This window comes from Castanea sativa, chromosome 11 (assembly GCF_040712315.1).
Source record: "Castanea sativa cultivar Marrone di Chiusa Pesio chromosome 11, ASM4071231v1".
NCBI classification, from domain to species: Eukaryota; Viridiplantae; Streptophyta; class Magnoliopsida; order Fagales; family Fagaceae; genus Castanea; species Castanea sativa.
Window position 1 is genome coordinate 48,616,807 of NC_134023.1, and position 72,089 is coordinate 48,688,895.

General features: G+C 35.5%; 3 protein-coding genes across 5 annotated transcripts; 1 reads left to right on the plus strand and 2 right to left on the minus strand.

Annotated features, from left to right (window-relative positions):
* Window positions 1-7,128: 7,128 nt before the first annotated feature.
* On the plus strand, window positions 7,129-23,885 carry LOC142615677 (E3 ubiquitin-protein ligase BRE1-like 1). 3 transcript variants are annotated; one of them, XR_012840826.1, is made up of 20 exons: window positions 7,129-7,632; window positions 8,893-9,054; window positions 9,180-9,264; window positions 10,703-10,930; window positions 11,037-11,198; window positions 13,877-14,070; window positions 14,196-14,279; window positions 14,392-14,511; window positions 14,612-14,798; window positions 14,899-15,059; window positions 15,258-15,329; window positions 16,185-16,261; window positions 16,789-16,983; window positions 17,982-18,054; window positions 18,138-18,224; window positions 21,223-21,360; window positions 21,442-21,644; window positions 21,721-21,886; window positions 23,426-23,660; window positions 23,789-23,885. XR_012840826.1 is itself a non-coding variant. In XM_075788436.1 (19 exons), the coding sequence occupies exons 1-19, from the start codon at window positions 7,531-7,533 to the stop codon at window positions 23,098-23,100; spliced, it is 2,628 nt and encodes an 875-aa protein (XP_075644551.1). In that variant the 5' UTR covers window positions 7,129-7,530; the 3' UTR covers window positions 23,101-23,885. The 3 variants fall into 3 exon arrangements, 2 of the variants coding, with proteins under 2 accessions (XP_075644551.1, XP_075644550.1); XM_075788436.1 differs by having other exon boundaries at window positions 22,969-23,885; XM_075788435.1 differs by having other exon boundaries at window positions 23,426-23,885.
* A 7,815-nt stretch (window positions 23,886-31,700) lies between these two features.
* LOC142616629 (uncharacterized) lies at window positions 31,701-32,950 on the minus strand. The gene is made up of 3 exons (XM_075789443.1): window positions 32,821-32,950; window positions 32,394-32,742; window positions 31,701-31,738 (listed from the first exon to the last, which is right to left on the minus strand). The coding sequence occupies exons 1-3, from the start codon at window positions 32,884-32,886 to the stop codon at window positions 31,701-31,703; spliced, it is 453 nt and encodes a 150-aa protein (XP_075645558.1). The 5' UTR covers window positions 32,887-32,950.
* A 4,209-nt stretch (window positions 32,951-37,159) lies between these two features.
* On the minus strand, window positions 37,160-44,371 carry LOC142617858 (autophagy-related protein 3). Its single transcript, XM_075790837.1, has 10 exons — window positions 44,056-44,371; window positions 43,736-43,806; window positions 42,508-42,624; window positions 42,266-42,429; window positions 41,359-41,444; window positions 41,040-41,091; window positions 39,689-39,754; window positions 38,758-38,885; window positions 37,974-38,077; window positions 37,160-37,382 (listed from the first exon to the last, which is right to left on the minus strand). The coding sequence occupies exons 1-9, from the start codon at window positions 44,214-44,216 to the stop codon at window positions 37,981-37,983; spliced, it is 942 nt and encodes a 313-aa protein (XP_075646952.1). The 5' UTR covers window positions 44,217-44,371; the 3' UTR covers window positions 37,160-37,382; window positions 37,974-37,980.
* Window positions 44,372-72,089: the final 27,718 nt, after the last annotated feature.

Consider the following 72,089-nt stretch of genomic DNA (forward strand, 5'->3'; position numbering starts at 1 on the left):
TCCAATGAAGTTGTTGACAAAAACCTTACTCGGTTCTTCAAATGATCCCACCGAGTTTGGGGGAATCTTGGCCGAACCACACTCGCGGCCGATCCCTTGAGTGTGGTGGGAAAAGCTCGCACATGATCTCGTCCGGGACCCCTGGATGCATGGTCATCTTGAAAGTTGCAATGTGATCGCGGGGTCGCGATTTCCATCGTACGAGTCTAGAGAAGGCATTTTGAACTTCGGGGTAGAGGGTGACCGCCGATGGAGGCCTGTGAAAGGGGAGTACGTTCGGTGGACCATATCATCTACCGGGTTTGTTCGCCTCATGTTTTCCCTCATTTCATCCATGGCTTTTCTCATCCGGTCCATTTCTTTTTCCAAGTGCGGCACCACTTCTTGAAGCGGTACCCCTTGTTTGATCTTCAGACTCTACATTCTCCCTCCTCCTTACGACTTGGGGCCCTTCCCTCCACGTGTGTACTTGTGTACCTCCGAAGTTGATCTCCTTATTCAATTCCTGGATTACGACGTGTCGGTGTTGCCATAGCGAGCCGCCATGGATTGTATGTGTTGCATAGAAGGCGGCTGCACTACGGTCTGATCTACTCTCCCGAGTGGGGGTGGTAGCCCTTGATCTTGTTCGAACCATTCAACCTTTTTATGCAGGATAGAATAACAAGTTTCAATTTCCCCACGAGACGGCGCCAAGCTGATGATGCGAAGAAAATCGGTAAATTTGGATGCTTCGGACTGGAAAGGACTACCGGATCTTTCTACGGCTCCGAAAAAGAAAGAAAAGCGTATCAAAGGCGGCCGCCGCCAAAAGTCCTCCGATGGCAAAGTTAGTTTTTTTCCTCTAAGTTATTTGAGTTCCAACTTTTTTGGAGTAAAAAGCTGAACATACCTTGGGTTTGTCGAGCTTGAAACAGCCTTTATATAGTGTTATCATAGGCGGTTACCAAAATTTGAACTTCTCCTGGCTTCAAGGAGAGATAGAAATCAAACGTAACTTGCATAACCGTCTGGAAGTTATGCTCTTGTTTCACAACGGATACCTGGCGGTTACGCGTGGGATAAGGGATTATCATATCTCATTTGGAGATTTTCCTAAGTGTGACACCCTCGTCCTTGAGTTCCTCAGTCGGGCGTGTTTTGTTTCACACGCGAGGGATGCCTCGTCTAACGGGTGAATTTGCTCAAGACGAGGATGTCGACACTCTGGACGAGTGCATCACTCTGATGGTGCGTACCTCGTCTTGATCTCTTCTTCCCTGGACGAGGCACTTGTAGGTAAGTTTCTGAGGGTGTTTATGGTAGTAGGTGGGCTATGGACGACCTGTATGGACGACTTGGAGATGGGCTATATTATTCCCCTATCAATATTAAACTCAAAATAAATAAAAAAGAGCCTCATATATAGATCGTATGTGATAAGGTTAGTACATATTAAGACAAATCATCTCAATCTTATTAATATGTTTTGTTCGCGTGTTTGGAGTTATGAAAATAAGAATTAGGCTGGCCTTAAAATTTTATTTTGTTATCATTCAAAAAAAAATGTTAAGATGTATTTAATAATTTACTAAATGATGTTTAGTTCTTGTTTTTCCAAAAATAAATAATTCAAATTTTGCATGTATTAAAAAAAAGCACATACGATCAGATTAAAATATGATCACCTTAAATTAGTGCACTTGAAATCATGATAGAAGTGTTTATTATTATTTATTCTAAAAAAAGTGTTTATTATTATTATTATTATTATTACTGTGTGGGGCAAAAGGATCCTGGTGGGAACGTGGGCCTTTTGGGCCTTGTTAAGGAAGGCCGACCTGACCCTGGGGTTAGAGATTGTTGGTGCTATGGGTCGGCCTATACGCCGAGGATCCGAGGATCCAGCCGAGGATGGTTTTCCCCTCGGACTGACATCAAAGAACCTGAGACTTCATGGTAAAGGTTAGGGAATGACACGGTCAAGACCAATGGTTAAAGGGAGAGAACCCTTGAATGTCCTAGAAGCGCCGATGTTGGAAGAATATCAGAGGTAAAGGCTGCTACCTCCACATTAAAGACCCTGCACCTACCACCCTGGCCGCATTAATGAGGAAGTGACACTTAAACAGTGGAAGGGAAACTTCTAGTTACTGTTCAAAGGCACTAAGAAAAGAAATATCTAGGCTAAGGGAGGAATTGGGGGCAACACGTGAATAAAGTATTAAAAAGAGGAGTATTTAAGGAGGGACCTAGGACAGAAAGACGACGGAACTTTTTGTAACCTAAAAAGAAAAAGAAAAAGAGAGAGAAATATAATATAAGAACAGCTCTCGGCTTACGTCCGAGGAGGCCTATTTACATTACTCCTTTTTGTTTCCAAGTGCTTGCAATCTTTAGTTTGTCGTTTAATCCTCAAACACTTCTAACCTGGGTTTCAAACCCACACTCTACAAATTCGTATTGTTTAAGGCTCATTGGGCCTGAGCCCATAACTGTTCTTGGGGCCAGGTGCAATTGTGCACTTACATAAATAATTCAAATTTTGCATGTATTAAAAAAAAGCACATACGATCAGATTAAAATATGATTACCTTAAATTAGTGCACCTGAAATCATGATAGAAGTGTTTATTATTATTTATTCTAAAAAAAGTGTTTATTATTATTATTATTATTATTATTATTATTATTATTATTAATACTATTTTTAAAATATTCTTGAAGATGAATTCAATAAAATGCATTTTTTATAAATAAATTAGAGAATGTTCCCGGGATTATTTTTTTTTCCATATTCTTCAAAATTAGCATTGTAGTTTAACAAATGAGTGTAAAATTATCCTACACACATAGGAGGAAAAAACATTACAATATTATTACCTACTATTATGTTTTGTTGACATGTTTGGATTTGGAAATAAAATGTGTGGAGGAACGAATCTCTCCCTTAGAAGGTATTGTCCGCTTTGGGAATGGACCAAGGAGACCGATGCCACCCTCACGGATTTGCTCAATCCCACATCAGGAGAGACGCCTCTTCCTTAGGCCAAGTGCTTATAAGGCAAGAGTGGGAGACGTCTCTCCCCGATGTGGGATTGAGCAAATCTGTGAGGGTGGCATCGGTCTCTTCGGCCCATTCTCAAAGCGAACAATACCTTCTAAGGGAGAGATTTGTTCCTCCACAAATTGCATTAGTTTAGCCCTTAAAAATGATTTTATTATGGTGTATTTAATACTTTTCTAATGACGATTATTTCTTCTTTTTCAAAAAAGAATATTTCGTTGATACAAATATGAAAAAAAAAAAAAACACACATACAATTGAGTATGATCATCTTAAAAATTGTGCACACACTACAATGAAAGAAGTTTCACAAAAAGAGGGTTTTCCATATTATTCAAGGAGCAAGTTATGAGTTCAATAAAATGCATGTGGTATGAATGCATGAGAGAAGGTTCCACAAGGTAAATGCAAAAGGGTGAATGGTTTCTTTGATCTTTAAAGGGTCATGTTAACGAGTGTCTTTAGAGTAATGATTAATAATTCATTTTAGGAAAGTTTTGACACCACTTTTATGGAAAATGAAAAAAATTGTCAAAACATTAATTGTTTTTTTTTTTTCCCCATAAAAACTTTTTTTACATAAATTGTTAATCATTATCCCAAAGGCATCCATTAGCATTTTCCATCTTGAAAAACATAACTAACAAATCAACAATTGTGAACATAGAGTCAAGGTAGAGTTTTTTTTTTTCCCCCTCGTTCTTGTTGTCCTTCCACTTTCTTAAGTTATGAATGACAAAAATATATCAAAGCAACATAAAACAATAACTTTTAAATGTGTTGAAAAATATTGTGAATTTTTATATATTGGCAAACAAAACTCTACCATCTTTAAAGTATGTTTTGATAACATGTTTGAAAAATGAGAAAGGAAACACTGGTTTAGCCTTGAAGAAAGAAAGACTAAAATGCATTTAATACTTTATTAAATAATACTTAGTTATTATTGTTATTTTTTAAAAATAAGAATCAAGTTTTAGTGTTTTACATACTTTTTTTTTTAATGTACAATTGCACACGTTTATACGAGTATGATAAAAAAGCACATCTAATAAAATAAAAATTGGATCATCTTAAAATTGTGCACACACCTACCATGAAAGAAGGTTCACAAAAAAGGTTTCTTTATTATTCAAGAAGTTAGGAGTTCAACAAGATGCATGTGGTATGAATACATGAGAGAAGGTTTCAAAAAAAAAAAAAAAATTTGTAGGGGGGGTGGGGAATGGTTTCCCTGTTTTTCAAGAACTAGCATAACTAACAAATGCACAACTGTATATATAAAAACAGAAGAAGAGACAATTGTGGAAATAGGAACCAAGGTTGAGTTTTTTTTGGTTGGTTCTTGTTGTCCTGTGTCTTACTTAAATTATTTAAACTAGTCGCTAATCTATGCGATATACGGAAAAATTATTCACTCTGGAAAAAAAAATCTAACAATAAGTAAATAGACATTCTGAAAAAAAAAAAATTGAAATTAATCCAAAAAAATAATTAATCAACTAAAAATATAGCTTTTAATAACAAAACAAAAAATCACATGGACTTAAATAAAAAGCATTTAAGGTGAAGAATTAAATTTAACCTACTGAGATGCAAATACCAAAAACCCCAAGACTTAAAACTTCAAAATTTATAAAATCCTCAAATTCTATTTCAGAACCAAACCAAATTCAACAAATTTATTAACATACCAAATAAAAATGTATTGTTCCCTAGGCTGGAAGACATAGATTGCTATTTGATTTTTCTACAAAAAAATAGAGATATTTTATTTGCCATGTACAATATAAAAAAATAATTAGTAGAAATTTCAACAAAAAAACCAAATCCACGGTTATTAACGTGAGTCTAACATACCAAATAAAATTTATCGTTCCCTAGACTGGAAGATATAGGTTGCATCTTTGATTTTTTTTTTTTCCAAAAAAATAGAGACGCTTTATCTGCCACATACAATATAAAAAAATAATTAGTAGAAATTTCAACCCAAAAACTAAATCCACAATTATCAACGTTAGTCTTTTTTTTTTAGTCCTATCATAATTTTTGTATTTATATAGATTATCAACGTTTGAGTTTGAGTTTAAGTTGGACTTGTTAGATAGAGTTTCACTCCTTGTTAAGTTTTGATTAAATAAACATAATTTTATTTTGAAAAAAATGATAATAATGAGTTTGAATTTAAGTTGGACTTATTAAAGAGATAGAGTTTCATTCTTAGTTAAGTTTGAACTAAATAAAATAATAATTTTATTTAAATATTGTGCTGATGTGAAAAATTGTGAAAGTCTCAGAAGCTTTGGTTATACACACACACACATATACACACACATATATATATATATATAGATTATGAGCGATAAAAATATATCAAAACAACATAAAATCAATAACTTTTAATTATTGTGCAAATTATTATGAATTTGATACATGAGAAATGATATGTCCACAATATTTTTACAACAAATCCTAAGTGGCAGGATGTTACTGGTTGTTATTGTTGGGGCAAAAAAGTAATCTTAGTGTTAGGTTCAAATTTGAACCAATAACAACTAATCACCTATGATTTGTTATAAAAATGTTGTAAAAATGTTGTGGACGTAGCACCTCTCTTTGATACATAGGCAAACAAAACTCTACAAAACTTTTAAATATGTTTTGCCTCCACGTTTTAAAAATGAGAAAGAAACACGGGTCTAGCCTTAAAAGAAGGAAAAATGTTAGAGTGCGTATAATACTTATTAAATAATATTTAGTTAGTTAGTTATTTTCTTAAAAAAGATTATTTTGGTTTTTTTTTAAAGGTCATATTTTAGACATTTATTGAGAAAGGGTGTGGCTGTGTCCAGTGGAAGTTTCCACTGGACATGTTGGATGGTGGACACGTGTCCACTCTTAGACACGTGTTCGAATCTAAACGTGTCCAGTGAAAATTTTCACTGGACACAAGCCTTACCCATTGAGAAAAGCATATACAATCATTCAGTTTAAATCCATGCACGTGCTAGTTAATAATCGACACGTATTCTTTAAATGGACAAAATTTAGGTACAATAACTTAAATATTGGTTCTTAGGTTTCCGTCTTAAGATTCAACCATATGACTATTTAACTAAAAAATATATTTCCATCTCATGAAAAAAAATTTACATGAAAAAATCTTAAAAGTGGAACCTAAAGAATAATACCTAAAGGCCCGTTTGGATGGAGGGAGAAAGAATGGGGAGTGGAGGGGAGTAGAGAAGAGCTAGCTAAAAATAGATAATTTTGGGCCAAACCTACTCTACTTTACTCTACTCTCCTTCCTTCTCTTTCAATCCAAATGGACCATAAGTAATGTACCTAAGTCCTACTCTCTTTAAATTTATGTACAAATTATGTGCTAATTAATCATTGACATATATTTATTTTTCTAAAGATTCTTATGGTAAAATTTATAATATAATATATAATATTTTGAAACTGTATATTCCAACTTATAACTGAATATTTAATATTCTCATCTGAAACAATCAATTGCAAGAAAAAGGAGAAGGAAATAATTGAATTAAAATACTTTACATAATATTGTTTATCATATGTTTTTTTAGATAGGATTAAATTTACAAATCTTTTATCTTTTAAGCTAAGTGAATCTACCAAAACCAAAAAAAAAGATAAGATTTTTGTAAATATACAAGAGTTGATTGGTTTTATACTTTAATCCAAAATTCTTTTTGTTTTGGGAACTTCTAACTGCTATTTACAGTTTTTTGTTTGCAAAACTGAAAAAAAAAAAAAACACAAAACTAGAGAGACTACAGCGACAACACATCCTCTGATATTCCCACAACAGCCAATAAAATCCCAGGTCTCCGTAGAAATTTCAAAGTCACAAAAAGTGGGCCCCTGTTCCCTCTCCACCAATCAAAAACCGCCACGTCACCCCACTCCCACATGTACCTTAGATTCCTCGAACAGGTGGACGTGCACAAACTCCGCCACGCGGCTGAATTCCCCAAACTGCCCTCACTACTTTCACAGAATTCCAAGCACCGTCCTAAAATTAATAATAACAAAACAAAACACACAAAAATCCTCACATTTTTGGTTTTTTTTATTACTCTCTCTCCTCCTCGAGTTTCAGAGAGAAAGAAAGAAAGAGAGAGTGTGTGTGTGTTTTTTAGAGAGAGAAACTAGAGAGAGAAAATCCAAAACCCTAGAAATCCATACTGAGAAAAATCTAGAAAAAGATTGATTTGAATTAGGGTTTAGGGAAATCAAGGTTTGGAAACTAAATAGGAACAAATTTTTTTTTTTTTTTTGGAAATCTGTGTGTGTATTTTGTTTGGGAACTTAGGGTTTTGAGGGATTGATTGGTTTAGGGTTTGTATGAATTCGTGGTTTTGGGAATTTGTGGATGTGTGAAGTTTGGATTTTTTTGGTGTTAGGGTAATGAGAGTGGAGTTTGTGGTTGTGGTGGAAGGGTGCTAGGGTTTCGAAATGGGGAGCACTGGTGAGCCAGACAGAAAACGGCGTCACTTTAGCTCAGTTTCACCCACTGCTGCTAAGCAGCCATTGTTGCCAATTTCTGAGGACAAAAAGGTATGATCTTGGGGCAGTTTACTTGATTGTGATTTCCCAAATAATTGTGTTGTTTAGGTCGAGAAATTTTGTGGGTTTTTGATGATTTTTAGGTTCTTGCGGCACTTTGATTTTTATTGTTTTAGTTGAGAAATTTGTTGCGGTTTAGGGTTGTTATTGATTTTGATAGTCTTTGCATTTTTAGCTTGGGAATGATTTTGATGGGTATCTATTGCATGCTCTATTGGATGACCTGGAATTTTTGGTTGGCCATGTATATGGATGTATTGGGTCTTAATGGGGTGTTTCTGCTATACATGATTGGCTTTTGGAATCTGGTTTCATCTGTGATCGTTTTTTTTTTTTGGCTTAGCATTGAGTTTTTTAGTTTTATTGATTTAAAATTTGAAAATCAGGATGAAATGGCTATGACTTTTAAGTAACATATGAAAACCCGTGCACCTTTGGTGTGATGGTCAGTTCATATAAGTTCTTGTGTGGCTGGGGGGGGGGGGAATGGCCGGGTTCAAGTCTTGGTTAATGATTTTAATTTGAATCTATTACTGAAATTAATTTTGAGAGGTTTTTTTTTACTCTTAGAATTGTCTCTTGAGTTCTTTATTGATCTAAGGTTTGAAAATCTCTATATTTTATGAGGATGAAATGGCTATGACTATTAAGTAAGATACAACCAAGGTGATTTTTTTGGGTCAGACTAGTGTTTTTTTGGGGGGGGGGGGGGGGCGGGGACATTTTTTTTTTCCCTGTTAATTGCCCTTGTCATTTTTTACTACTTCTACTAATGTTAGTTTAGGCGTTCGTTTTTTTTTCCCCTCTTGACTTGAATGAACTTCCTCTTTCTCATCAATGCATTAGTTACTCTCCTCTGCACATGACCAAACCATCTCAAGCAAGTCTCTCTCATTTTTTTTTTATTATCAATAAGGGCAACCCTTACCCTAAGCAAATTTCCTTATTTCAAATCCTATCTTTCCTTCCACTTATCCATCTTTAAACCAATTATTGAAAAATTTTGTTTGGATGTTGAAATTTTGTCTTAGGATTTTGAGCCCACAATTGGAAAACTCCTTTCTAAAAACTTCCTACTTTGCTATTTGGAAGAATAATGTGCAGTGGCACTTACTTTTAACGTGATAATATTGAAATCGCTTTTTCAACCAAGTGATGCCTGTTATTTGTAGGTTGCAAAAAATTTATATTATGTCATCTTCATTAAATTTTTTTTAGCTTATGTTCTCCAACTTTTTGTTGGTGATGTAGCTTGATATTGCTGTTCTTCAATATCAAAATCAAAAGCTTGTACAGAAGTTAGAAGCTCAGAAGGTTGAGAATTTTGCACTTGAGAACAAATTTTCTCAATTGAAGCAGAAACAACAACCATATGATTCCACATTAGCAGTGGTCAATAAGTCCTTGGACAAGGTATTGATAATTTCTTTCTGCATTACTTTGTTTTTGCAATAGTCTTAGGCAGTTTATATTTTGGTTTCATGCATACAGAATTATATATTGCTTGATGGTAAATGACTCGTAATTTTTGACATCAGCTGGTTAATGACTTGGAATCGTCTTTCATCTGCACAAGAGAGTCGAGTAGTGAACGAGATGTTAAGCATTTGCCTGTTAAGGAGGGTGAGAATCAACTACCTAAATGTTTTCCCCCTTCTTTTGTGGTGGTACTCCTATTTTATTAAATGCTTTATTTATTCTAAGGCTTGAAATTGATTTTCGTGTTTTTTAACATCTTGTCATTGACTTGTCATAGAATAGTTGGGTTGGCTATACAATTTTGGCCTTTTTTCTGGTACCTACTTTCATATTGAAGTCAAGATTAGTTTAGTGATATTTCTTTTGGTTCCATAAGACGATGTGGAGGATTCTTTCAAACAAGAAATATAGGCTAACTAGAGTTCATTTTCCAATATAGTAATGATATCATAGAACTCCTTTACTAATTGGTAATGAAAGGAATTGAATTCTTTAAATTCTTTTAAAATGCTAATTTTACTACTAATTCACTAGTTTGATAATGGTGGGGTATGTTTCTGTTGCTGTCAATTGTTTTACTCAAGGATTTTGAATCCCATATATATGGGAGGTAGTTGTTATTTTGCAACATAAAATATTTTCCAACTTTTTAAGTATAGCACTAGGAATTCCAAATCTGCTGAGATGGTCACAATTTGGACTTAATTTTGTGGTCTTTGAGTGGGGTTTGAGAAAATTATCTTCATGATCAAAATGGCTTTCTTTGTTATGTAAACCACTTTCATATTCGGTGTATCACGTAAGCAACATCTAAATTTTTATTTATTTATTTACTCTCCAATAATGAAGTGGTGCTTTTCATTTTAAACCCAAAAGATAGCCAGATGTAGTGTGGAGGTATTAGTAATGAAATTTGTAGTGGGGCTGGCAGTAAGGGTGGAAGTAGTAAATGTGGTTTCTCTGTTGAGAATTGACATGCAACCTATGTTTTTCTTCTTCAGCGTTCTTAAAATCTTCAGAAGTAACAGAAACACGATGAACTTGGCTGTAAAATACTAACAATACCCAATTAGCCTGGCCGTATTCGTTTTACCTGTTAAACATGATTTTGCGTGAATCACTGAATCCTGAGAAAACAATATTTTTGTGTAGATGCCCAATGCTTTTTCCAATGTGTGATTGATGATTCTCATATGAAGTCTAATTTCCTTATTGATCGAGTGCACAAAGTTCAAGCTCAATGGAGATTATCTTGAAATGTTATTGATGCGTTGAAGCATTTTTTATCTTATGATACCCTACTTCTTATCATCTCAAGCTCTCCTTCTTCTAGATTTTAGTTTAATAATGTCATTCTTTATTGTCACATATAGTTTCTTTGTTTTCCCTTTTTTCTTTATATAAAATATATTAGTGATGTCTGATTTCATGGTGGTTTCATAATATCTTGCTTCTGTATTAGTGGGTGCTGTGTTTCCTTCCTTCTCTGTGAACTGGTAGATTTGTATCACCTAGCATATGCCAAGAATGTATTATTTTGTAAACTTACTTGCTGATAAGGATGCTTTGATTTTCTTGTTAGATGGGGCTCCATCTATGTTTAAGGATGCTTTTCTTAGCCGGCTCATAGAAACAGGTGCAACTGAAAGTTCCTCTATGAATGATTGCCCAAATCAGATGGAAGAAGAGAGAGAAACTGCCTCAGAGCGAACTAAGAACATTCTACTTAATATAGTAGCTGCCACTGATAACCTGTGGTATCTAAAGGATGGATTACTTACTGCAGTTTTGAAGGAACTTCCAGAAGATGGTAAGAGTTAAAAGGGGATATATGAATTTCACATGGTTCCTGTTGTGAGCTTGTTTTTCCTTTTGAGTTACTCCTCATTTCTATGCATGTCTGCCCCTTTTGCTAGGCTCATGCAGGCAAAAGGCATCCTGTGATTTAGAGAAAGAAGTTAAGAACTTGAGGTTGGAATTTAGCGATCTTCATTTGAAGCACAAGACACTAGCAAGGGAATTGCAGAGACACCAAGACATTGATGCAAAAAATAACGCTGAGATTAAACGTTTAAGAGGTAACTTCCTTTTATGTTATATGATTTGTCATAACCTTTTGAAAGTGTGGATTATATGACCGGATCTTGAATGAGATCTGAGAGTTTATTGTTTATGATGTTGGTGTTTCCACTCATATATTTCATGAAGTTGGGTTGAATGTGGGGGGCAGCCTAATTTTCAAGACAAAGTAAGAATGTAAAACACAGTCAAAATTCAGATAACCCTCCCCCTTGGGCAGCTTTATGTTAAAGAAAAAGTAAGAATTTATAACATGGTCAAAATTCTGATAACGCCTACCCCTTCCATCCAACTCAACCCAACCACCCTACAAAAAAGGGTTAATTCTTAAGGAGGGTCTTGGATAATTTGGGTTGGGTATGGCTTTCAGTATCATCACTTCTATCTTGTTATTGTAACTGGCTTTAGGGTTTTGGGGTTTATTGTGGGGGAAGAGGGGATGAGGGTTGGTATGTACCATTAATTGTCCAAGGCAATATTAGAAACCTTAAGATGGCTGTGAGTGAGTGTCATCTATTATGTGCCCATGTCTACTCTCTCGCCCAGTGTGTGTGTGTGTGTATTATGCATGTGTCTATGAAGCATGGACATGGGCATGACATGACATGGGACATGATGGCATGGCAGTTCTTGAATAACTAGGACAGGACATGGCGGGGACAAAACAATTAATAATTAATAAATTTAGGTTTTATGTATATTTTATACTTATGACTTATGTGCATATTTTATGTTAATTAGTGATAATAAATACAAACTTTAAGTGCTTAAAATTTTCGTTTTCCCCTATTGCCATTAAGCTTTGTTTTGACTGAGTTAGAAACAAAAAAGCACTAATTACATTCAATCAGCCTGGTTTTTAAGAAAAATGAATGCAAAACATCAAAGCCTCTAGCTCTCGATCATTCCGTAGCAAAAGCAAATAATAATTTTAAAAAAGGGTAGAACAGATGGTAGATGACAACAAACGGTGAGCGCAGATGGGCCAAGACCAGTGCCAATGTGCTTCACCGGAGTGCAGATGGAGGACAGCAACCAAATTGAGATATGGGGAGAGAGAGTGGCAATGGGTTGAGACCAGTGCTGACCAGGTTGTCGAAATCCCACTATTTTTATTTTCAAATTTTTCATCGCCATGTTACACCCGTGTCCTAGATCTGCCTTGACTATGTCCAAATTTAAATATTTTTTTGCCGGACACCACACTCCGGCAGCTGTGTGGTGTCTATGCATGAATGTATATATATATATATATATGTATATATGTATATATATATGCATGTGTAAGAGTACAGAAAAGTTTTGCATATTTATTCCTTATATATTTGTTTTGGTGTGCGTGTCAAAGCTGGATGTGTGCCTAGGTGTTGAATTTATTCAAACTTCACTAAACATTTAGCATAACTCCAGAAGTAGGCAAAGAACTGCTCTATTTCTGTCTGCCAAGTACATGACAGTTAGCATCATCTATTGGATGGAAATTATATGCTATGCATTTACAAAATTTGCATACAGACCATTTATAATTCTGAACTTTGAAAATCTGCATATAGATCATTTACTTACAACTGAATTATATGACTTGGGTGAAATATTAAAGAATTTTAGAACTGAAACCTGTGATGGAAGTGGAATGAATGTCATAATAATTTCAGATGATTTGTATACCTATTAATTATTTTTTTTTTCCGGATGATTTATATACTTGAGTCAATGCCTTGTTATGTGAATCTTAGCAGGGTGGAGATTAAAGGGCTTTTTAACATAAAATATGTGTTTAGCTTATATATATATATATATATATTAATTTTATTAAATGAGGATTTGCTTTTCTAATGTTTTTTTTTCTTGTGCTGGAGAAATTGACATTTATACATATGACTCAGATAATTCACATGAAACCTGATGGATGTAATATCAATTCTGTAGTTGAATTGCACAATGTCAATTTATTTGGCATACTTATATTAAAAAAAGAGTATACTGTATATGGCATGGCAGAAAGACTGATTTAAGTATATTATTTTTGCAAGTTATAAATGATACATACTCATAAATGTGAAGTGCAATAGTTAAAATTTCGGGTTGTCAAGTGTAAGTTTTTATTCTTGAGAGCTACCCTTCATGCAAGTTGAAGGTTGGGATCCATATTCAACTCTACCTTCCTAGGACTGATTTGTGTGTGTGTGGTTTTTATTTAAAAAAAAATGATAGATAAACACGGATGTGAAGACTTATGTATGTATACATGCGCATTGTTTGTTCCCTTAAATTGCATACCATGCTGAGTTGACGTGATATGACACATATGACCTGTATGAATTCTTCTGGTGTTCTGGATTTTAGATATCTTATCTCCCCCCCCCCCCTCTCCCTGCCCAAAATGGAAACTGTCTAAATGAGAGTTCTGGGACTTTGTTTGAGTGGTCTCGTATTTGGGGTTTTACGCATTGTATTTCCATGTCTGATTTCCTTATATCTGTTAGCTCTTCCCTTTGATTTGTTTGTATTTGTTTCAAGTGCTGTGGGTTTACTATTGTAAACACATTGTACTTTTCTTATCAATAAAACCTTTATCACCTATCAAAAAAGAAAAAAAAAAGAGTTCTGGGATGGTGAATGATTTTCAGCTCTTAGAGGTCAGTGAATGACATTCAATTTGGTTGGTTTTTTGAAGGGGAGTTGGAGGTTACACTTGCAGAATTGGAAGAAAGTAATTGCAATTTAGTATCTCTTAAAGCACAGAGAGATGCTGCAAAAGGGGCATTTTTCCCTGTCTTAAATCTAGGGAATAAGCAAGTTGCCAGTGATAGGGTCAGAGATAAACAAAAAGATCTGCACGATATGGAATCGACTCTCAAAGAACTAACGGTAATTTGTTGACTTGGGACTAATTTTCTGTTCCTTCCTCTCAGACTTTTTTCTCTTTTAGGTCAACATTTGATAATTCCTTAAATTGGAAGAGACAAGCAGATTAATTGCTTTGAGCTTCACAGGACCAAGCTTCATGTCGGCTAATGGAATTAAAAAGTCTTCATGAAGAAAGGATAAAAATATTACTGCAGTTATCAAGTTTGCGGGTCAGTTTTCTATAATGTTGATCATTCTGCTGGTATAATTCTTTAGATATCTTTTCCTAAGGGATCAATTATTAATCCAGTCATGTCATTTGAATGGGGTATATCATGACAGAACACGTTGAAGAATGTGAAGTGTATTTCCTCTTCCAATGCTTACCTCCTGGTGAAAGATCAAATAGAAAAGTCAAAATCTGAAGTTTTGCAGTATCAGGCCTTATATGAGAAACTACAGGTTGTAACTGGTCGGTAGTTTCATTTATGCCTTCATCTGTCATTTTTGTCATGGGGGTTTCGTTCTGATGCTGACGATATGTTTTTGTTGGAAATTGTAGGCTGAGAAGGACAACCTTTTGTGGAATGAGAGGGAATTGATTATTAAAAATGACATGGTTGATGTTTTTCGAAGATCTTCTGCAATTGATGATTCTAGAGCAGCAGATTTGAGAGTAGAAATACAGAAACAAATTGAGGAAAGAAATAGGCTTGAATCGAAGCTGGAAGAGGCATCAAGAGAACCAGGTTCTAAGAAATCTGATACTTTTCTATGATTATTAAACATAAGTAACTTTATCTCTACAGTTTTTTTGCTGTATTATGATGAAGATACTTTGCATTGCAGGAAGAAAAGAAATCATTGCTGAATTTAGAACCTTGGTTTCTTCATTTCCTGAAGAAATGAGCACTATGCAAAGTGAATTAAGTAAATACAAAGAGGCTGCCTCGGACGTTCATTCTCTTCGGGCTGACGTGCAATCTCTTTCTGGAATTCTGGAGAGGAAGGTGAGTATATTTTTCTGTTTTTTAATGGGTAATTTAGTAATGCACAGTGGGCCTTGAACCCATGAGCTTACCCTGCTTGCTCTTACAATCATTTGAGCTAGACTAGAGCTCATTGGCAGGAAGGCAGGTCTTTGTTATTCATTCAGTCATATTCATATATGCAGTTGAAGGGCCTAAAGTTCTCTCTCTCTAAAACAGGTGAAAGAGTTTGAAACTTTATCGGCCAGATCTGCTGACCAAGTTGCTGAGATGAAGAAGTTACAAGCTGTGGTATGATATGTTTCCAATATATGTATTTTGATATGAAGCATGGTTACTTCAAAACCTTCGGAGTGTCTGTGAGTCACATGTTGTATTCAGACATGCATATTGCTCGCACAATGCCGGACATGTGTCCAATACATGTCTGGCAATTAAATGGCTTAAATTTGAAAAGACACATGCACACAACCCAATATGTTAATTAATCTTTCAGAACCCATTGAATGTTCTGATGTTCGTTATTATTTTTTAAATCTCTTATTTACATAAAAATATATAGCTAGAACTTTTATTTAATATTGTCTGTTACCACCAAAAAAACATTCATAACCTTGCTGTACACTATCCTAGGCTTTTGATGGTTGATTGGTTGGATTGCTATATTCTTATTGTATCTTATCCGTATCCTGTGTCTTTATTGCAGTTTCCAACTGTGGACCCCAATTATCATATGAATGTAATGTGGAATTTCTATGAATATAAATGTTGTACAACTTATGATTGACAATTCTCTCAAGAGTTAATTTATATGGTATATGGTATATAATTACCAGCTTTGTGTAACTTGCTACTCGGGGGGGAAAAAAAAAAAAGAGGCCCGGGGGGGGGGGGGGTGCAGCTTTAAAAACCTGAAAACTAAATCTTATTGCCTGATTATTAGTTTCATTGGTGCCATTTCCCTATGCTTCTTTTCTGTAAAGATGCACTCTCCTGTTTGGTGAATGCATAGACACGTGCATGCCATGTTTGTGTTCCTGGTTTACCTGTTCCCTTTCATTGAAAGAATTTTTTTAAAAATAAATAAATGGATTTATCTAGTCTAATGATTTGGCTTTAATGAGTTTTGCCTGTTCTACTTTGCAGGTCCAAGATTTGAAGGAAAGTGATTTGGAGTTAAAGTTGATTTTAGAAATGTATAGACGTGAATCCACTGATTCAAGGTTAGAGAATCTGCATATTTCTTTTTTTCTTCTTAGTTCACATTTCTTCTTGATTAGTTTTTCTTAGTTCACCTTTCTTTTTGATAAGTTATTGTTAGCTCACATTTCTAATTTGATGTATTGGCTAAACTTTGTGCAAAGCTGTTTTGATTGTTCTGAGGACTCTTTCTGCAATCTTCTCATTTATACATATGCATTGTGTGTGCGTGTTTGCACTCTTTCTGCAATCCTCTTATGTACACATATACATGTGTCTGTGTGCGTGCTTGCAAAAATTGCTTTTATGTTAGAATTAAAGTAAAATCAACCGCTGAATATCCTGAATTTCATAGGATTGTGTTTGGATAGTTTTATTTTGTTTAAAATGTATAAAAGTACAGCTGTTCCTAGACTTGGTTTTGCACATAGGCTTACTTGTAACCGGTGGAAGCACTTCATTCTGCTTAAACTAGGTTTTGCACATTCAACTTAATTGTCATACCGTAGTTTGTGTGTTCACTTTTCTTAGAAGTTTATAAGATCTGCAGGGATGTCATTGAAGCCAAGGACTTGGAATACAAGGCATGGGCTCATGTTCAAACTTTGAAATCCTCTCTTGATGAGCACAACTTGGAATTACGAGTGAAGACAGCAAATGAAGCTGAGGCCATATCTCAACAAAGGCTGGCTGCAGCAGAAGCTGATATTGCTGAGCTGAGGCATAAGTTGGAAGCTTCTAAAAGGTTTAATTTACTTTGACATGATAGCGGGAACATTTTTAAACTGCTGCTACATAAACCTTTTTTCCCCCTAAAATTCAAATATCGTCTATGAAAAAGGTTGGTGTTTTGTGGGTGGAATAGACTGTAGACCCCCTTTGGTTGCACTGGATTTGATTGGGAGCCTTTCCTGTTAGCTTTATTTTTGTATATATTTATTTATTTAAAAAATTAAATTTTTTTGATAAGTAAAAATATTATTGAAAAACTAGAAAAAGCACCACCCAGTACACAGGACATGTACTTAAGGGTCACCACAAATCAACAAACATTACAAAAAATATTTAATAAAAATTCTTAGATATAACTAATGCGAGTATTCAGGCATGAGATGATATTGGGACATTTGAGGTTTTGAAATTCTGGACATCAGACTTGCGCTATTGTCTCTAAGATTATGTTTTGAACATTACTTTTTGAGTGGATGACTATGTCTAGCTTTTTTTTCTTATGATTTTTCTAATTGTTCAATTAAGAAGCTAATTTGCTGTTCTCTTCTGTTTAATTGTTGTCTTGTATATTTCTAGTGTACTAGTGATTTTGGCACCTTCTCAAAATATCTTTACTTTTCACAAGACATCCTTGAACTGTTAGATTATTGTTAGATAATTGCCAGAGGGTTGACTGTGTTAAATGAACCTGGTTTTTATTCTGCTCTAAGACTTCATTGCTTCATTTTATCATTAAGTGTCCTAATGTATATATTTTTGATAAGCTAGTTTTGATCCCAAAAGGAGGGGGAAGATGAGATTCAATCTAGTGAACTTTGCCTCATGAGGTGTTGTCCCAGCCAATTGTGTTACCTCTTGGGGTTATAAATTTTTCATATTACTTTAGTCTTGTGATGATCTGTATTACATTATGTTAATTGTGCAGGCTGATGTTCTAGCATTAGCTTGGTATTGTTTGAACATGAGAATGGTGTAAAGTTCTTACCAATGTCAAGTTTACTGCTATTTCAGGGATATTTCTAGGCTTACTGATGTCCTAAAATCTAAAAATGAAGAAAATGAGGCTTACTTATCTGAAATTGAGGTTAGTTTCCAGTTATCTAATGTGGATGTGATCTGACATTCAATCATGAAATTGGTCCAATTGTTGGTCTGGTTTTTCTGCAGTCAATTGGACAGGCATATGATGATATGCAGAATCAAAACCAACATCTGTTGCAGCAAATTACTGAGAGAGATGACTATAATATTAAGGTAGTTGTCTACCTCAAACTTTTCTTTAGTTTGAGATGAAGTGGTGTTTTGTTTTTTTCCTGTTGATGTGTGTGACATTTTGGAATTTGAATAATGTGTTTAATTCTTGTTATGAATGTTAACAGCTGTCATATGTGCTTCACTGTTTATGGTGAAACACAGCAGGCATGATATAAGCTATAAATCCTGTCTCTTAGTTGACTTCCAATAGAGCTTTTCATCCCCACTCCTCACAGGATTAGAATATATTAAATCCATAAAGGATGACAAAGGCTCCAACTCCCAGTCCTGCACAGGTCTTGAGAAATTCAAATCCCACTAAAGGACACCATTATCGATCCCAAATAATTCGAAGAAAGCCTTCTTTAAAGAACTTTCCCCACCCCAGGTCGTGCCAAAGCTTCACTCTGGTCCTATTTTCCACTTCAAACAGAATATGACGCAAACGATGTGAAGCGTCTTATAGATTTCCAAAGACCCACACTATAAGGACCCTACACCTCCTTGGTACACCACCAAGCCAATCACTGCCTTACTTCACCTCTGTCACTCTTCTCCAAAGTAACTGTGTCTCAGTTTCAAGAAGGCTTGGTTAAATTGTTTTCGGTATTTGGAAGCCAATCTGCCATTCTAAGGAGGTGAACAAATTTTAGTTAAGTTTACCAAATGGAACTTGGATTCCCCACTTAAGCCCCTTCATAAAAACCGTGTAACTTTCAATACGATTAGCAATGTTAGCTGGAATAGGAAAAATAGAGAGAAAATAAGTTAGCAAATTGGAGAGAGTACTTTTAATTAATGTAACTTACCTCCCTTAGATAAATGAACCCGCTTCCATCCCGCTAGTATCCTTCCTATATCTTCTCAAGGATTGGGTTCTAGATTGTCTTCTCCTTAAATTTAGCACCCCAAGACCTAAGTACTTCATAGATAACGTTTCCTTTTTACAACCTAAAATATCCACAAAGTTCCCCAAATTAGAAAGATCCCCCACTGTTATCAACTCTTATTTATTCAAGTTCTCCTTTAGTCTAGAAACAGCCTCAAATCAAGTAAACACAAGATGTAAATGCACAAGCCATTCAGGGTCGGCTTCACAGAATGTCAATGTGTCATCCACAAAGAGAATATGAGACACCATCAACAGATTATTTGCAGAGGTACCTACCATAAATCTTGACATATGCCCAACACTTACTGCTCTATCTATCATACTGCTTAAAGCCTACATAATGATAACAAAAAGCATCTGTGATGCCTTATCTCCATTATAACTTTTAAGCACCCCAAGAACTTCCTTGTCAAATGGTCTGTCCAACCAATTTGCATTATCCTCCAATATCCTTGAAACTCTATGTTATCCAACCAGGGTCTTCAAATGCTGTGCTTAGTGAATAGACGCTTGTAGAATTGAGCAATACAATAAGTGATGGCTGCTAGATCTGTAATCAGTTCCTTATCTACCAAAAGATTGGCAATGGAGTTATTTCTTCCATGTGAGTTGGCTATACAATGAAAAATTTTCATGTTTCTGTCCCCCTCTCTTAACCATAGAAGATAGAAGAACCCTAGAATCTTTCCTCTAACAAATCTCCCATGAAAGAGAGGTCTTTTGGAGCTCTACTCAGATCCAATCCTTTTCTAATGGCTCAACAGCTGTTAGTTGTCGACTTTCCTCTAGGGTATACAGCTCCGAGAGATCATCCTTCTGTTTGTTGGTCTCCACATTTCCAAACTCTTCCTCGTTCCATTTCTTTAGATCAATTTTCAGTGTTTGAGTTTATTTTCCAATCTGAAACTCGAGGCCCCTTAAAATTGGTATGGCTCTCACCAAGTTTTCATCTTCTCCGCAAACCCCTCCGCTTTTAGCTACATATCCTCAAATTTGGATAGTCTTTTACCTCTGGAAATTTCCACAAACTAATAGGAGCGGGAAGTGGTCTGATAATAGTCTAGGCCACATTTGTTGAGTTATATTAAGGAAGTGATTTTCCCAATCTGTAGAAACAAGAAAATGGTAAATTCTGGACATTGAGATGTTATTGGACCATGTAAACTGACTCACTCCCAAAGGTATATCCATCAAGCCTTGAACCGATTTGAAATTAAAAAAAAGTCTTGTATGACATAACATGGGAAACTAAACCACATTAAAGTCTCCTCCCTCACACCAGGCAACAGATAAGACTGGAGAGCTCCTCCCACAAAAGTCTATGGTCCCTGTCTGCATTAGGTCCATACACTCCTTCGAAAGCCCATTCAAATTGGTCTGTCACATTTTAAATTTACATGAAACAGAAAGCTGCCTCACTGCTGTAATTTTTCTTGTTTCCAGAAGTAATGCACCATTCTTCATATTCCTATCCAAAAAGAAAAAGTACCATTCTTCCTATGGACCTCTGCTTTACAAGGCATGGTCCTGAACGAACTATTCCACCCAATGAGTTTAAGTTATCACATTGGATGTATCTTTAATTTAAAAATCAGTTTTCACTGATATTTCAAGAATCGCTCGACATGATTTTTTAGTATAGTTGCATGTGAAAATATGAAAAAGAAAGAGAAAGCTGGGTGGGGGGTTGCTATAACTTATAGAGATTGGGGCTTTTATCTTAAATTGGTGCAGAGTTTATAGCTTATATCGTGCCTGCTGTGTTTCTCAGTTAAGAGCTTCTTTGATTTGCAGTAGCCTTCTTCAGCTTCTAAACCTATATTGTGCTTGAAAATAGTGGTGTTTTTGATAAGTTGAAAATAGTGGCATTAACTTCTACACCTATTAGTGTATGTGCTTGCTAATGATAGACGTGTTTAAATATTGGTGTGTTGAAAAAGTTCATAATAAGAGACTTGTGCATGTCTTGAGTTCAATAGACAGGTTTAAAATCCATAACATTGTACAGTTCTTTCTAGTATTTCTTGTCTCTTGACCTCTGTAAATTATGTCTCCTGATGCTCGTATTGATACGTAAAGTTATGGCTTTCATTATTTTTGTTTCAGCTTGTCTTAGAGGGCATCAGAGCAAGACAGCTGCAGGATACTCTACTTATGAACAAACGAACCATGGAGAGGGAGCTTCAGCAAGCAAGTAATTCTCTTAGTTTTTATGACATGAAATCTGCAAGAATCGAAGATCAGGTACATTCTTAGCCCTCTTTTTTGGATTTGAATTGACAACGACAGGTACAGTTAATATTTGAGTCAAATTTTGCTTTGCAGTTGAAAGTTTGCTCAGAACAAATTCAGAAACTTGCAGATGATAAATATCATAGTTCAGTTGCTTTTGAAAATACACAAAAGAAATTATTAGATGTGAGAAGATCATCTCAGCAAGCAAGGGAGTCCCTGGAGGAATCACAATCAAAAGTTGAAAAAAGTAGAGTGGTCCTTGTGGAGTTGCAGATAGGATTAGAGAGAGAAAGGTACAGAAAATGTTCTTCTTTACTTCTGATATCTGCTTAGTGCAGGTTTTCTGACACATTTTTCATTCTTTATCAGGTTTGACAAGAAAAGAACAGAGGAGGAATTGGAAGTTGTAAGGAGAAAGGAATCACGTCTTAGAGTGCAGACAGAAGGCTCATCAATTGTTGAGAAGCTTCAGGAGGAACTAAGGGAATACCGAGAAATATTGAAGTGCAGTATCTGCCTTGACAGGACAAAAGAGGTGAGTATTTTATTTGCGATTTTTATATTTTATGGGCTGTTTTTTACTGTTTAGTTTGTAGGAAGTGGTGATGATTCAACTCTTGTTCCCTGTTTTAAGAAGTGGATATTAGAATATGACAATTGGAGTCTTCACCTGAAATATGTGAAACATGATGGATTTTACCACGGCTGTTAGTATGAAACCTATTTCACACCCCAAGAAGGGCAGCTGACAGTGGTTCCATATCAGCAACGTTTTACTGAAAAAACCATTAATGGCAACTCTTTAAAATATGATTGTAGTTTTTCAAGTCTTAGATGCCTTAAATGAATTGTTTGAATTTGGGTTAGTAGAAAGATAGATGAAAAGGTAATTTGTAGTTTTTGAGTTAGAATCCTTTTTTTTTTTTAAAGGCTAAATTGTTAAAATAAAAGTTTATATGTAACGTTTTTTCTAACTCCATCAAAGCGTATGTTTTAAAAGAAAAAAGAAAACAAAGGGAAATTTCTTTAGGATGCTTTATTCAGTGGGAGACAATAAAGATGCAGTCTTATAACCTTGTATAGAATATATATCTATATGACTTGGTTTAACTTGGTTTTTGCTATTTAGAGTTTCTGTTAGTTTGATTTCAGAATGTTTCTTAAGAATGGAGCAATGGAATTATATGCCATTGAATTTAGCACTTGCTGTGCACTCTAATTCTTTACAAATGATATAGTAGTTTGTGTCAAAGTTTTTATTTTTATTTTTTGGTAATTAGAATTCTGTTATGATGATTCAGTAGCATAACTTCGTGTGAAAAAAAAAAAAAGGAATAATATGGGTCCTAGATTATAAGAAAAAAAATGATTAACTAATGGATTTGGGCTGAACCTCAAAAAAGATATTGAGCTGTTTCAATTAGTTTTTTAAGATACAGTAATTGGTCTATGTACTGCCATTAATTTGGGTCAAGAAAATGACTGCCATTATAATCCAATGATTTTCAAATATTGTTCTAAGTACCTAAAAAAAAAAAGATATTTTTTACTGCCTTCAGGTGGTTATTACAAAATGCTAAGATTTATTTTTATATATATTTTTTTTCCCGTCTTCAGGTTGTCATTACAAAATGCTACCACTTGTTCTGCAATCCTTGTGTACAAAGAATCACTGAAACTCGTCACCGAAAGTGTCCAACGTGTTCAGCAAGTTTTGGGCCTAATGATGTCAAACCTGTTTACATTTGACAGGAAACCAAGAAAACTTTGTTTTTGTTTCTTGATGAGGCCTGCAATGCTGCCTTTAGGTGCATATGACCTGGTGCACATTATTGGAGGCTTGGTATATGATACCAACAAAAGGTCACATGTATTGTTATATTAGAGAATTGTAGAGTAACATTGTCAAGAGCCAGTCAAGATTATCAACCAGTGGAAATCATCTTAATTTTGCTGGTTTTAGTTGTAGGTTGATTTTTGTTTTGTTTTGTTTATTTAATTATTGTATTTATTATGTTTGTTTTCTCATATAACTGTGGAGATCCTCTGGAATCTTTCAATGTATTGTTTGCAGATTAATCAGAATTGGTCCAATGCCTATACCCAGAGGCCATGGAGGGTGCATGATCATAAAATTAATAAAATTTGTTATGCTTGGCTTCATATAAAGCATCCTGGTCTATTGCATTTCGAGTTGGCTCATATGGGATTTTGTTTTTCTGGCCGAGCATCTTGTTTCCAGTGAAAGCTGGAGCAGTAGCCAAGTTTCGTGGCCCAGTTCTGAGTAACAGTAACAGTATGCGAGAGATGTAATAGGAAGATATTCATATCTTATTTAGTTGTTAATACCAAAACTGTTTATTTCAGAAAATTGTTCCCACGTTATTTATTTGTAACTTTCTTTTGTGACTATTCCAATTTTGTTCCTCTTTTTCAGGGTAGGAAGTACTGAACTGGAGCAGTATGCCATAAATGTAAAAGAAATGGAAATTCTTATATATAAATTGTTAATATAAAAGCAGCTTAGTACTCAACGTTGGGTTACTGTTGTATGTTTGTAACTCTCTCTTGTTACCATGCGAGTCAGATTTTGCTCCTCCCTCTTGGAATATAAAGGCAAGAAGAAATTGCATGGCCTTGTTAGTCAATATGAAGGTAGGATATTATTTGCTTAACTGAAGGATATTATTTGTAATTCAATTGAAGGGATATTAACCTGTGGATAATAATCAGCCTATTAGAGAAAAAAGTGCCTTTTTCGCTTCTGCTGTATGATCTACCCTTAGAAGTATCTCCTGCAGACTCTTTTTGTATGGTTTAGAGAGTAAAAAGTTCCTTTACCTTTTAGTTAATTACTTTTTTAAATACATTTTTCAACAGATTTTCTATCTTTTATCTATTCAATTTAAATATTATTCTTCATTCCTTTTCTTTTAATCTTTCTTTGTTTATTTTTTCATTGATTGTTTCTAATGTCTTATTTTCAAATTCTCAACAACCATAGTAATAAAATCTCCCAATGGTAATATTTTTAAACATTTCCTAATGATATTTTTTTAACAAATCTCATAAAGCACTTGTGGTAACGGGAGTTGTAAGTCATCTAATTTCAACTAGAAATTATTCCTAAAAAAAAACTAAAAATGTTACATTCATAATACTTTTGAGTAAATTGTGTGGGGCAAAAGGATCCTGGTGGGAACGTGGGCCTTTTGGGCCTTGTTAAGGAAGGCCGACCTGACCCTGGGGTTAGAGATTGTTGGTGCTATGGGTCGGCCTATACGCCGAGGATCCGAGGATCCAGCCGAGGATGGTTTTCCCTCGACCGACATCAAAGAACCCGAGACTTCATGGTAAAGGTTAGGGAATGACACGGTCAAGACCATGGTTAAAGGGAGAGAACCCTTGAATGTCCTAGAAGCGCCGATGTTGGAAGAATATCGAGAGGTAAATGCTACCTCCACATTAAAGACCTGCACCTACCACCCCAGCCGCATTAATGAGGAAGTGACACTTAAACGATGGAAGAGAAACTTCGTCTTGTTCAAAGGCACTAAGAAAAGAAATATCTAGGCTAAGGGAGGAATTGGGGGCAACACGTGGATAAAGTATTAAAAAGAGGAGTATTTAAGGAGGGACCTAGGACGAAAAGAGGGGAACTTTTTGTAACCTAAAAAGAAAAAGAAAAAGAGAGAGAGATATAATATAAGAACAGCTCTCGCTTACGTCCGAGGCCTATTTACATTACTCCTTTTTGATTCCAAGTGCTTGCAATCTTTAGTTTGTCATTTCATCCTCTTACACTTCTAACCCGGGTTTCAAGCCCACGCTCTACAAATTCATATTGTTTAAGGCTCATTGGGCCCGAGCCCATAACCGTTCTTGGGTCGGTGCAATTGTGCACTTACAATTGGCGCCGTCTGTGGGAATCTAGTCTAGAAGTAGTAGGGATATTATGGCAGGCTTAGGCTCTCATCATGCAGAGTCACAAGGATCACAACCGGAAGATCATTTCGAACGTCTTGAACAACGCATGGATCGTGAGGGAAGCGTCCATACAGAATATCCAGGGGCTAGCCATACTCGTGGAGGGGGTAGCACTACCCACGATGAGGGTTCTAAATCCATGCAGAAAGAAATCAATCGTTTAAAGAAGAAGTTACGCCGTGCTAAACGTAAGGTTTTCCCGTCCTCGTCTAGTTCTTCCTCAGAGAAGGATAGGAGAGTTGGCTACAGTTCGAGGTCATATTCCCCCACCGCCGCAACATCCTGCTCGGTGAGGAGAACGACCGGCCAACCCGCGAGACGTAAGAAGCTTCGTTCTAGGGGCTTAGGCAACGATACCATGAGTAGGGCGTTGCACCAACTCTCTAAGTCTCCGTTTTCACGGAGGATTGAGAGGGGAGGCTTCCGGAGGTTCACCCGGCCCACCTTTACCATCTATAATGGCCGGACCGATCCGGTGGAACACGTGAGTCACTTCAACCAAAGGATGGCGGTGCACTCTCATAACGAGACTTTGATGTGTAAAGTCTTCCCCTCCACTTGGGACCTCGTGGCTATGAGATGGTTTAACGGTCTCAAATCGGGGTCCGTAGGCTCGTTTGGGGAACTAACTAGGGCATTTGCTTCGCGGTTCATTACTTGTAGCGAGTCCCTCGGCCATTGGACTCGTTGCTATCCATGGTCATGAAGGAAGGGGAGACACTAAAAGCATACTCCGACAGATACGGGAGATGTTTAATGAAATAGACGGCGACTTTGATGAGGTGGCGCTTAATACCTTCTAGGTGGGCCTCCCTACTGATCCCGACCTACGCAAGTCTTTGTCGTAATAGCCGGTCCGCCGCGTACGCCGTCTTATGGATCGTATTGATGAATATAAAAGGGTAGAGGAAGATCGAGCGAGCGGGGAAAAGGAAAGGAGAAGATTATCCCGCGGGAGAGAAGGGATTTCGGGTCGGACAGATACCACAATAACAAGCCAAGGAGGGATTACTTCGGACAATCCGGCTCGGCGGTACCCAGTAAATGCGTGTTCCGAGAACCGGTGCATCGGTTATTAGAAAAAGTTCGTAAAGAGCCCTTCTTCGGATGGCTGGCAAAATGGCGGGTGACCTGCGAGAAGAAATCAAAACCTTTTACGTCGGTACCATCGGGATGTGGGCCACACTACCGAGAAATGTCGGACTGTGGAACCATTTAGAACGGCTCGTCGGTGAGGGAAAGTTAAAGCGGCACTTGTGTCGGCCCGGGCGAGTCGGTCAAGTTGGTTCAAACAACCGGAGGAATAGTTCATCTCGGCCGGCATTGGGGACGATTAATGTTATCTTCGCTGCACACAGGTAGGACCGGCTCGGGTCCCACTAGGGTTATGGCGGTTTCCCATTCGCAGGCCGAGGATGTGGGTAGCGAGGCCGAAGAGATTAAAGAGCACTTTACTGTCTTGGGTTTCTCCGAGGAGGATAAAGTAGGGACTATCCAGCCCCGTGACGATGCTCTTGTGGTTACCCTCGGGATAGGGAATTATGATGTGAGAAGGGTGATGATAGATCAAGGCGGCGGTGCGGATATTATGTACCACGATCTATTTAAAGGGCCGAGGTTGGAGTTGGAAGATTTAACTCCTTATGACTCCCCACTTATAAGCTTTGAGGGAAGGGCCGTTGTGCGAAGGGGCGAGATCCGTTTACCCGTTCAATCCGGCTCAGAAACGGTTGAGGTAGATTTCATTGTGGTTGATGCGTACTCCCCATATACAGCCATCCTCGCCAGGCCATGGCTGCATGCTTTGGGAGCTGTCTCTTCTACCTTACATGTTAAAGTAAAATTCCCCTCGGGGGAGCATGTTGAGGAAATCCTCGGCAGCCAAGTAGTTGCTAGGCAATGCATATCGGCTGCGGTGCTTCGTCAGTCACGAATTGAGTCATCAACCTTGCCCATCCAGGAGTCATAGCAATTAACAGCTCCGGAGGCACCTGGAGCGATGATAGAGGATGAGGTTTGTTTGTGAGGAGTTAGAGAAGTTTTTAATAACCGATGATCCGAGAGGTTCTTCCAAGTTGGCATACGATTGCCACACCAAGAGAAGATGGAGTTGTTGAAATTTACGAAGGATAATCTAGATGTCTTTGCATGGGACCCCTATGAGGCTCCGGGGTAGATCCGAACTTTATTTGTCATCATTTAAACGTCAATCCGGCCATTGTTCCGAGGAGGCAACCACCTCGGCGATCTTCCCGAGAACATTCGAAATTTGTGAAGGAAGAGGTTCTTAAACTCAAAAGGGCGGGGGCTATCAAAGAAGTTTTCTACCCTGAATGGTTGGCTCATCTTGTTGTCGTTAAGAAGAAGAACGGCAAGTGGAGAGTGTGTGTAGACTTTACCGATGCGAACAAAGCCTGTCCTAAAGATTCATTCCCAATGCCACGGATTGATCAATTGGTAGATGCTCTTGTCGGACATCCTCGGATGAGTTTTTTGGATGCCTTCCGGGGTTACCACCAAATTCCCTTGGCGTTGGAAGATCGGGAGAAGTTTGCTTTCATTACACCAACCGGGAACTATCATTATAAGGTCATGCCATTCGGGTTAAAAAATGCGGGGGCTACTTACCAAAGAATGATGACCCGAATGTTTGAGCTCGGGGAAAAACATAGAAGTATACGTGGATGATATGGTGGTGAAGAGTAAGACGGTACCTTCGCACATGACGGACTTGGCCGACACCTTCCGGATCTTTGAGGAAGTATAAGTTGCGCCTTAACGCCGCCAAGTGTTCTTTTGGCGTGGGATGCGGAAAGTTCCTAGGATATATGATCACTCATAGGGGCATAGAGGTGAACCCGGTGCAGGGTTAAGGCTATTCGGAATTTGCGGCCGCCTCGGAACCCAAAGGAGATTCGAGAAATTGACGGAATGATTGCTGCGTTGAATAGATTTATTTCTCGGTCGAGTGACCGGTGCCGCCCTTTCTTTCGGTTGTTGAACAAGTGGAAAGGATTTCAATGGACCGAGGATTGTGAGTCGGCTTTCCAACGGCTTAAGCAATATCTTTCTAGGCCACCCATTTTATCTCGCCACGAGGTCGATGAGGTTTTATTCGCTTATCCGGCCGTGGCTATTCATGCGGTGAGTCTAGTTCTTATAAGGAATGAAAATGGAGTGCGAGAGGCCGATCTACTATGTTAGTAAGTCCTTGAATGAGGCCGAGGTGCGCTATACGCCCTTGGAAAAAGCGCTTCGCGGTAGTCCACGCCACGCGTAAACTCCCTCACTATTTCCGGTCTCATCTTGTGGTTGTTTTGACCCGGTTGCCTCTCAAGGCTGTGTTGCGCGGTGCTTGATTATTCGGCGAGTGGCAAAGTGGGGAACTATTTTGGGAGCCTTTGATGTTAAATATAAGCCTCGCACCTCGGTGAAAGGTCGGGTCCTCGGCGATTTGGTGGCGAGTTTGCTTGAACCATTGTTAGAAGAAACTTCAAAGGAAGCACAAATGGGTGAAAAATCAGTTGGTGTGATCACAGACGTATCGCCTTCGGCTTGGAAAGTTTATGTGGATGTGGCTGCTAATCATAAAGTGTATGGAGTTGGACTAGTTCTAATGTCACCTGAATGAATTGTCTTTGAAAAATCTTTGAGATTGGCCTTCTCGGCTACTAATAATGAGGCCGAGTATGAAGCGGTCTTGGTAGGCATGCAAATGGTACGTAAGATGTGTGGCAAGGAAATCCACTTGTTCTCGGACTCTCAGTTAGTAGTCGGCCAAGTCATGGGTACCATGGAAGCTAGAGATTCCAGAATGCGGGAATATTTGGCCCGGGTCAAGCGTCGGCGGCTGAATTCGACTCCTTTGCCTTAGCTCATGTCTCTAGGAGTGGAAATACTCATGCGGATTCTTTGGCTACGTTGGCAACATCCTCGGCTCAAGGTCTACCAAGGGTTATTCTCGTTGAGGATTTGGTAGAACCTTCTCTTGTAGTTGCTAACGCACCTCGCGTCCATCTAATAAGGCCTGGTCCTAGTTGGATGGATTCGATCATATCTTTTCTCAAAAATGACATCCTTCCCGAAGACAAAGTTGAAGCGAGAAAAGGTACGTCGAAAGGCGCCCCGTTTACGGTTGTCCGAGGACCGAAGCTATACAAACGATCCTTTTCGGGACCGTATTTGTTGTGTGTACACCCCGAATCAACGAGAATCATTGCGGAGGAATTGCATGAAGGAATTTGTGGGAGTCACAGGGGGAAGGTCCTTAGCTCATAGAGCCCTTACTCGGGGTTATTGGTGGCCCAATATGCGAGAGGGAGGCTCGGGACTATGCCGAGAAAGTGTGATCAATGTCGAGAGGTTCGCCCCTAATATCCACCAACCTGGAGGGTTCTTAACCCTCTGTCTAGCCCTTGGCCTTTCGCACAATGGGGCCTGGACATTGTCGGGCCATTTCCGAGAGGCTGGCGGCAACAAAAGATGGTTGCTCGTGGGAACGAGACTATTTCACTAAATGGGTTGAAGGCTGAGCCATTAGCCAATATCCGAGATGTTGATTCCAAGAAATTTATATGGAAAAATATTGTTACTAGATTTGGTATACCGCACACACTTGTCTCAGACAATGGGGTTCAATTTGACGACAACGCCTTTAGGCAATATTGTGGTGACATGGGTATCACAAATAGATATTCTACCCCGGCGTATCCTCGAGGGAATGGGCGAGGCCGAGGCCGTTAACAAGGTCATAGTCAATGGGCTCAAGAAGAGGTTGGATGATGCGAAAGGCAGATGGGTAGAAGAGCTCCCTCATGTTACGTGGACATATCGGACCACACCGCGCGAGGTCCTTTGGAGAAACACCATTTTCCATGACTTATGGAGCCGAGGCGGTGATACCACTAGAATCTGGTTTTCCTACTCTAAAGACAAGTTCTTTTAGCCCCGAGAATAACCGGGGACTTCGGAGAAAGATCTTGATTTACTTGAGGAACGGCGTGAGGCAGCTATGGTCCAATTGGCTTATTATCAGCAGAAGCTAAAACGAGGATATGATGCCCACGTGAAGCTAAGGCCACTTGCACCTGGTGATCTTGTATTAAGGAAAGTTGTAGGCACTTCTAAGAACCCAGCATGGGGTAAACTAGGACCTAACTGGGAAGGCCCCTATCGCATTGTTTCAATAGCAGGCATAGGATCGTATAGGCTAGCTGACCTAGATGAACGAGTTGTACCACGTCCATGGAATGTAAATAATCTTAGAAGGTATTATTATTAATCAAATAAGCTTTAGTCAATTAATATTTCAAAGTTATGGCTAGCTCTCATATTTGAAGTTACAATTTCTAAGAATCAAACAGAAACTTGGTTAAGTGTAGTCCTCGGACCATAAACCTTGTGGAAATTGATGTCTTTTCATTTGTTAAACAGAACCTTAGTTATGCCGGGTCTTCGGACCTCCTACTTTGGGAAAATTAACATTTGGAGTTACAATTTCTAAGAATCAAACAGAAACTTGGTTAAGTGTAGTCCTCGGACCATAAACCTTGTGGAAATTGATGTCTTTTCATTTGTTAAACAGAACCTTAGTTATGCCGGGTCTTCGGACCTCCTACTTTGGGAAAATTAACATTTGAAGTTACAATTTCTAAGAATCAAACAGAAACTTGGTTAAGTGTAGTCCTCGGACCATAAACCTTGTGGAAATTGATGTCTTTTCATTTGTTAAATAGAACCTTAGTTATGCCGGGTCTTCGGACCTCCTACTTTGGGAAAATTAACATTTGGAGTTACAATTATTAAGAATCAAACAGAAACTTGGTTAAGTGTAGTCCTCGGACCATAAACCTTGTGGAAATTGATGTCTTGTCATTTGTTAAACAGAACATTAGTTATGCCGGGTCTTCGGACCTCCTACTTTGGAAAAATTAACATTTGAAGTTACAATTTCTAAGAATCAAACAGAAACTTGGTTAAGTGTAGTCCTCGGACCACAAACCTTGTGGAAATTGATGTCTTATCATTTACAGTTACAATTTTGAAGAATTAAACGAAAGATTGTTTAAGATTTATCTTCGGACTATGACTTTAATTAAACTTAACTTCTGATTGTGTTTGGATGTTAATACCTTACTGTTTATTAACATGGGTCTTAAGTTTTATATCTTTAAGTATTGAGTAAATTTGTGTAAGAAATGGTCCTCGGATCTTACATCCTACCAAAAACAGTGTTGTGCACTATAAGGGCTTAACCGTTATATGAAGTCCTCTTTCCTTTTTTAATCAAGGCATTGTTCAAACGTATTAACTATGTCACCTTGTATTAAATCTTTAGTAATATACGCATGATAATGTGGAAGTTATGATTGTGCAATCCTTGGAATTAGATTTTCATATTCTGAGAAACTTTTGATATGACTTAATGAGAAACTTTTGTAATAAGTACAAAAAAATAGTAAAGTAGAAACAGAGACAATCCAAGTGAAAAGTAAACGAAATCGTTCTTCATTAATCAATTGAGTATGCATTACATATAAGCCAAAAAAAAAAAAAAAAAAAGAAAAAGGAAAGGAAAAAGAGAAGCCCTAAGCTAAGTCCTAAGCTGTTGGAGGAGGATCTTGCTGAGAGGTACTAGTGCCCTCGGTCTTTCTCAACTCCAGCTCAAAAGGAGTCATAATCTGCTTTCCTTTATCCACTGTCGTTGTTGAAAGGACGATGGGTTCCACTGTTTTGCTCAAGTCCTTCTCTGCATCCACTCCTCCTTCCTTCTCTTTATTGGAACCAGAAGGTTCTGTAGGATCAGGAATTTGCTGTGGGACCATCGGAGGTAGGGCAGGAAGAGTTGGCTCGGGGGTAGGAGTAGCGGCGGGAGCCTCTTCAATCTCCTGTATTTCTAGGGGAAGCCAAACGTTCTCGGACTTCCTCAAATCCGAAGATTGAGGAACTCTGCTACGTTTAAAGCTTCCCCCATACTTTTTGACAGTATTCGCGGCATAAAGCCGCGAACTCCTCTGTCAGCTGCTCCTCGGTAGTGGCTACCCCTTCATAAAAACTTTCCTGCTTGGCAGCTTGAAGAGAGAGTTGGAAGGAACTGGCTTCTTCCTTCATCAGCGCCAACTGCTTCTTCAGATCCGAGCACTCCTTTTGAGCTTGGGAGAGCTCTTCATCTCTTGCATGAAGGAGCTTGCGCTGTCCTTCTATCTGGGTCTTCATGGTCTTCAAGTTTGACTCGACCCCATTCTTCTCTCTCCTCAGCTCTGCTACCTCCGAGGTCAGCTTCTCGTTCTCAGCGAGGGCTGTGCCCAAAGACTTCTCAGTCTCCATCCTGACTTCGAGCTCAGTTCTGGCTATTTTCCGAGTGTCTTCAATAAACTTTTCAGCTACAAAGACCTCCTGAATAGCCTGTAACAAAGTATGATGGAGTTAGGAGTACCAAAAACAAACTTACTTACGAATATTGTTAAAAGGAGAAACACTTACCAGCGCTAAGTCTCTTTTTAGGGAGAGGAATAGTTGTGGCTGGCCCATTTTCTCCAAGGTCTCCATGTCCTTGGGCAGCAGAAGGGGACGTTCCAAGACCTCGGCCAGGTGGTGGGCATGGCCTTGTTGAACCGCCCTTATGCGGGCTGGCGGGGAGATGGGAGCGCCGTCCGGCCTTAGATCGGGGGACCGGGTGGTCGGTGCTCGGCGCACTACGGCCTCGTTCTGATTTCCCGAGTTCAGGCGAACGGGCTCTACCCTTGCCCTTGTCCGGCCTGGCTGCTGGGCCGGTGGGAGTTGTTGGCGTGGTTTCTTGGGGTCTTTAGTAATCGTCCCCTCATTATCCCCCTTTCTCTTCTTCTTGGGGTCCTCGGCTGGCAATTTTGGCTCAGCTAGAGGAGGAGGAGGAGGTAAAGCTGGGGGAACTTGGGACGTTCCCGCTTTCTTCTTATCTGCAACCTTAGCAGCCCTACTAGTGAGAAGACCCTCCATTCGTCCCATGTCTTCTTTAAATTCGTCCTCGGGAAGGGCAATTACAAGCCCTGCAATTCCAGAAGCCTCGGTGGTTTCTTCTTCCTCGTCGGAAAGTACCACAAACTGGTTCCCGCGAGGTCTCTCAGTGTCTTCGAGATGGAATTGATCTATCTCGTCGTCGAGTGTGTGTGAAGAAGACACCTGCTCTTCCGGAATGACAGTTGTTTGTGAGTGCACGGCAAGGGGGACTGCTGCTATCGCCCGGTTGTATAGAATGGTGTTAGGAGCGTCTGGGAGGTCACGGTCGTCCAAAAAATGGGGCCGAGCTACGTTTATCCTCTTTCGTCTTCGGTCGCCTGCAATAATGGCGTCCTCTATCTCCTGGAAGTCTTTGGAAAGGGGGGTGTACCCTAGAATAAGATGAGCAGCTCGGAGTTGCAGGTCTTCACTAACGAACACCTCGGAGCGAAGTACTCGGTTTAGGTCTGCGACGTTACAGTGACTCAGACGAGGACGCACGTGTTGCTTATCTGCAAAAAAGACATCAAACAAACAAACTTGGTCAGATTTATATAGAAGTTTAATAAATTTAAGCAAGTGTGAATACGCATTTCTGTGTGTATGTGTTAAGAGAAGTTGAGTTGTGGGGAGATTAATCCTACGGCGTCGCACCTGGATCCCCCCACTCGGCGGGGCGATGGAAGCCGTCGTGCCGGTTCCGGACACGATCAAGTAGTCGTCCTTCATGCCTTTGTTTGATTTGGGCGGACGGGAGATTAGTCTAACGGTGCTAGACCGAGATTTAATGTAATAACCTACCTTAGAAATTTTATGGGACTCATATAGGAACACGACATCGTGCCATGTGAGATTTAAACCCATCTGCTCGTTTAGAACATCTACACTACCTAGAACTCTAAAAACGTTTAGGAGGCATTGATCGGGACACAACCGATGGTTGCGGAGGTACTCCTAGTTACGAGGTTTCATTGGTATGGTCATCCCACCCTCTATAAAGGCTATCATAGGAATGATAACCTCTCCCTCTGTCCTAGAACCGGCCACGGCTGTTGCCGGCCGTATTTTAACCCTACGTCGGCGGGAATACGGTATTTGGCTCTAAAGCCTTCCATCCCGGCGGCGGTATCAACTAGACACTTGAATTTTCCCATTACAAGGACGATGGACTAGACTTTAGAAGAGAGAGTGTTTGTAGTGATAGCCGAGGACAAATATCGGGGAGAAAAGGTTAAGAATAGGAGCAAGAACTTACAAGGTTGAAGGTGTGCAAATCTCCACGGTTTTACGCAAAGTAAGGTATGATGGGCGATGTCTTGATGGGATTACCCCACGAGGAATTAAATGAAGGCGCGGGTTCCCGAAGCGTCACGACGTGCGAAAAGGCGGCCTCGAAATTATGTACGTCCCGCCTAGAATTTCGTGGAGTAATGAGAACCGTTGGATGCCCATCTCACCGTTGAACGTGGCAGAGAAAGAGTAACTTACAGTAATAAATGCGCGCGTTTTTGAAAATAAAACCGCCAAGTGTCACTTTCTGGGGCGCGAAACGATTTCCACACGTGCTATCACTTATAAAGTGTGTAGAGGGGATCCTCGTCAGATCAAAACCCTATTTTTCTCCTCGGATGTCGAAAATTAGAGTTTTGAGGGGCTATTGTGTGGGACAAAAGGATCCTGGTGGGAACGTGGGCCTTTTGGGCCTTGTTAAGGACGGCCGACCTGACCACAGGGGTTAGAGATTGTTGGTGCTATGGGTCGGCCTATACGCCGAGGATCAGAGGATCCGTAGAGGATGGTTTTCCCCTCGGACTGACATCAAAGAACTTGAGACTTCATGGTAAAGGTTAGGGAATGACACGGTCAAGACCAATGGTTAAAGAGAGAGAACCCTTGAATGTCCTAGAAGCGCCGATGTTGGAAGAATATCAGAGGTAAATGCTGCTACCTCCACATTAAAGACCCTGCACCTACCACCCTGGCCGCATTAATGAGGAAGTGACACTTAAACAGTGGAAGAGAAACTTCTAGGTACTGTTCAAAGGCACTAAGAAAAGAAATATCTAGGCTAAGGGAGGAATTGGGGGCAACACGTGGATAAAGTATTAAAAAGAGGAGTATTTAAGGAGGGACCTAGGACAGAAAGATGGGGGAACTTGTTGTAACCTAAAAAGAAAAAGAAAAAGAGAGAGAGATATAATATAAGAACTTTCTCTCGGCTTACGTCCGAGGAGGCCTATTTACATTACTCCTTTTTGATTCCAAGTGCTTGCAATCTTTAGTTTGTCATTTCATCCTCTTACACTTCTAACCTGGGTTTCAAGCCCACGCTCTACAAATTCATATTGTTTAAGGCTCATTGGACCTGAGCCCATAACTGTTCTTGGGTCCAGGTGCAATTGTGCACTTACATAAATCATATCTGATAAGTCGTTTTTAATTTAAACTTACTAGTCACCACTGAAATTATTTTTTTACTCATCAATAATAGCCAATAACAATTTATCATTTATACTTTATTGTGAAAATATTATTGAGTTACTTAATTTTAATTTTTTATTCTTAATTTTATTTTTTCATCCATACAATTTCTTCTTTTTCTCCATTTCTTCTTTTTCCCTCATTGTCACACATGTACCCCTACTCTTTTCTTTTGTCCTTTCCTCTTTTTTCTAATTTTTTCCAACCACTTCCTCCGGACTCCAAAACATGACCTTTGTTTTTGTTTTTGTTTTTTTTTGTTTTTTTTCCAAACTAGAGCTCTCTCTTTCTCCCTCTCACAAACAGAGATCGCCGGTGGATAACTCGTCCTCTCCACCACCACTCGTCCTCCCCTAGATGGGTTGATTTGCATCTTTTTTTTTTCTTTTCTTTCTCATTTTTTGTTATGATTTGATTAGTTTTAAGATTGTGATTTGAGTTTATATTTTGATTATGATTGAGTTTAGAGACGTTTGAAAAAAAAAAGATCTGGAATGGTTGAGTTGTAGCCATTGTGATTGTTGAGTAAAATTGAATATTTTAATGGGTGTTAAATTTTTTATTCTCATTAATTCTTTTGCTAATGAACAGTAGGTCATCCAAGAGAGCTGAATAGTGAATTAGAGAGATTGCTGGAGCACGTTTTTGTGGTTTACTCCAAATTTTTTTGGATTTAGAGGTTGTTGGAAATGCTCTTAGTTGCCTATGACGTTCCTGCATCTTACAGCTACGTTGAACATGATATTTTGGAGCTCTAGATGAGTCTGGTTTATTTAGGATGTTTTAGCTCACAATTAAAGAGACACTTGCCGGGATTTTCAATTTAGCTTTGTCAATAAATCATTTATGCTGATGAAATTCTGATTCAAGTGTTGGACATTATTTTGCACTTTGTTGGCCCTGCAGTGCTTTAATTCCAATTGTGGATGCTGGTTTATAGAAGGTATCTCGCAAGGTAGACCAAATCAAACTATCAAATCTATTGTGCAAGTGCATATATGGTTTAGTAATATACCATATTATGATTGTTCTTTATCAAATACAAGTTCCCCGAGAGACTTTATCAGCAGTACTAATATGGTAATATTGCAACTCATATATGCCCTCTCATGCTGGTCCTAAGATATCCAGACGTCGGAATAAGGAGCATTTTGAATGGGCTCATGTTCAAATTTGGATTTTTAATGTATATATATTCATTCCAGACTTCTAACATAAAAGCTTTGTATAAGTTAACAGGGCGCTTGCATTTAGACTTGAGTCATTCACCAGTTGTTAAGGTTTGACTTTTGATCAGCATGTATCATTGATCGAACGCAGTTAAAATATAGCACATGGCAATTCTACTATCATATAAAACAGACAGTAAAGATAAATAGAACTTCCACTATACAACACCATCATTCACTAATAATGTGAATGGTGGCTTCCAATAACACATTCAGCATCCAAATGACGATCCAATCAAATAGTTTAGACTGTACAATAATGGCTAAGTCGACAGACAACACCATTAGTAGTAGTTACAACTTACAACATTGTTTGACTTCACATTTTAATCACCCTCAAGCTGAAGTTGCAACTTGTATCTGTAATATAGTAGCAAAATAAAGTTGCAACATAGTCAAGCTAAAAATAAAGCAAAGAAAAATTATGTCCTAGACAAAGCACAGATATATATTCATTCTTTTAACGCATGACCTTAGATTGCTTGAATTTCGTTGAAGACCAACCTATCATCTCGCATTTAACATCAATCTTAATCAATAAAGGGTAATAAAATGCCATAATCTACAATAGATAATTGTTTTTTAAGGCCAAAATCTTTGTATGTCAGTGGCATTACTGAGCTATCCCATGTAGAGAACCTGAGTTCGAATCCCCCCCACCCCTCTTGTTGTAAGCAAAAAACAAAATTATCAATTTTAATGACCATTGATACCACAATCACAGGAAATGTGATGGTGCAATTTTTATTTTCCAGGGAAATTCAATCACCTTGTTAATTTCTGTAACATAATCTTAAGCTATGACAAAGCGTGCAAACAGTCAGGACATCAGTCAAATTTCTAGTGGAGACCTAATATGTTAATTCTAACACGTTATATACACAAAATGAACGAAAGGACCTTGTTTATATATATATATATATATATATATATATATATATATAGAATTACCTTTGAATTAATTGCTGGAGCTACCAAGATCAAAGTCCATGGTGTAGTCATATTCAATTGTTGGAATTACAGAGGCAACAAATTTCAAGAATAAGAAAAGGTACCTAAAAAATTAAAATAGAGATAGTAAGAATACAGATCATTATCTGAATTATGTAAAAAATATAAGCAAACGAGGTAGCATTTCTAAAATTATGTCTTTGAGTATACTTGTGTATGCACCTGTTTTTGCTGGCACATTTATTGTGCACTTGAGCAAGTGTTTTTCCATAGTTGCTTAGTTGGGAGATTGTAGAAGGTTAAGATTGGTTTTGGCAGGATCCAAGCAAGGGTGCAAGACTCGAGAGCTTAAAGGTAGTGTGTTACTTATTAACACACTGTTTTGGTAGAAAACATTTTTAAGAAAAAATTACTTGTTCTCGTGTCTAGCTGTGACTCTAAAAATGCTCCTGAAAATATTTTTATATCATTTGACTTGCATAGAAAATCATTAATATTTCAAGTAGCTGCAGTGCAGGCAGTGGTAAATCTGGTGAGGTGGAGTCAAAGGAGATAGTGGTGGGGTCCACCTATGCACTAGTAAGGTTTCAAGCAATGGGAGATAACAGACCAATTACCTATATAATGATGTTTCCAATTCAAAAATATATGATTCTAAAAGCATATAGCCTTTGAATTCAAGTTTTAAAGATAAATGTTAGGTATGAAATATCATGCCTTTGGAAGTAAAGATGGTTTCAATTTACAACTACTGATTTAAGTGATTTGAGATAGCGAAAAGTACTTATCAACTTCTGGTTCAACTCCATGTGACATCAGTACATCGATGATCTTTTTCATCACAGCCCCATGTCGGCATGGATGCACTGATGCATGCTTTCCAGGCAAGTGCGGATGGTCCTCAATGGTTACCTGTACCCACAAAATTAATTTTTAAACACAATTGCATCAGAGGGTGGTGCATGTGGAACATGTAAATATAATATTATTTTCACAAAGGATCATCACCCTGTCCGCCATTGTTCAGTAGCACAAATCATTTATAAGGCTTACCAGAACTAAGGAAACTAAGAGCCTAAAGTTCAACTTGCATGACAGAAAAGGTATCACAATGTAAATTACAACAGATATCTGCATCTAATATTAATCTATTTGGACAAGGACAAATGTATCATGTGTGGGCGCTTTACATATGATTTTATGTCTGCAAAAGCAATTGCTAACAATGAAAAAATGGACCAGCAGATATCTACGGATTCCAAAATAGCAGACACAGTACTGTAGCACTGAATTGCAACTTATCTATGTTCCAATAAAAAGAAGAAAATGAAAAGGCTCTGAAGGGAAGCATGGAGAAGACATAACATGAGGAGGGATAAAGATAGAGAACTGAATAATTTAAGGGTGAACATCTCATAAAATTTAACAGATGTCTAAAAATATAGACTGATATTTAACTATCATTGTAGCCTGAAAAGGAACTTCTAAGGTTAAAGTATTAAGCGAAACAATATTTATAATACTAGACTGTTGAGGTGTGATTATCCATTTCATAACATCAAAAAAGATTATAAAAAAGAATCAAGTAAACGCTGCATCAAGGAAAAACAATGTATAGTGGACATATGCTGATTATACAAATGAGAAAATACATAACTTCAAAGGAATTTACTTTTAAATATATATATATATATAACTTCAAATGAAAAACTTACTGTTTTGCGTGCATGATCTTGACTGACATCTTCAAGTACAAGCTCTGGTTGCAAAAGCATCCTTGACTATCACAATTGCAAAGGGAATTTCAGTAAGTCCTTTGAATGAATATGTCAAATGAAAAGTTGCATATTTAAATGAATAAAATGATCGACCCGACCCAAGATAACGTTTCCCCCAACAATGCAAACATATAAAAACACCATTTTGTTTTCCCTTTATGATAACATATGACATATATACTTCACACTCAACAAAACTTCATTCAAGAAAACTAATGAATAGTTACCTAGTTTCAACTAGTCACAAGAAAAAAAGGTCACAAATAGGAAAGCAGTCCAGCTCACATGATAAAACTTAAAACGTGAGAAAATATCTAACATAAAAAAACATCTGAAGTAGAAACACTATAAAGGATGATCTTAACCAGCAGGCTTTGTGTTTAAGGTACATCAGCACCCAGAAAAAGGTGGTGGGGGAAATTGAAGAATTTCTTTATCTCCTATTCACTTTGACTTTCTTCGCTGTTTTAATTTCTTATAATGAATGGAGACAGTAGTCACTACTGTCAGTAGTCCAACTATTTTAGCTTCTTAATGAATATTAATTATGCCTATAAAGAACAGATTCATCAATGTATATACTAGCCTTGACAACCAATGACAACAATGGCCAATTTTTCCAAGATACTTCTTGTTTGGTCCAAGTATCTTCTCTGTGTCTAACTCACTTCCTTTTCTCTTTGTGAGTTTCACAATCAGTAAAGATATGTAAGTTTCGTTGACATATATGAAATATATAACATAACTTTAGTGATAAGTGCATTAGAATAGCATGAGAAGAAGCAAATAATGCCAAGCTGAGCCAAGAGGTGAGGTGTTTGGACTCAGCATGACAGACCTGGAAGCTTTGTGTGCTTGGCCTATCTTCTGGCTCAGCTCTGCTCAATTGTGGCATCTCAACTGGAAGACCTTAACTGGATTTGTTAAATCCTAACTTAACATTCTAGCTCAAGCTGCTTGGTTTGCTAAACACCTCTTGGTATGAAAAGAAAATGATATTATCATACAAAAACCACTAGCAAATTTCCCCCTTTTTTATAGGTACAAGTAAATTTATTAAAAGAAAATAGGAATAGTACAAACTGCTTATGTGGTACACAGGCCGTGTACTAAGGAAGACAAGAAACTACGCAAAATTTACTTTTGCTTAGAGAAGTACACAAATCTACAAAATCCAACAAGGATAGAAAGGCCACTCATAGTGGTCATCCAATCAAACAAACTAAGGAAATTTTAATACCCTTAGGAACCTCAAAACAAGAAAAAACACGTAATTACTAAGACGAACCTCATCATACCCAGTAAGCCACACACGAGGAGTTTGATAATATTTGTCATACCTGGAAACACGGAAAAATTAGACAAGATATTAGTGCCATGAAATAAGGGTAGTATTTCTATAAATGTTTGAAGATTATACAGGAAAAAATATTTATAATTGCAGTAATCTACTACATTCTGACCCAGCTACTTAAAAGAAATTCGTCACCACAATATTAGAAATGAACCCAAAAAGAAAGGGGAACAAGAAGCAAGGGGCTCCACCATTTTAAGAAAGAGAAGCAACACTAGTAACAAACAAAAAAGGAATTAATAATAGATCTTACGTGATGCTGACATCATAGGTTCGAGTCCGTAAAATATTGTCATCATCAGGTTCCTCAGCAACAAGATATGTGGATGGAAGTGTAGCCTGAAGAACACAGGTTCAAGACAACAACATAAATCAATAGTTCCTAGGATAAACTGATAAAGCAGAAAAATACATTCAAGACAAAAAGACATTATTGAAGTTAATTATACTAATTTAGGAAAAAAAAACTTTATTATATGCAAGAGACTTAGAGAAAGGCCGTTCAAAATAGTGGACCTATACCAAAAGACCACTGTCATATGCTACTATAAATAAATCACCGGGATAAACAAATTAGCACCACCTAGAATCTATCTTTAACATCAAAATTTAAAGTTTTACTTTACTAGATATAGTAACACCAATATTATCATGCAACCCTTGAGCTCCCACCACTAAGTGATTCGCTGAATTACCGGACAGCCAAACAAAAACCCATCTCCTTTAATCTTTAAGGTCAAGTATAGAGCTTAACAATACAATTTGAACATGAAATTCGAAGAAGCTATAGCACCCTCACATGCCCAACATACATTGATAGCTGACTTTAGTCCATCCATACGTGAATGTAAGATTGAGTATTATAGCATTGCAAACTACTGCTCAATGGTCTATGATCACATGATTGTATGGCTATATGTTTTTCCTGGCATTGAAATATGACATTATCATGAATCCACTGAATTTCCAACACTGGTAAGTTAGCTACTTCACCAGAACGTCAATACACCAACGAGAGAGAGAGAGAGAGAGAGAGAGAGAGAGAGAGTGAATAAGAAAAGTCATGTAGTTCAACCATGAGGTTTCAATCTTTCACAAATGAGCCTGCATGCATAATTAAGTACTAAAACATTGCAGGTTACACAAATGTAAAAACTTACAGCATCTGTTTCAATATTGTCAGGTTCTTCGTAATCGGCCATGTCAGGAATATCTTCTTCATCTTGATCTCCAAAGTGTGAGGGTATTGACTTTACAGTCTTGTTCTTGCTGCTGATTTCTAAAGTCTCCATAGAAGGCAAGTTTTCTGCCTCATCGCTTTTATCTTCAGAAAGGAAAGAAGACATCTAAGTATAAATAAATATTGACTTATAATTCAGATGTACGCTACAAGTGGACTTACCCTTTGGCTTCCCATGGGTTGCCAACCAGCCGTCATTGTCTTCATTATCAAGAAGAACCTCCCCACCTGCAGCTTCATATTCCTCTTCGACTGATGCAGCCCTTCGTAGACAAGGGACTGAACAACAAGTGACCGGATTGTCATTACTTTTTCTATTCATTCAAAGAATATAAGAGTACATTTTACACAATAAAAAATTATAATCAGAGAGAGAAGAGAAGAAGTTTTGCTTCCCAGTAATTTGCATAATTCCAAAATGTAGTTATCCTCTGTAATAATCTACCAATAAAAAAATCCAAAGCATTAAAAAATAAACTATTGTTACTAATATATTCAATTACACACACACACACACACACACACACACACACACACATACTCCTAATGGGTCTTGAACCCATGTCATCACCCTCCATCCAATAATTATGGGAGAAGGATTTGCATGTTGAGTACTAACTCATTGGTGGAAGCTGCGGAGCTAATTAGGAATTTACTGAATATAATGTTGTAACCACGTTCAAAATGCATGAATACAAACAGAAGGCGAACTCTAATCACCAAAGTAAATGAAAAAAATAACAGAACATTTCCTAAAGACATCCAACTTTTTGCACAAAACACTGCTGATATGCGTAATTTCATCCTTTTCTTTTTCTATTTTTACTTCTATTTGCTTCAATCGTCAATCTACAAACCATTACTGCCCTTTTGATTGCAGAAAAAGTACAGGGTGATCAAACTAAACAACTTCAGATATAATTTTTTGGACACCAACTGGGGCCAATTAACCTTTTTATTTGACTTTTGGGATAGCGAAACAGCAAACATAATAAGATCCAAAAACCCCTTTGGTTCCCCCACATTCCCCACACACATTTTTGCACTTTCTAGTGGCCAAAAAGTGAGCTGATAAAACCCATTATTATCATCAACAATAAAGAAGGAAACTTATAAAACATCAGTCAATTTTATTACTTTTTGGGAAATTCTAAAAGCCTAAAACCTCAAACTATTTTACAAATTGCTGATGTGGCGGACCCAGATGAGAACCAGTAAGAATTTGCCACATCAACCATTTGTACATGTAACATTACTTTTTTACTGTCGTCATTATGGTAAAATGAGTACAAACCAAAACAAACCATTATAGTAGCTGTTACCAAAAAACATCACACATTATCATATTCATTAAAGCACGGAAAAATCAAAGTAAAGTTTTAGTTTTTACCATTTCTAGTAATTAAAAACTGCTTCTCTGGTGGCAAGTATGACTTCCTCTTGTTTGGCTCGCCTGATTCCCTGCCATAATCACATTACAAAAAAAAAATCCATTGAAATAAATTCAATCTAACTAAAATTTTAGAAAAAAAAAAAACCCTAAAAAGCAAATTTTAACAAGAAAATTTCAAAAATTTGAAGCTAAATTCTATATTGAGAGACCTAAATGTGAGCGAAAATTCTATCAAAAGGTAAAATTGAGCTATAAATTTAGCAAAAATTTGAAGGTTGTGATTAGGTATTTGAAAGGCGAAGAAAGGAATGGAGTACCAGGACCAGGTAGGGCATTTGGAGACGAGGTTATCGCCGGCGGTGACGAACTCGGAGACGCTGAGAACGCCTTTCTCTTTGAAAGCGGAGACGGTGCGAGGACCTGTGATTCTCTCCACCGTTCCTTTGAACGCTTCGTGAAGCTTCTGCGTCAGAACCATCTTCTCTCTCTCTCTTCGATGATTGTGGAAAACCCTAGGTGGAGGTGGAAGAAGTGTTTGATTTCTGAGCTTTTCGGAGTTTGTGAGAAATTCCTTTGGTTCTTGGTTTACGTGTGAGAGAGATAGGGATCTAATCTAATGGGGTTGATTCTTTTGCGACTCTCTGTGAGCTCTCTTCTATTTAATAGTAGAGACTTCTAGTTTACGTTATCACCTTACTTGCTACAAGCCTAATGGTAATGGTAAATGGTAATGGTGCTAGGAATAAGAATCCTAATGGAATTTAAGGATGGGAAAAAGGTTTGTTTGAGAGAAACTTTCAAACTTCTCTTTTTATTTTATTTGATATATGAATTTTTGAAAATTTAATCACTGCATGTCTTCCAATTTTTTCCAAAATTTTAAAATTAATAAGTTTGTTTAAATTTTAAGTTTTTGTAATCTAAAATTATGCATAAAAAATAAAGGACAAAATATATGTATGGTCCTTAAGTTTTCCTTTTAAAATTCTGCCATGTGGAGATTTAACTAAAAAATAAAATGAGAAAAAAGTCACGTGACAAAATTTTAAGATGAGAAATCTAAAGATCAATACTTAAGTGTTTATACTACTATTTAAGGGGTTTCTTTTGTTTGAATTTCTCAATTTTTATGCTCAAAATACCCTCAAATTCATCTGTTTCTAAGGCTTAAATTATAGGATTAGACATATAAAATTAGTAATTTAAAAACTCATAATTTTTAGCTAAATTAAAAAAAAAAACAGCTCTTTCTCTCACTTCTCCATTTCTCTCTCGCGTTAGTTTTCCACTCTTTTTTTTTTTTTTTGGATAACTTTCCACTTCTTATTTTGATTGAACGTTTTCAACTTTTTTAATTAACAAAATCCTTTTTCCCCCTTTTTTAACCGATTAGATTTACCATGTTTCACTCCTAAAAAATTGCTTTTAATTTGTCAACCACGTTTTCCACTTATACAATTACTAAACTCAATTTTTTTCCCCTTTTACAATAAATTGTAAACCAAATTCATTGTAAAATTTTTTTTTCATTAGTTCCTTTTCAGTTTCTTCACAGTTCATGCTTTCTCTGCTAGCCACTATTGATCAGTTATTATGCAGCTATATCGCAAAATAACTGCACTTTCTTCTCTAACAAATTTTTTATATAAAAAATGCTCTTTCTTCACATCTCTTTTTTATCCTGTATCTATATATATATATATATATATATATATATATATATATATATATATATATATATATTTTTTAGGTGGAGAGAAAGAGAGTTTGCCAAAAAGAGATTTGGCCAGTGGGGGGAGAAAGCAGATCTTGGCCATTCTTCTTTTCTATTGCCACTCTAGAGTCTAGATCTAGAGCCATTCTGAATCCACTCATCTACTTGACTTTGGTAATTGGTAATGCCCTCCCACCGATCAACCTCTTCTTATTTTTTTTTAGTCTCTTTAGGGTCCATTTGGATATAATTGAAAACTGAAAAACACTATAGTAACATAATTTTTTAATGTGTGAAAAAAACTGTTCACGCCTAAAATCACTGTTCATGACCAATGAGCAATGAATGGTGCGCGTCCCAGCAAAAAAAAAAAAGGGCTGAAACGCGGACGTGCGCATTTCAGCCCAATTCAAACCCTCTCTTAATATCTATTTTCTTTTAATTTTGCGGTACTGGTTCTTTTAAAAAAATATTTTCTCTAATTGTTTCACTTTGGTGCGAATTCTTTTTCAAAGTGGAAATGATATATATATTTTTATCTTTTTTTTTTTTTTTTTGTGGTTATCGATTTGAAATTTTTGACTAATTAGTTGATATTGTAGATTATATATGATGGAGGCATTCCCTAATTATTTTAAGTGGTGCTCTCTCTTCCTCCTATTCTTTTTCTTCTTCACGTTTGATTGTTCTTTCATTTTTTTTTTCTTTTATATTTCTGCATTTCATAATTTGGGGAATGTGGTGAGTTGAGTCCATTGCTTTTGTGGCTAAATACGTGTTCTAGGTGTTTGTAAAAAAAATTTGGTTTGCAAACGTCTAAAATTTTTCTTATTATTCCTCAGGAGAGTGACCCATTTTTAAAATGAAGCCAACGTTGTCTCCAAAGATGTTGAGCCCGAGCAGTGTTGTATCTGATCATCAACGACATAGTTGTTAGCATTAATAGCAGTGAGAGAGATGGAAGGGAGTCAGTGATGAGCTATAGTCATTGGAGTAGATATTTCTTAGTTTTTAAAATTTATGTTAATTTTTCAATTTAAATTTGTACTACTATGAGCATTCGGTTTAGTTCTCAGAGTTACTATTACTCCATTTGGAATTTGGAAGTTTGATCGATTATTTGATTTTGCTATGAAATTCAAGGCATATATATATATATATATATATATATATATATATATATTTATTTATTCTTATTATTTTTGGTTGCACCTACAGTTTAGCTATGGTTGTTGATCTATTATTTGCACGTAGAGAAGATGATTTTTTTTCAACTACACAGATAGAGATTAGGATTTGAAATCAAAATGTGTCACAAAAATTCACAACTTTTTTAGAGAGTAATATTACTTTTAAATTTTAAGAAAAAGATAGAAATTAAGTTAATAACCGTAATTTTACTACGTCTAAGTTAATTGCCAAAATATTTACCTTCAATCAACAAAAAAAAAAAAAAACCATATTATTGGACAAATGTATAAACCTCAAATTGGGATGAATGGAAAATGATGACAATAATTTTAAAAAAAAAATAAAGGAGTAGTATACTAGCCTCTTGCGCGCGCAATGAAGCTTTTTTTTATATTTTTGGTACCAAAAAAAATATATGATACTAAACCAAAAAAAGGAAGGCCTCATTGCACGCTCGAAACGCGTATGATGATGCTAGTTGTACCTAAGTCTTGTTCAAAAGTAAATTTATTGATCGAATAGTAAATAATATTCGATTTGAACGAAATTTGAAATATATAATCTAACGCTTAAATTTTCAAAATTCACATTCAATCAAAGTTATAAGAAGAGTTTGAAGGGTGGTTTGAGAAGAAGCCTTGTCCTTATAAGGGTAACTTTGAGAGTTCCTTTTTTTTTTTTTTTTGGAGAAGATAGTTTATTTCATTTAGGAAAAAGTTTGGCTTAGGTGGGGCATTTCAGTTCAGATGCCCAGCCCAGATCAGCCCAATTTAGCTAGTAAGGGGTGTGGGATAACAAACAAACTGGAATCTCTCAAAAAGTTAGGCTTAGGGTTTTGTTTTTACTAGGGCCTGATCGAATTTTGGACTGAGCCATATTTGACAAAGCCAGGCCCCAATCAGATATTGCCAATTAAATTGATATTTGAGTTTACCTCCAACTCTCTCTCTTTGGTAGTTCAGAATCTTTAGATGAGATATATCATATCAAGAATTGCTATAGCTTTAACATAAGATTTGAGAATCCCATGATCAGAGGGTATTTTCTCTCTTTCAGTTAATGTGAAAATTGGACTATTTTGTGATAAGTACCAATCCCAATCCAATGCTTCTAACAGAGCCGCTTGCACATCATGTGCGCAACATAATCATATCCCATTGAAGTTTGAACAGACACATATTGATATGAGTTCAAGTCAAGTAAATCCACTTTGAGCCTCACCGCCCTATGACAGAGACGTGAAAAACTACCAATATCACAGGTAAAAATTTATGGTACCTAAGGTTTTAAGAGTCGGATTTTTCAGAAAACGTATTAATGTCACAATACAAATTACTGTGTACTTTGAGAATATACTTGCTCACTCTTACATAAAGGTGAGGGTGTGTGGGACTCACCTCCCTCTCTTCCAGGGAAAGAGCAGACTCCCACAGTACACAATAACAACTTAATTTTTGGAGAGGGAAAATATAAAACAATTATCTTAGGTGAGTTTGGTGGTGTATTTAAGGTTGTTAAAATCGGGATCCTACGTAGGATCATGGGAGGTAGGTAGGATCGTAGATCGTAGATCGTAGGATCAGATCGTAGATCGTAGGATCGTAAGATCCTACCTATATTATGATTTTAAGCAAAAAACCTATTGATAGTAACTTTGTATGTTAAATAATCACTTAAAATATGAATCCATCCATTAAAAAAAAATTGCATCATAAAATGTAATTTGCATGCATTACATCGTTCTTATGTCATTCTAACGAAACAAAATATATGTAACCTTTGACATAATGTATCTAAAAAGTTCAGTACATGTTTAATTAGCAACTAAGTACCAAAATATTATCTACACATGGAAAATGTTTTCCAAATTCTAAGTTCCAAATCCAAAATAAGTTAGGCTAGTTAGCATATAAAAACTAGCAAACTACAAATTTACAATATGTAATCCAAAATAGAATTCTCAATCTAAGGTAAACTAGCTAATTACAAATATGAAATCCAAAAGAGAATTTCCATTCTAAGGTTTTTCTAATCTAATCACTGTCATTGTCATATCTCATTTCATCATCTATATCCTTCCTAGTATCAACATCCAAAACGTTAAACTTAAGTACTATAGGTTTTTTTGAGATTTTATGTTGACATAGGGGTAAATTTGGGACTTTAATTCATTATTGGGCTTTTAATAACCTGTTGAGCTTGTGGGTCTAGGTAGATTATCTTACTCAAATGGATCCCACTTAAAAAAAAAAAAAAATCAAGCCAAATGGTAGGATCAGTAGGATCGGTAAGATTTCATATGATCTTACGATCTTATACGATCTTACAATCTTATACGATCCTACACGATCATACAAACGATCCTACAATTTTTGCGATCTTGCTATGATTTTAAACTTTTTGGTGAGATGGGATCGTAAAATCGTGCGATTTTACGATCCGGATCGCGATTTTGACAACCATGGGTGTATTGATTGCTTGGTAGTTGGTACAATTTATAACTTTTATTATAAAAGAAAAGTGTAAAGAACTTTAAATTGTAGACTACCTTAAAAATTCTATTGGATTTTTGATCCCTAGTAAGACAGGAAAAGTAAACCTTAAACAGTAAACATACTGTTCTTTAATTTCTTAGCGAAGTTTTCAGCCACATCTCAATTTGGGTTCTCTTTTAGGTCTCAAATCCTCTAATTTTGCTTCCATCCAAATTAAGAAGGATGTAGGATACCACAGGGAGAGGTACGAAACAAGGGGTGCAATCTGGAGGGCTATTTCATGGTTATCACCAATTGGGAGGGCTATGTCAAAGTTACCAAATGCTCTTTTAAAACTATATGAAAATATGTTTGGTAGCTGTTTTTGTTCTTCTTATATTTCTGATTCCAATGATAATTTTTTTTTTTTGTTTTCAATAACAAAAAGCTTGTTTGGTAAGTCGAAAACAACAAAAAATAGATTATGGTTTTCTCTTTTAATTTATAAAGAAAAATAAAAACAGCCAAAAGTTTTTTGGTTTTTTACGCTTATGAAAACATGGGGAAAACAGTGTCCTTTTATCACTCTAATGAATCAATCCTCTGGTTCAAACCGTGCAACTAAGCATATTCTGATTTTTATCTACAATATTTTTCTCTTTCTCATGAGTTCAAAAAAAAAAAAAAAAAAAAATCCGCACAAATCAAGCTATATATTTCTCTATTCTATGTTGCGCCTCTAGGTACAATAAAACCCATTCCCTTTCTCTCTCACCCCCTCTTTAATTTCAGATTTCTTCTTCTTCTACATCTTTCTTTGTGGTTGACTTATATTCTTTAATTTGGTATTTGGTCTTCTTCATCCCAAGACCTATTTTTCTCTCTCTCTCTTCTTAATTTCATTTTTTTTTCTTATTAGCAGATCTACATGGTCTTTCACGGTTTTTGGCGAGCCCATCAGTCAAAGGTACCTGATAAATGATTTTTTTTTTTTTTGGGTGATTGGTGGCTGAATCTTGAAATTCTCAACCAAAAAAAAAAAGAAGAGAAAACTTCACGCACATCTCTCACATAGAAACACCGCATTTTCTAGATAAAAGATTGAACAAAAAATGTTAAAAAAGAAATTATGAAAAAATTAAATTCCATAAAATTAGAATTACATAAAGGAAAAGGATGATAAAGAATATTAATGCCATATTGAGCTTAGCTGCGAACAAACGTTTATTTATTTTTTTTCCAATTAATGTGCTGCCATTTTGTGTTGGGATATATATATATATATATATATATATATATATATATATATATATATATATATATATATATATATATAATGGGTTTAAGTTATACTTTCTTTTTTTTTGGAGCAGAAATGATAGTAGACTTTATTCATATAGAATCAAATTATACAATGAGGAAGAGAAAAGATGGGCATTCTTCTATCCAAAGAATAATCTTCTCTTTCTCTTTTGCAGCACTAACTAAAGCTAGAACTGTACGATTATATCGTAAGAAAAAATTAAAATTAAAAAAAAAAAAAAACTATCTCTAATCCAATTGATGTCTTCAACGATCCAGTCAACCTCTAGTGAGCAAATTCAATGTAGCTCAAAGTCTTCTCCACACGAACACACGATGCAGCAAACACTTCACCTCTATTGTTTCGTATAAGGAGACCAAAACCCACTAAATGTACTTCTATTTTTTCTTTTTTACCTTTTTTTGTTTTGTTTTGTTTTGTTTTGTTTTTTTTTTTTCCGGGCAAACTGAGGAATAACCCCCAACAGCCTATTGGGAGACACTAAGTGCTGGTTTGGATCCGGCTTATTAGTGCTGCGTCTGCGTTTTGCTTCTTTTTTTTTTAATTTCTTTTTTAACCCAGCTGCAAGGTTGGACTTTTCAGCCATAAACAGTGCACAAATGCACTGTTTATGGGTCTCACAAATTTTACTTTTCAGCAACTTTTTTATTAAAAATAGGTCCCACGGTACTATTCATACATTTAAAAATTATTTTGTTACAGTGTTTTCAGTTTTCAATTTTCAGTTTCAGCAAAATAAGTTCTATCCAAACGGACCCTAAAACTATCTGAGCAGATAGCTTGCTTTTTAGTATGTGAAGGATCCAAAGATAGTGAGGAAGATGAAGAACGTTTACCCGAAGGTTGAACCTTTGACAAATTCTCCAGAGAAGTCTGAGACTTGGAACTACGGAGAATACGCTTCCATGATCTCAAAAGACAATTCTTTTTTGCCCAGTACATCCTCATCAAAATTGGAAATACACTCCATCTCCGTATCTGATTTTAAACTTTCCTCATTTGAATTTCCATTAGCCACATTTTCCAGCGTACTCCCTCGCTGATTTCTTGGAGATTTTGATTCCGACAAAGAAGGAAGTTCCTTATCTTTTGGAGTTAAAGATTCGGGTACACCACCATCACATTCAAAACTTGAAAATTTAATAGGATCAAGAAATTTCGGCTTACTCAGATCTCTTAGCTGTCTCGGATTCTCCATCAACAGATAGAACTTGAGAATTGATATCACCTTCAGTTGGAAAGGATCCTTTGAATTCGAATCTTCAAAATTCGAAATTTGTTGGCGAGATATCTGATTGGAGGGTCCTGTATCAGTCAAGGATGGTTGAGCAGCGCCGGAGCTGGGAGGTGGATCAGCCCCCGTTTTTTCAGAAGGGGCATCCTCCCCAAACACATTACCGAAGCCTTCAACTGCCATGAACGTTTTCCTACCTGAGGAAGAAGGTGATGCTCTGAGCCAAGCTCCATATTCTTGCTGATCCAAAGATAATGACCCCTTACTTGGTAACCACAGACTGCATTCTTTGTCATCGTGAGAAACCATGCCACACCAATAACAGAAATTTGGTATCTTTTTGTACTTGAAAGACACCCAATCCTCGTGGTCACCATTAAACAATATCTTTCGACCTCGACACAGAGGTTTAGAGACATCAACTTCCACTCTTACTCGTAAAAAATTACCCCCTATCATCTCCCCCTTCCGCTCCGAATAAGATACCTCCCCCACCGATCTGCCAATTTCAATGGCAGTTTTCCAGTTTAGCTTATTCAATGGAAGTCCATGCATTTGAATCCAAAACTTAGCCTTCGAAAACTTTTAAGTTCCGAACTGGACATGAGCCATCGTACTTCTGCAAGAGGACCAGATGCTTATCAAAAGTCCACGGCTCCATGGCTAGTACCCGCTCAGCATCACTCTCCACTTCGAATACAAAAAGGATCGTATGACTACCAACAACTCGTATCTGGAAACCATTGTGAGCTTTCCATTAAGGCTTGAACGTGCGACCTATAGCCTCAATATTCAAAACTCTACGGGTTAGGAACCTAGCTGCAAGAATGTACTCTTTATCGACCTCCTCCTGGTTATCATCCAGATTGACCCTAGCCCCTTCGTCCTCAGTGAGTGATAGACGATTCCAATCTTCTAAAACCTCACCCATGTTTGAAAATGAAAGAAACAGAGTGAGGAAAAAGGAAACAAGAAAACTATAAACTAAAGCTATTTCCCCATCCCTGAAAGGAAAAGAGAACCCAACAACCCTACTAATAACAGTGTTACCAGAGGGGAAAGATATCACTCCCTAAGGATGATAAAGCTTTCTACTGACTTGTCTCCATGGTGCCACCACAGCGACGAGAGCAGAGAAATGTAGTTCTTATATTTAAGCTGCTTTAAGTTATACCAATACATTTTCTAAATCATTAGATTTAAGTAGATCTAACAAAAAAAACACTCATTAATGGTAATATTCTAATTAGGATTTCATTAATTATCCCTTATTTATTACATTCCATATCTATTTCTAAACCTAAAAAAAAAAAAATACATCTCTCTCCTTCTCCTCAATTACACGTTTCTCTCTCTTTCTTTCTCCTCCACTGCTCTTCCACCTCCACAGCCAAGTTGCTGGCAGATGGGAAAAAAAAAGCCATAGTCGCTGGTTGCACAATGAGATTTTTGATCACCATGATTGACAAACAAATTTTGAAGGTGGAAGAGATTTTGATCACCACGATTATTCAAGAAAAAAATGTAATGATTTGATATCTTATAATTTATGTGCTAAGTTATTTTCTTTTCCAATAGAAAATGGCAATAGTACAAAATTAGGTTCATTTATGTTTTTATCAAGAAGATCGTAGTATTTCAAAGTTGTCTTGTCCCATTGTAAGCAAATATAAGTCACGACTTGATTGGGTTATGGTTCCTAATACAAAGTCGTCATTAGATCAATGTGAAAGTCATAGTATGAGCTTTTAGAAGGCCTAATATGAAAGTCATTTTCCAATCTTACACTATTCTAGTAAGTACTAGATACCAAGGCAAAATCCCTTTAGACCACCCCAAATACCTTTATTTGATTTTTTTTTTGGTTAAACTTGTGCATGCTTGTAGGTGGCCCAAAATATTGATAATGTTTTATAGTTCTACTAACATAAAATTGAAAGGTTCTCTTAAACTATGCAAAATATCCATCACATGCACGCAAGCAGGAATGACAAAAGGCAGGACCATGACTATATGGCATTCAGGTTCCTTAATTAAACTTTATGTATCACCAAAGTTTAAAAGGTTGAATTACTATCACGATTTTTAACTCCAGAGTTATACCAGAATCCTTTGCAGTAACATGATTAATTTCTTACAAACTCTAAAAGAAAAAAGAAAAGGGAAATGGTAAGTGAAGGAGCAAGTAATTTGCATATAAAAGTTGACATAGAACACACTATTGCATTCCGACACCCATAACCATCACTAAGCATCTAAGATTGATCTTCAAGGATGGTCTTGTACTAACCAATTGCTTATGATATGGCTGTACGCCAGCAACAACATCTTTGTACGCCATTTTAGTTTTTTGGGTTTTTTTTTGGGTTTATTTTATTTTATTTTAGAGATAGGTTTAGAAGATAATAAATGAGGGTAATTAATTAGATTCTAATTAGAATATTTGTAATAATTATAGTATTTTTTTAACCGTTGGATTTACTTAAATCCAATGGTTTAAAAAAGGTGTAACTTGAACCCCTCTCTCTCTCTCTCTCTATATATATATACGCACACTAGCCTTTAAGCACGTGCTCACACGTATGCTCAGAAGCTCTTTTATTTTATTATTTTGTAAAAGTTAATAATTTAAATTCATTATAATCTGAGATTATTACATTTTTTAATCACGAAAAAATCTAGGGGTGTGATGAGTAAATTATTTCACCCAAAACACAAAATACTCATCATACCCCTAGGTATTTCTACGATTGAAAAATGTAGTAATTTCAAATTATAATGGATGCAACTTATTAATTTTTACAAAAATAAAAATAAAAAATAAAAGAGCAATTTGAAAACCATCACGAGAGTGATCCTATTTTATAGGCAGCATTTTAGTGGCAGTTAAAGATGTATTTACTTATAAAAAAAGTGTATATATTTATTTAGTAGTTTAGTTTTTTTTTTTTTTATAACTATTAGTAGTTTTTTTTGTTGTTGATATTTTGTTTTGTTTTTGGATAAACATGGATTTTGAAAAAAACAGAAGCAAACGTGGGTTGTTTAACTTATTTTTCTATTTTAAAAAAAAACATATAGTTACTTTGAAGAAGTTAGTAGCGGCTCCAGGAATTTTTCCCAGGGTGTTCCTTAAGAAGCATAATTTTTAAGTTCATTTATCCATAATTCTATCAAATATTTGCGTGGTTTTCTTATCAAATATTTATCTATAATTCTAGCAAAAGAATAAACAATAAACTATAAGTTCATTTGAAATATTAATAAAATTATTAATTATCGTTGTTTAGTTGTTTCATTAATTTGTTTGTCTTTTATAAACTATAATTTGTTATATTGTTGTTTCATTAATTATAAAATTATTAATTGTTGTTTAGCCTAACATAATTTAATTTGTTTGAATTTTATAATGTATTTGTTAATTAAATTATTAATTATTGTTTATTAGTTGCTTCTCCCAATTAAAATTATTAATTGTTGTTTAGCCTAACATAGTAACATAATTTAACAAATGACTGTTTATTAATTAAATGATTATCTTTTAGTGTTGCACTACTGCACTAACACACAGCCACTAAGCCACACACCCCATCCCCATGTGCATTTACCATAGCCCCATGCCACCATCCACCCCCAATTCAACAGACAAGCCCCAATGCCCCATGGCCCCCAATCACAAGACTAGAGCCAATCAGATAAAGCCAATTAATTGTATCTCACCAAAAGACATCAACACTAACACTAAAAGATAATTAATTTATTTCACCAACACCAACACCAACGGATAACTCCAAAAACAGGGCAAATATTAATAAAAATTTATAAAGCTAAGCAAAGCAAAAGGCAAAAGCAACAAACAATCACAGTTCAAAGTCTTAAAGAGAGAGAGAGAGAGAGAGAGAGAGAGAGAGAGAGAGAGAGAGAGAGAGAGAGAGAGAGAGAGAGTCTGAGTCTCATTTCATTTTCGACTTTCATTCTTCACTCTTCAGATATATAACAGAGAGACTGAGATTGAGATGAAAATGAAATGCCTTGAGGTTGAGGGAGGGCAGCACGTCGAGGCTGAGGGGCGGCGCCATCTGCCGTTTTGGAGCTCGAGTAACTTGATCTGGCGATCTCCTTCTTTGTCGAGTCGAGTCGAGTTTGAGGCCCGATCTGCCGATCTCCTTCTCCTTCTGTTGGGTTAGGTTTTTTTTCTTTAGGATAGGTTTCTTTCTTTCTTTCAACATCTGTTAGTGTTTGGCCGTCCGTTGGTTTATGATGTCAGTATATTGGTTTTTTTTTTTTTTTGGTTGAGAATTTGTGGGTTTGCCTATCTTTGTAATTTGTTGGGCTTGCCGTGGGCTTGATGTTGGGCTTTCTGTTCGTTGTTTTTTTTTTAAAAAAATCCGTGGGCTTGCCACATGCTCTGTTACAATTTTTTTTTTAATTCAGATTTTAGTTCAAATTTTTTTGGGGCTATTTTTGGGCTATTTTTTTTGCTTGAAAGTAGAACACACACACACACACACACACACACATATATATATATATATATATATATATATATATATATATATATATATAATTTGAGGGTGTTCCTAATTTTTTTTAAAGGGTAAACAAATATTTTTTTTAATTATTATATATAAATTTTTATTTCAGGCCAGGGTGTTCCTGGAAACACCCTGAGCATAACGTGGCGCCGCCACTGGAAGAAGTGGGTTAGTGGAAGAGCGTTCATATTTTGTAGGCAATGTTTTAGTACAAGTTAGACATGTATTTTTACTGGAATATCTTTTAGTTTTGTCTCTATTTAAATCTAGGGGTGTAGGGGTATTTTGGAACAAAAAAAATCCGGCCTTGTGTTCTATCTTCTATGTACTTTCACCCTCAACAATGGAAAAACTCAGAGCCTTAAGTCAAGTTGTGCCAGAATATGGAAGGCTAGCTACTCAGAATCACATCGTTGGGCTGAAGCTTGAAATAGTCTTGAGCTAACAGGAGTCCTTCCAAAGATCATAAAGGGAACCAAAAACCTTCATATTGGTAGTGATCAACTATCCAATTACGTCTATTACTTCTTGGGAGGGCTACTCAGAATCACATCGTTGGGCTGAAGCTTGAAATAGTCTTGAGCTAACAAGAGTCCTTCCAAAGGTCATAAAGGGAACCAAAAACCTTCATATTGGTAGTGATCAACTATCCAATTACGTCTATTACTTCTTGGGAGGGTTGCAATGATCTCTTTGTATTTTGATATGGGTTTCTGTGTCAACCCTATCGTCTTTTTTCTCATTACTTTATGTACTGTGGTTCATTTTGGAAGGATAGGACTCCATAAATAGAAAGCAAAACCATCTTAAAATATATTGGGAAATGGGAATGCATGCAACCGGATGGGAAGCAAGGTTTTCAGACCTGGACCGTTCATTGAACCGTAAAAGGGAGAGGTTTAAGGTTTTTAAGGTCGAACCGAGGTTGAACCGGGGTCGAACCGAGGTTGAACTGGGGTCGAACCGTGATGACATCATAATTAATAATTATTTAAATACAAATAAATATATTAAATTAGTATAAATTGAAAAATTAAATTAAATGACCCAATTAAATATAGAAATCTATCTTTCAAATGTATTTTTTTATATCATAACTTTCACAGGACAAATAAGAAATATCATATCTTAAGCATACATAGATATAATATTTCTTTATTTGTTCGTATGTTGATTAGTTAAACTCGTGATAGTAATATTGTAATAATATAGGATTTAGAAGGACACTTAGTAATTTTAAATTAAAATAATTATTTAATAATTATTATATACTTAATTGTATCTATTGACTTACTATTTTTTCTCTACCATTCAAACTTTTTTTTTGAGTAAACAATAATACTTATTAAAAAACACACGAAAAATATAACAAATAAAATACTATAAATACTTTTAATTAATATTTACAATTTTTTTAAACAAGAAAATATAGTGTTACAAAAGATTTCACAACTTTTTTGTCACAAATATCATGTAGCAAAGTTTGAAGGGTCAAAACTCTGAACAACTCCGTTAGGAATTAGGATTGGCCATCTTGTGCACTGTGCAGTAATGTCCATGGTGTACCAGACCTGTAGCATAAAAAAAAAAAAGGCATGCTCTCTCTGTTCATTGTACCATTACTGGGAAAAATACAAAGAAGTGGCTAGTGCCACATCACGGGCTCAAAGATCTAACGGTTGAAACTAATTCACAAATCAAAAGTTTCCATCTTCCCAAAGCAAGTCACGTGAAGGGGCTTTGGAAACATAAAAAAAAAAAATAATCAAAACAAGCACAAACACCAAACAGAGAGAAGGTGAGAAACTCATAAACCATAGCAGTGGAGACGGAAAGAAGAAAGAGAAGAAGGAGAAAAATAAGAAAGAAGAAGAAATAGAAGCAGAAGACGAAGATGAAGGCCGTGACAAACTCTTCCCCTCTCTTCCAAAACAAATTCGAGCAAAATCTCCCCGAAAACATCAATTTAGCGAACAAGATTTGCTACTTTCGACTTCTAGCGAACAAGATGACCCTCTCAATGATGAAAAATTGCTTTGCCCAAGAGAACGATCTTCTCCTCCCGCTTTAGCCGATAACGATTTGAAGTCCTATGGTAGTGGCAGAATTTAAAGCTTGCTTCACCCAAGAGAAGAGTTTCTGAAGAGAGGGAGCTGCGTGATGTACTCTGAAGGGAGCAGAATTTAAAGCTTGTTTTTTTGTATCTTTTTTTTCTTTAGGTTCAGATTCGAAGGGAAGTAGGGAATTGTGAGAAGTGGTCTGATCACGGTTCTCAGAACTGTGAGGTCTGACCACGGTTCACACGGGTCCCTGCTTTTTTCCCATAGAGCGGTTATTGAGGCTAAAAGAACCGCAAAAATGAACGGTTCGAGGTTTTTTTGGTTGGACCGTATGGTCCGATCCGGGTTTCAAAACCTTGATGGGAAGGAGAATTATTATATAAACAAGAAGTTGAGTTCATTGCACATTTCTTGTCAATCTACTTTTTTGATGTTGTTGACCACTTGCTGATAATGTGCTACGCATTTTTAGGAAACAATAAATACATGATCATGAGTTTTTTTTTTTCACTTTTAGATCTAATACAAATCAAGGGTTCAAAAAACGTATAACTCTTATGAAGTTACACCAGGTGTAACTTGAACTCATCTATATATATATATATATATATATGACTGAAGATGATAGAAGTACATTACTATAGGAGAAAAATTACATGTCCTTACTCAGTTGGCTAAGAGACAACTAGCAATCCCACAAAACTCAACAAAGGAAAAGGTCAACACTAGAGAAAAAGTATAGTGAAAACTGAGGAATAAAGTGTGTTTCTGTTTGAGGAATTTTGATGAGGATATTTATATTATATTAAAGATATTGGGCTTTGTGATTTTTCTTTGATTATTATATATGTTTGATGGGTTAATTGAATTTTGAAGTGGGCAATACCGTGGGTTCCAATTAGCTTAACTGGTAAAGTCTTTGATGATTGTATAAAAGATTTGAGGTTCAATCATTGCCTACACCAAAAACTGATTGGTGTCTTAGTTTGATGATAAAGAACTATCATCATGAGTGGACGCCATAGGTTGAAACTCTCTAGAAAAAAAAGAAGAAGAAGTGGGCAATACTGAAAATTAAGAGATGGCATTATTTTGGGGAGACTGAGCTTCTTTGTAAACATATGGGTTTTGGTAATTTTTTCTTTTTGGAGAAGTTTTGAATGCAATTCATTTCTTTGTTGGAACTTTTCCCATTCAAAAATCATCTAGATCTTGGCTTTCTAGGGACAAGGAGACTTCATCGGTTTATTTCCCAGTAATTCTTTTCTAGTGTCATTTATATTAAGTCTTGAAGAAATTTGTGTTTTGGGTATAAAGGGCAGTGATTTTGATAATGGGTTTTTGCTAAATTTGTGTTCAAATTGTTAAAGCAAAGATTTGGGGTTTTGATAGTGGGTTTTGCTTTGGGTTAAATCACTTTTTTTTGTTCTACTAACTTGAAGAAATCCACAACTAGGACCAGCTGGGGGTTTGAATGAAGAAAGAGTGAGGGAGAGATCTGGGTCTAAGAAAGAGCAGAGAAATTTTTTTTTTTAATTATAAAAAATGTTAATTTTTGTGTTCTTGAAGTTCTTTAGCAAGTTTCTACCATTTTTACCAATTAGAATTTTTATCTTGTTTTTGTATGATTTGTTTTGTTTTAGAAGGAGAGAGACATAAAAGTATATCAAAGATACATATTTGCTTCATTTTTAACAAATTTAGATTACGGAAGACAAACAGAGTGAATTTTAAGTAGGTAAAGTGACATTTTAAAATCACGAGTATGCAAACTAATTTCGGGCTAAATCGTAGGTGGGTTTACTACAATTACTTTGTTTTTAAAATATAGGATTTTTTTATGGGATATAGGGATTTAATTTGAAACCACTCCAAACAATCTAAAAAGGCACGTATAATGCCCTTTGATTTTTTCATTATATTTTATAACCGGTATATTCCGATGTTTACATTATTTCATATATTGTTTATAAATTTATACCATATCAATTTAAAATCAAATAACTAAAATAAATAACTCTTATAAACTAAGATATTAAACACAAAGTAAAATGATAAAAAGAGTATTAATATATATTAGAGGAGGTGCCTCCTTTAGCTACAAGGCTCTTGAGTCTTGATGATAGTTTTTTTTTTTATTCCATTATTATTGTAACAACATTTGCCAACACTAATCCATAAATGTCGATTGGCCTGATCATTCATTCTCTAAACCATTCAGCCTTTAACTCCCACTTAGAGTTGTCAAAGCTGTGAAAGATACCTTCCTTTCTAATCGACCAAAATATTGTTTCGTGGCCTGCATCACTGCTGGGCTCAAAGGCATACCAGTCTGCAATCAAATTGCCCCATACCGCAAAGCTGTAAGTTATTTCATTTTTGGTGATATTCCACTTGTAATCTTGATTGGTTTTGAGCACAATCACGGTTTCACCAATAACATGAACCTCGGTCGGTTCAGAGTCTTTAGGCAATGCACTGGAAATCTGAATCTCAGGCAGCTTGCTGTCTTGTTCAACAACTGCTGCAATACTAATCAAGCAAAAACACAATGCAAAGACGTGGGAGATGGCAAAGAGGCTCATTTTAGTCATTTTTGCAAGTAGATGGTGTTGATGTATATATATTTTTGGCAAAAATGCAAAATTGACTCTCTAACTTTCAACATTTTTCATTTCAGTCCTCTAATTTTAAGTTTTGTTATTTCAGTCTTCTAACTTTCAATTTTTGTCAATCTAGGCTTCTGTTAAGATTTAGTTAAGATTACCGTTAAACTCACTGGAAAATGACCGTTTTACCTTTTTTTTTTTATTATAAATTTTGGAATTAAAAGAAAAGAAAAATCTTTAAAAAAAAAAAAAAAAAAAAACAGAAATGACTAGATCCTCTATACGATAAATACCCCAAGAATTTAGAAACTAAACCCTTTCTCTCATAAACTTTGTTTGTTTCTTCAAAGCCAATTTTCAAAGTCAAAAATGAAAGAGAGAGAAGAGCAAATGCTTTAATTATTTCTGATGATGCCAAAAAATCACCAGTAAGTCGCAAGCACTCCTCTCACCAAAGCAACACCTGCAAAAGAGGAAAAAAGAGGACCTAAAAGAGAGCACCGGTGTGGTGCCGGCCAAAAACCCTCCGAAGGTTAAGTTAGAGTCTTATTTTTCAACCCTAGAGTGTCAGAGTTGAGATAATTGTACGTACCTTGATACTAGGGTTTCTGGGGTATTTATATTGGCGTAGAATCTCCTTTCCTTTTAGGATTCTACTTCCTTCTTGATCCCTTTTCCATATAGGAGTTTTCTTATTATGGTAAAACGTGTAACGCAAGAACTCCAGGTGTACACGCTTTGTGTGGAGATAAAGCAAAGCCAAGTCAAACACATCGTGTGTCAAACAACTAAGGATTTACAATTAATCAATTACCGGACGGGTACTCAATGATCGGCACCGTCCTATATGCATACCCACGGTATTAATCCGTCTATTCCCATTCCGTCCACCTAGGACGGAGGAAAGATGCGTCTTATGTTTTTCATCCTCTTCAATTTCTATATATATATATATATATATATATATATATATATATATATATATATATATATATATATATAATCTATACTACCCTTCCCCTGTTATCTTGTCGTCTTCTTTTCCACTAAAATTTATTAGTTGGGTTTTTCCTTTTGCTTGCCGGACTAAGACAAAGCCACAAGGGCATGAATCTTTCCTTCGCGAGCCACTGCGATCTCCTTTGGCCTCTGAGAACCAACCTCTGCCACCATAACCTCGTCGATCTACCGCCACCACAGCCCGCCGACATAGTCTCAACAAGCCACCACAACCCCGTCGAGCCATTACCACCCAAATCGTAAGAGAGAGAGAGAGAGAGAGAGAGAGAGAGAGAGAGAGAGAGAGAGAGAGAGAGAGAGAGAGAGAGAGAGAGCAAGCGAGCTGAGAAAAAGAATCAGAAAATGAGAGGGAGAGAGAAGAGAGAAGAGAGAGTCTGAAAGGAAAGGGTGAGAGAAGATGAAGACAGAGGAATAGTGAATGAAATCTGAGTTGACAGAGAAGAGAGAGAATGCGTTTGGATAGGAGGCTGCGTCCACGTCTGGGCAGTTTTTTTTTTTTTTTTTTTTTTTTCCACGCGCATGTGTCACTGTTCATTGGCCATGAACAGTGATTTTAGGCCAATGAACAGTACTTTTTGGGATGAACAGTAATTTTTACACATTAAAAAATTATTTTTGTACAGTATTTTCAGTTTTCAGTTTTCAGTTTTCAGCAATAAGTTCTATCCAAACGGACTCTAGAGACTCCGAAATTGAGAGGGAGGAATGGTTTAAATGTTTTTTTTTTTTTTTTTTTTTACAGATTTTTTTTTTCTTTTAATTCCGAAATTTATAAAAAAGAAGAAGAAGGGTAAAATGGTCATTTTTCAGTGAGTTTAACGGTAATCTCAACTGAGTTTTAACAGAAGCCTAGATTGACAAAAATTGAAAGTTAGAGGACTGAAATGACAAAACTTAAAGTTAGAGGACTAAAATGAAAAACGTTGAAAGTTAGAGGGCCAGCTTTGCATTTTTGCCTATATTTTTTGAATCCTTGCCTTTATAAGCGAAGAATCAAATGTACAGAGACATGTTACAGGAACATAACTTTGAAAAAAAAAATGTAAATAAGGTATTATAGTGTACTTATGGTAACCATGGTATTAGAGAACAAAATCTTAGCTATCTTTCCAATAAAGTGGTTGAAAATACTTATCTTTGTGCCAATCTATAATAATAATAATAATAAGAAGAAGAAGAAGAAGAAGAAGAAGAAGAAGAAAGACAAAGTTTAGCTACAAAATTAGTTGCTACAATCTTAGTCAATATTTTTTTATTGAAGGTGAATTTTTACAAATCCATCATTGGATTACATTTTCTTTTATGTCCTCCATGCTTGCAAAATTTCTAGAAAATTAAAAATCGATAGTTATGTCAGCAAAAACTTGTTTAAATTGTAAATTTGTGTAAATTAAAATTATATATAAAATATAATCTTATAGATCATATAGTAAATAATATCTAATTGACACAAAATTAGACATATGTATTAAGAGTGTAAAAAATATGCAATTCAGCGATTAGATTTTTGAAATATGTTAAGTTACAACTAATGTTGTAGCTAAATTTTGTCCAAATAATAATAGTTGGATCTCTATTGGAGGATGCACACAATGATGCCATATGTCACTTTATCCAAGCATAAAATGATGACACATATGTTTTTCTTAATACCATGATTACAATTATTAAATATTTATTTTTTAAATTGACCATTTATGTTTTTTTCCTTTCGTTAAATTTCTCTCTCCTTCTTAATTAAAACATAACATTAATTGCCAAAATAATTCTTCCAAAAAAATGGCCATCTTTTTTTTTTTACTTTCCTTAAACCTTATCTCTCTATATTTCTCTCTCTCTTTTTTCAGTAAGTACTTAGTAGCATATAAACTTTAATTTCTAAAACAAAAACATTGACCATCTATGTTTTTTTTCCTTCCCATAAATTGACCATATATATATATATATATATATATATATATATATATTCATCTCTTTCTCCTTTTTTAATTATAAGCATGAGAAGTACATCATTTTTTTGGGCAAAGTTAAGGCTACAACTCCACTTGATATATTTTTATTGGATATAAATTTTGACAAATCCACATTTAGATTACAATTTCTTCTTATATCCTCTATGCTTGCAAAATTTTCAGAAGATCAAAGAGCAATAACTATGTCATCAATCAAATGTTTAAGTTTCAATCTTATGTAGTTTAAAATTATGCGTAAAACATAAGTTGATGAATTGAATAGTAAATAACATCTGATTGACACGAAATTTGACACGTGTGTTAACTGTTAAAAACATGGGTTTAAAAACCAAACTGCACTGGTTCAACTGGGAACTAGGCATAGCACCAATTCGGTATGGCTAAAAGCTGAAAATAAGTCAAAAGGCAGGTTTAATCGAAACCAGCTGGTTCAACCGCGAAAATCAAAAATTGGGCCGATTGAATCGGTTATTACTCAATTAAGCTAATGTGCCAAAACTACGCCCTTTTGGCTAAAACGGTGTCATTTTCTCACTTGAAAAACACCAAAACGGTGTCATTTATTCTCTACTCTTTCTTTCTCCTCACCTTATAACTCTTCTCGCCTCTCAGCCTCTCATTCTTAGTCTCTCTCTTCTCCTCGCTTTCTCCTCAGTTCGTTGGCTTCTCTTTCTTTCTTTCTTTCTCTTTAGTCATTAGGCCTCTCCATTTCTCTATTCTCAGCCTCTTGGTCTATGTGTCCTCGGATCGAAGTCTCTTAGTCTTACTTAGCCTTTTGGTTTTTCTATCACTAGATCGAAAATTCTTAGCCTCTCGGCCTCTCTGTTTCTTTCCTATACTTTCACCTCTTTGCCTCTTGGTCCCTTAACTCTCTTCTCCTTTTGGTTAAGGTAAGCTACTAAACTCTCTCTCTCTCTCTCTCTCTCTCTCTCACACACACGGTTTTTATTTTATGAAAAATGATTCTCTCTCTCACGGTTTACTCTGTCTTAGTTGAAGGTTCTCGGTCTCTTATGTCGCCACTCACTGTTGTGGTGTTGCTGGTTTGCTTTCAATTCTTCAGTCCACTCACCACTGGTAAGTGATAACTTCGCATTATCTTCAATTAGTTTTTGACTAATAAGTAATTAGTTACAGATCATTAGATATTGAGATGTTTAGTGTTTATAGAACATTATAGTTTATAGAGCATTATAATTTATACATTGAAATGTTTGTGCCAATTTGAAATTTTTGAGTTGAGTTGATATTTATTTGTGAAAGAGCAATTGCATGTTGAGTTGATATTTATAAATGATTTTGTGATTGTTGTGTTAATGGATATATTTGTTGATGAATAGTCGCTACCGGTTTGAAATCGTTGAGTAGAATGGAGTTTGAAATTATCATTTATTTATATATTTTAAAAATTATTAATAAAATAAATTATGACATCACTGATAGACCTTGGTCCGATTAGAAAACCGGTAACCAATCCATTTTCTGGTTCTTTGACCGTACCAATTTTTTAAAACCATGGTTAAAAATAAAAAGAACATGCAATCTAATGGTTAGATTTTAAAATATGTAGCCATATTAATTTTTTAGTGGGAGTTGTAGCCTTACCTCTAATCAAGTTTGTAACCTTGGGGAAATTTTTTCTGTTTACTTAATAAGCAAGTCTCATCTAGATTTAATGATATATAAATGATGAGGGAATACAAATTTAAGGAGTGTACTTGGGCTAAAGCCTATGTCATTGAAAAACTAAATTGTTAAATTCATATAACTCTAGAAGCAAATATGTGCATGACTTACTAAGTCACTATTCACTTAATTTGCCAATTATTTTGCCTTTTTTTTTTTTTTTTTAAATTGTACTCTTTTATTAGTATGTCAATGTTGTAGCATTTTAATATTATATAATTAAAATAGATTAATATGACAACTTAAAGAGCTATTATCAGGAGCGGACGCCATAGGTTGAAACTCTCTAAAAAAATAAATAAATATGTAGATATGTGAGTTAATATGGAATATAAGGAATTAGTGAAATGTTTAATTTCATATTGAAAAGGAGAGATATTCTTTTTAATTGTGGTGATTAATGGGCTGATATGTATTAAATCAAATATTGGGTTAGATACGTGCGCAATGGGGAAGTGAAAGGAGGAGGTATCCACAAGCATTCTACATACTAAAAAATAGAGAGATTCTTGGTGAGCGGCTTGAGTCTCATTAAAGAGAGTAAGTGTCATGCCTCAATTCAATAATATTCAGAAGTATTATTCAGTTTCTCTTTGTGTTATGTTATGTTATTTATTTTTGGTTAACCAAGCATATATTCAAAAAACTAAGGAACCACAAGTCTGTTACAAACATGACTGGCTTTATCACTAGCCAGCAGGTCTTCCACCACAGGTGGTGGGTTATACAAAATAAGGTGGTTTGATTGAAGATCAGCCCCCATCATAGCTAGCTTGTCAGCACATCTATTAGCTTCCCTATACACATGCACTACAATGTAGTTAGTAAATGTCTTCATCAGGTTCCTGCAATCAGATTACAAAGGTTCTAGGATAAGATTATTGATAGATAAATTAGATATTAAGTAAACAAGAAATTCAGCATCAATTTCAACACAAATATTTTCTAGATTAAGCTGTTTAGCCAGGTGCAGTCCATCCCTAAGAGCCCACAGTTCAACCAAGTTGCTTGATGTGTTTCCAAGCTTTCTCACACAACTAGCAATCCAATCCCCATTATTGCATCTGAGAATAGCTCCTCCTCCAGCCTTTTTCAGGTTTCCCCACACCGAGCCATCCGAGTTTAACTTCACCCATTATTTTCATTATTATTATATTTGCACAGAAGTAATAATTTATGCTTTTGATACTAGAAGTAATAACTAACAACAGCAATGGTCAATGAGTTTAAGTTATGCTTTTGATCTAGGAAGTTAGGAACCTTTTTCACTATATCCCTCCATCGGTAGTATTTTAGAATGGTTTACAGCCTTGTGTATGTGAAACTTTTTGGAGTATTTTAGGAATTAGAGCTTGTATAAATTCTTGTATAATAAAAAAGTATCACATTTTAGCCAAATAAATCCAAAAGTCACCCACATCAGGCCATGAAAAATAGTGTAAATTTTACTGACACGGTTCATTTTTCATTTAATTTTTTATCCTTTATTTACGTATCCTGAGAATGAATGAAGAGATTAGATGATGGTTGTTGTGTGCGAAGAAAAAGAAACAATTAAAAAAATCAAGAAAAAATAATATTTTAATGAAATATATTATAAAATAGATAAAATATGATATATAGTGTTTTGAGAAATAAGTATGTAAAATAGAAAAAAGTAAGTTCTTATATTGTAACAGATAAAAATATTTCCACGAGCTGATGCAAATGCTCTTAATCTTATTTGCCAATGTTTCATTCCATTTCGCTATGGTTCAATGTTATAGGAACTAGTCTATATATATATATATATATAAAACTGAAGCCTTTGACTTCTCCACAATTTTCCACATCAGCATTTTTTATTTATATTTATATATATAAATAATAATAATAATTATAAAAAAAACATGATAGAGTTTTTGTAAGAGATAGCACTCAATGTTTTATTTCCAAAGAACTTCTCAAATTTATACAAATCCTCCAACGTTTCAAAAGCATAAAAATAGGACCACCGAGGATCTTTGTAATCAAATAACTCTCAATGTTTTATTTCTAAAGAAGTTCTCAAATTTATACAAATCCACCAACATTTCAAAAGCATAAAAATAGGACCACCGACTAAAAACAAGGACTCCAAAGTCCAAACAACTCTTATTTAAAACATGATTGCATCTGCATCAACTTCTAATTCTTTATATATTTTGTTCCAACCGGTTTGGTTTAGATTTACCTCTCCTGTTAGGACTCTCTCTTATATATATAAAGCATTTACCTCTATTTTCTTTGTGCTTTCCTTTGATTTGATCCCTTATGCGCAGCTTGTATTCTACAAAAACATTTTGCTTTGATGGAAGACAATCGCATAAGAACAAGTAGACTAATATCTCTGGATTTTTTACAGTAGAATCTCCTTTGGGATAGACCATTAACAGTTGCTAAGTTCAGAAAAGCAAGATTTTCATTTTTATAACAATGTTTGTTTTTAGTTTGTGTGTGCTGCAAATATGTTTGGTAGTTTTCTCTTTGATTTATGCTCTATGGAAATTTGTATTTGGTTTTGGTTTGTTCGTTTGAGTCACTAATAAATATCTCTTTGAAGGTATTGATTAGCAATGCAACCCTTAATCTTTGAATTTGTGAGGGAGAGCTATTTTGGTTTGGGTATTTTCTTCTTAACGGTCTCTTGCATTGATTAGAAAAAGTTATTATGTAAAGAAAAAGTTTTTATTTTAATTAGAAAAAGTTTGAGGAAGCATAAAAGGAAAAATAACTAAAGAATGCACAATCTGAAAAAAAAAAAAAAAATATATATATATATATATATATATGTCTATATGTATGTATGTATGTAGTGACTGTATTAGGCAAAGACTTTTGGAGATTGTTGTTTTTATTTTTGGAATTCTTTACGTTCATATGTATGTATTGGGTTTAATAGAATTGGAATTATCTTTGAAAGGTTGGTTTTGATTGAATAATGAAAGAAGAAGTATGTTCCAATATTTGGAATCTTCTGTATATGTGGTGTTGTAGTTTAAACTTGGTATTTGAATTGTTAAATTGTTAATTCACAGTTTCATTGTTCATCTATTAATCATGAATAATAATATTATTTGCAACCATCATGATACGGTATCAATGATGTGATCATTTTGAATGTTTTCCTTTAGAGTTTAGATAGAGTCTATTTTAAGATTAAAAAAAATTTACAATTAAAAGACTTCTGAAATTAAATTTTTTTAAAAACAAATTATTGGATACTAAACTTCATCCTTTATGGCATCATTATAAAGAAAACTCATATAGATAGGTATTAGGATATTATTTAGAACTATTATAATAGACTAATGTATTACACATATCTAATTGTAACATCCTATGCTATAAAATAAAAATTGGGCCTATGGTTATCTTCACTTTTAGGTAAAATAGAAATTCTATCTACTAAGTTTTAAGAAATTTAAAATTCTATTTCAAAAAATTTTCAAAACATTAGATTTTATTTTAATTATTTTAATCATCTATCATAATAATTTTATATTGTAAAATAATAAAATTTATACATTACATATAACCATTACTCCAGTTACCTTCTAAAAAATAGAGGATATGAGAATCCAATTTGTAGATCTATTATCAAGATAACATAGATTAGATTGGTGGTGGATAGTAGATTTAATTACAGTTGAGTATTGTGTGAAATTATCACCACAGAATAGGCACCTCCCCATGCACAAAGTGTTTGGGGGTCTAGGAGGGAAATAGTTCGAGCGGTAGGGTTAGCAGTATATTGTAATTATCTCTAAAAAAAAAAAAAAACTATCCCATGCTTCGCGTGGGTTAACGACTAGTTTTTCAAATTTACAAGCAGGAGGTTGGTCATGCTCTTGTGGGCCTGTCAAGCCTAGCCTGCAAAACGTAGGCTGGGTTTTTATTTTTATTTATTATTATTTTTAAATTGGACCTGATTGAATTTTGGACTAAGCCATATTTGATAAAGCAAGGCTCAATCTGATATGGCCAATTAAATTGATATTAGACCTTTTCTCTAACTCCTTCTCTTTGGTAATTTGGATCATATAGATATATCAAGAATTGCTATGCTTTTATACACATTATTTCATAATATTTTTTACAATTTGTTAATGTAGTGAGTGGTTATTGGTAAGTGAAAAAGTGATGTTAGTAGTAAGTTCAGATGGGAAACAGTAAAAATTAGTCGCATCAACAATTATAAAAATATTGTAAAATAGATTGTAATTGTAGCATCACCTATACCTTTAACATAAGATTTGATAATCCTATGATTAGAGGGTATTTTGCTCTTTTAGTTTAAACTATTCTTAAAAAAAATTCATCCCAAATGTGAAAATTGGGTTATTCATAAGTACCAAACTACAAATCCCAATCCCAATTCCATGCTTCCAACAACAAGGCCTTAGAGACTTAGGTCTAGTTTGGATAGCACGTTCACGTTTGTAAGGTTTGCGCATTTTTTGCTTTTTTTTTAAAGACCAGCACTTGGTGCACCGTTCATGGGATATGAACAGTGCACCAAGGCATATGAACAGTAAAAAAAAGAGTGAACAGTAATTTTTTACACATTTAAAAATTATTTTGCTACAATGTTTTCAATTTTTAGTTTTCAGTAAAATAAGTTGTATCCAAACAGACCCTTAGGCCCACTTTCACATCATGTGTGCATCATAATCATATCCCATTGAAGTATGAAGAGACACATATGAGCTCAAGCCAAGTAAATCCACGTTTAGCCTCACCTCCCTATGACATAGACGTGAAAAACTACCAATAACATAGCTAAAAAAATTTGTCGTCCAGTTCACGGGTGTCTTTAAAGTATTTTTAAATAAATAATTTTAGAAAAATTTTGATATTATTTTATGAAAATGGTCTGTTAATGAGAAATTATTATGTCCACTAAAAGGACTACTGACGTGGTTCTCCCTGACCTCTTAAACAATAAAATGCTATTATCTTTTTTTTTTTTCATTCCTTGTGTTGATTAAGAAATTCACTCATACATTTACATAAATGATATCATCTCATTAGTTGGGAGGATCACATCTCCCGGTGTACCTAATAATTTCTCTCAGTTAATGTATGCCTCTAGAGCATATATTAATTAATAATCTATTTTAAGAAACTTTTAATAAAAAATTGAAAAAACTACCACAAAAATTAATCATTTTTTCATTTTCTTATATTTAGCTTCTTAAAATGATTTATTAATTTATACTGTAAGGGTATACGTTAGCAAACCCATAAGAAGTCATTAAAAAAGATCAATTATTTTTTCCTTTCTAAAAAAAATATTCTAAAAAATTCCTTATATCAATGCCCTCATACTGTCCGTTTATTTTTCCAAAAATTTTATGGTACTTAAAAGTTTGAAAGATCAGATTTCAGATAACAAATTAATGTCACGACAAAACCCATCCCCTACGGACTACTGTCCTGTCTTTTATCTCAATGCAGCAGAAGCTTCATAAAAATAATAATACATTACTACAAATAACAACAACTTTGCCTTCTTTTTTTCCTCTCATCTCTCAGTTTTATGTTAGTGTTATGTAAACTTCAATGAGTGGTCCTAGGTGCATTATTGGATATGGGGTTTGATTATTTGAAGTCTGTGTCGAGTGTCGTACGTGCTAATGTTAAAAGATGTACAAGGTCTCTCAGACTCTCAGTACATGTGAAAATGATGATACTTATCAAAATCATTATCGCCATGTTTTTTTGCAGCCATGTTTTTTTGCTACCATATTATGAACATATTATTTTCACACACACATATATATATACATATATAAAAATAAGGTGAAGATTTTCATTTTCACGTCATTCACACGTTGATATGACATCAATGGTGTTAGAAATTCAGTCTGGAATTCAGACCCAAGTCATGTGCTGACATGCATAGAGTCACATAAAGAGTTTGATTATTGGAAATTGAATAGGTTATAGGTAAATAATAAAAGAATTATTGTCACAAGTATAGTTGAGCGAGGTTGGAAAAATCAGCTAACAGTGGTGGCTCTAAGAATTTTGTTCAGGGGTTCATTAAGAAACTTAAACCAAAAAAAATTTAATAAAAAAAAAGAGTTGAATATATATTGAGTTATGGAAAAAAAAGTAAATATATGAAATTTTATAATTTTCTTCTGAGTTTTCATATTTTAAAATCATTACAAGATAGTTTCTTATCAGCTGTCATTATTTATTGCCAATGTTGGTAAGTGTAACCATTTTATTTTATTAAGTTTTTATAACATTATGAATTTGTCACTATTTATTTGTCATTTTTTTATAAAAAATATTTTAAATTAAATGACAAAACTCAACCTATTGTCATTGTATTAAATTGGCCCACACAACCATACTCATCTTTACATAAATAATACAATAATAAGTAACTATCTAACTAATAACCTGCTTAAATAATTACTAATTTTACTATTTTTGGTTCTTGAATCACTAATTTTATAACAAAAAGTTATTGTAACATGATAATAATATACACACATG

What these genes read in the sequence shown, in the direction of transcription:
- LOC142617858 (XM_075790837.1), bottom strand. Translation starts at nt 44,216, where the DNA reads ATGGTTCTGACGCAGAAGCTTCACGAAGCGTTCAAAGGAACGGTGGAG. An exon ending in AACCCATGGGAAGCCAAAGG is followed by an intron (nt 42,430 to 42,507) that starts GTAAGTCCACTT and finishes TCCTTTCTGAAG; the next exon opens with ATAAAAGCGATGAGGCAGAA. An exon ending in GTTGAACCAGAAGTTGATAA is followed by an intron (nt 38,078 to 38,757) that starts GTACTTTTCGCT and finishes TTAATTTTTTAG; the next exon opens with GTACCTTTTCTTATTCTTGA.
- LOC142615677 (XM_075788435.1), top strand. Translation starts at nt 7,531, where the DNA reads ATGGGGAGCACTGGTGAGCCAGACAGAAAACGGCGTCACTTTAGCTCA. An exon ending in CGACTCTCAAAGAACTAACG is followed by an intron (nt 14,071 to 14,195) that starts GTAATTTGTTGA and finishes TGAGCTTCACAG; the next exon opens with GACCAAGCTTCATGTCGGCT. An exon ending in GCCTTGACAGGACAAAAGAG is followed by an intron (nt 21,887 to 23,425) that starts GTGAGTATTTTA and finishes TATTGTTTGCAG; the next exon opens with ATTAATCAGAATTGGTCCAA.
- LOC142616629 (XM_075789443.1), bottom strand. Translation starts at nt 32,886, where the DNA reads ATGGAGACCTTGGAGAAAATGGGCCAGCCACAACTATTCCTCTCCCTA. An exon ending in TAAAAAGAGACTTAGCGCTG is followed by an intron (nt 32,743 to 32,820) that starts GTAAGTGTTTCT and finishes ACTTTGTTACAG; the next exon opens with GCTATTCAGGAGGTCTTTGT. An exon ending in TCAAGCTGCCAAGCAGGAAA is followed by an intron (nt 31,739 to 32,393) that starts GTTTTTATGAAG and finishes AAAGTTTCTCAG; the next exon opens with AATATGAAAATCTAATTCCA.